Below are 72,089 nucleotides of genomic sequence, written 5' to 3'. Positions count from 1 at the left end.
CACTAGGATCCATAAAGGTAGTCCATCTGTCTTGGTATCATCCTTAGGTAATAAAAAGATGTATTCAATAGTCTGGTAATTGTTATATGATCATATCCCTTTGGCTTGGTACTGATATACATTCCAATTGACCGGACTTACGACTCCAACTAGGTGGTGGACGCAATAATATCTTGAAACCCCATCAAAAGTGAATTAAGAATTGGTGATGGGTAAATGATCCCTCTTGATAACATTCTCTTTTATTATTTTTTCTTTATAATTGATGAGATGTGCTGGTCAATCTTATTTCTAACGAGGTGATTTATTATTAATTAAGACCTTATTTAGAAAGACTTTGCATTTAAGTTCGTACCATTTTCTAAATTATTTATGTAAAAAATTTGGCATGAGACAAATCAAATTCAACACAAAAGAAATGAAGAGACTCTCTTATTATAAAAAGCAAAAGCGACTCGATCTAGGACCCTACTTTCTCAGACATGTTCTTCTACTCCTCTTTTCTGCTTCTTGAATGCTTGCTGATCCTCCAATTCTACAAACGACTGTTGATCCCACGCTGTAGCTATATGTTCCACCAATCGCATGTTTAGTCCTTTAATTGGATGTCGATTTCTTGGGTGCACTAGGATCCATAAAGGTAGTCCATCTGTCTCGGTATCATCCTTAGGCAATAAAAAGATGTATTCAATCATCTGGTGAGTGTTATATGATCATATCCCTTTGAAGCAAGTATGATACCATCACCTGTCTTCGATTCTAATCTATCCCAATTAACGTCCTGAGTAGTCAAATTTGAGAGCCAATCTCTCCAATCTTCCACAGATGCAAAATCCACCAATGTCTCTTTTCTTGTGAATTTATCCCATTTATTTTTTTGATTCGTAGGAATTTTGCAATGCAGAGTCGAATACACAACCATTTATACAATAACTGTGGACTTCCTCTAAACCCTACTTCTTGTGGTGCATTCTCATTAGATAACCCATCAAAAGTTTCAACGAGTATTATAGGAACCAGGTTAGCCTTATTCTTAAGTTGTCTAGCAATATCTACAAAGAGGCCTGGCAACTGATGACCCATCCTAAAGGAAACCAGAAAATATATCGACAATACCCCCAAACATAAGGTAAAATCTCTAGCCCTCCTATAAGGTTCCAGAGCGAAATCCCCAAGGTGTTCACGTTTGAGAGTTTGGTGTACTTCTAATAATTTTCACATGTTCAATGAACCGTGATTGATGAATCTTCTTGCCTTCTTAAGTTTAATTCTTAATCCTTTTACAAGTTATTCCGTACATTGAGATGGTAATAACTGACGGACCATTGGACCTAATGTACTTATCCCCATGATACTACAAAAATCCTTATAAGTTAGACAAAGCGTGACTAAATCAAAGTAGAATACATGGTAATGCGGGTTTTAGAAATTAACCGTAGCACATAAGAGGTTCCAGTTAACATTCACTGACTTGAGGGAGAATATGCTTCGAAGTCCACATGCACCAAAATTGTACTTCTCTACAGTGGTGAGGGGTTCTAAGGCTCGGTCCTTCAAAACTTGTACATAATCACAAGCTATCTATACGAACAACTACCTTCCATTATTGACACATTAAAAGGAGCCAAGTCTATTTTTATTTGATACGATCTTTAATGTGATTCAACCATTTTGATTTAAGGAAAGGTTCAATCCATTGAATAGAATTGGTCTGAAAAAGAAATTCGATTGTCACGTTTGGACCTGTTCTACCCAATGGATTTAAAAAGCATAATATATCACCTCATCAACATTTTACTAAATCAATTAGCTTGATCGGCAAGTATACCGATCTAAAATATTGATGTACCGATCGGGTTAATGGGTTTGGAAATGGTTGGCTGGCACATCTTATCAATTACATCCTTGGGTTGGACCGATGTTGCGGATTCAATTTGAACGATGGATCGATCTACTTGAAATCGCCCTCGATCCGCGGGGTGCGCGGATCCGCTTTTGATTTTTGAGGTTTGAGAATCGCCACCTAGTTATTATGGTCTAGGAACCGAACATCGACTCTAAAAGGATAAAACAACTAATCTACCAAAAAAAAGTAAGTCCGGGGATCAAGTTACGGGATTAGAAGGTATTAGGCACCAACCCCGCTCGACAAACGTCGGTCTCTACTATTTTCCAAGAATACTACATTGCTAAAAAAAATCAAATAAAAAATAAAAAATATTTACCTTGATGATCGCAACAGTGATTCCCTCAGAGCTGGCGGAGAGATCCCATTGATTAATATTCCTTGTTTCGTTCTATCACCGGATTCGCTTCAGCTTTCCAAGACGAAGAACCTCCTTCTTAGATCTAAATCTTTCTGATTTGTTTATGAATTTCTAGGTGTTTATGAAAGGTTTCTAGGTATTTTTTTAGCTAAAGTTGGGGTATGGATGTTAGATAAGGAGTTAGGATTTAAAATTAGGGTTTGGATGAGGCTAGGGAAACCTTTTAACCTACTTTTCTTCAAGTTTATTTTAACGTGCGAAAATAGGTTGTGGAGGTCCCTATTTATAGATATTTTTTAAGTGCATTTTAGATAGAGTTAGTGTTTAATTAAAATTCTTTTAGATAGAGTTAGTATTTGATTATAATTATTTTAGATAGAGTTAGTATTTGATGAGAATTATTTTAGATAGAGTTAGTGCTTGATTAGAATTCTATTAGAGTTAAGGTTTGACTTTAGTCTTATTAGATTGACTAGGTTTCTTTATATTATGATTTTAATTAGGGTTTTGACTTAAGTCTTACTTGATTGACTTTATTAGGGTCTTGACTTAAGTCTTACTTGATTGACTTTATTAGGGTATTGACTTAAGTCTTATTTGATTGACTTGACTTGAAAAAAAATTTAATTTTAATTAGGATTTCACTTTATATTAATTAATTTTTTAATTATTAATTTTTAAAATTTTAATTATTAAAATTGTAAAGTTACTGTTTTACCCTCGGAGAGGATTTCTTACGTTTTAAGTCGTTTTTCAATGTTCTAGGATGTTTTGGAATCGATTTTTCGTAAAGAATTCAATTGGAATATTGGTTTATGTCATTTAAGAAATTTTTTGTGTGAAATGATCTTGAACTTCATGAGGGGCATTTTCGTAATTTTGTCAAATTTTGTGAAAATTGGCGAAATGGTTTATTTGATTTTGATTTGTTGTTTTATGTGTTTGAAAGGATTTTCCTAAGCGTAATGTAAGCTCTAGGGATGTTTTGATGTTAGGAGTATTTTGATAATTTAATCATTTTTAGTAATTTTTATCGTAAAGCTTCTTTTTATCTGAAAAATGATGATTTTTATGTTTTTGAGGCACATTTTCCTAGCGTAACATGGTTTCTACAGTTTTATTTGCTTGAGATACCTCATCTGAATTTTTTAAACATATCTAGCAACAAATAGAGCATTGGAATAACCATCCATCATTGGGAACCGTCGCGATCGGGTTGAGGAGTTGATTAATCAGGCGAATGCAAAAATGGGGTGTCTACACTACCCACTTACCTTTTGGTTAAATTAGGTAAAGCAACCCGGGGGCACTCTTAGTCAATTTGAGTCGTGGCCTAGTAGGACCGCACTTAAGTTCAAGGTTCTAAGCTCACTGTATGATTGAGGCTAGGTTAGGACAAAGCTTAGGTTACTTTAGTCCGAAAACTGATATATTATCCCAATTTTACTTGGTCAAGTAGTACATGGTACTCTAGTTTAATATACCTAAAGGTATTATATTGAAACTGTAACGTTCACTGTCATCCCCTATGTCCCGAAGGACCAGGTAAGTTTGGATCCGGCTACAAAGGTTTATAAGGACATGTCATGATGCAAATATGAGTATGCATGCTCGTAGTGTGTGCGAAGGGACAAAGTGCACCCGGGGCATTTTCAAGAATATCTAACAATACAAGTCATATAAATCTGATCATCAAACCAATCAAAATAAATACAATGATTACATCCAATCACAAATCAATGAAAGAAATGATAAAATATAGCCCAATCTAAGAGTCTCTTTGAGTCAACTCGATTGACTCGAGTGAAAGTTGACCTAAGGATAGTCTTAGATAGGGTCAAATTTGACCCTAAAGTCGCCACTGAAATCACTTCGACCCTTTTTCACTAAATAGCAAAGAAGTGTCCGATTGGTAAATGGGGATTTTGAAAAATGGAAATCACCACCTAGTTTAGGTCTAGGAACCAAAAATAACTCCAAATGGATATGGATCGATCTAGAGATCAAAGAGATGGGCAAGGAGATAGGTTACGGGGTTCGAAAAGTGTTAAGCACAAAACTCGCCTGATCAAAATGATCAGTCTCTACTACGATCCAAAACTAACCTATGGTCAACAGGAAAGACTACAATCAACGCTATGGTCCAATCATCATCATCAATTTATGTGGGTTTGCCAAACGAATCTTATCGCCAAAATCTTCTAATTATTACATGATTTCTCAAATTCCGCACAAAATAGAAAGATTTAAAAAAGTCTTAGTTTCAGTCCTATAATCAAAAGTCAATTAAAAAAAATCCGCATGAAATATTTCCCAAATCGTCCAAAGTAGAAACTCGTGAAAATCCTCTAAATAGGAAAATAGAAAACTACTAAACTATAACTCATGAAGTTTCCAAACTACGAATTTGAAGTTTCCTAAATTAGAATTTGAAAAATATATGATGAGTTCCGAAATTATAAGTTTATAAAAATGAATTCTCCAAAATAGAAAGTTTCAAAAAATATAAATTTCTAAATTAGAAAATCCTGAATTTCCATGAACAAGAAATTTTCAAAAAGGAAAATGTCAAATCTTCTAAATTAGAAAATTACTAAAATGTGAAATTTCTAAATTAGAAATTTATGGATATATGTTTTCCCAAAATAGAAAATCATGCAATTTCCATATTAAAAAATTCAAAACACGAATTTTTCACAATAGAAAATATGACCCAAAAATTTCAATATAGAAAATAGAAAATATGAACATGAAAATTTTCAAAATAGAATATCACAAATTTCAATAGAAAATTCCCAAAACACGTACAATTTATGAATTTTTGAATTATCAAATCATGATCATGAAATTTCTAAATCGATAAATTACTCAAATAAATAAAATTTCAAAATTAGCAAAAGATAGAGACATGATAATTTTTGAATTTTCAAAAGAGTCATTTTGAAGGTTTATCGATTTAACAAACAAATTATTTCAGGGCATCATTCTCAAATCATTGCACAAATATCACTTACCACAATTCTTCAATTTGAATAATTATACATTACTAAACATGAAAACTATTAAAATAATTCGAGTCACTTTAATTGTCGAAAGAATTTAACCAAACATAAAAAAAAATTCAAATTAAGCATGACGATCATTAATTTCATAAAAAAAATATATAATTCCTAATCCTATTAGCATAACAAAAATAATGAAAAAGGATAAAAGATTTACAATTTCCTATACCCTAGAAAAATTAGAGAATAAAACAACATGAATAAAAGGAGAAAAGAAAACGAAATACAAAAATTAAAATCATGTTAGACTTACCTTGATGCCGGAATGGCAATTAGGTGTAGCTCCTTCAGGCACAACTTGAAATGGCTTGTGAGCATGGTGAAAGCACCCTTTATCAGCGGGGTGTATGGATCCACTTTTGATTTTTGAGGTTTGGGAGTCGCCATCTAGTTATTATGATTTAGGAACCGAGCATTGACACTAAATAGATAAAAATAACTAATTTACGAATAAAAAGAAACTATGATCCAGGGATCACGTTACGGGATTGGAAGTGTTAGGCACCAACCCCGCCCGGCAAACGCCGATATCTACTATTTTTCAAAAAAGATTACATTGTTAAAAGACCTAAAACCAATAAATAAAAAAATAAGAAGTATACCTAAATCATCGCAACGATTTGTTCCCTCAGAGCTGACGGAGAAACTCCTTGTATGAGATTCCTTGTTTTGTTTCCGTCACTGGATCTACTTCTGATCTTCAAGTTGAGGTATCTAGATCTGGGTATTTTCTATATTTTTTTTGAAGGATTTCTACATGTTTTTGAAAGGTTTCTAGGTATTTTTTTAGTAAAAATGGGGGTTTAGATGATAAGTAGAAAGTTAGGACTTCAAAATTAGGATTTGAAAAAGGTTAGAGAGATTTTTTGACCTACAAAATTAGGGTTTGAAAAAGGTTAAGGAGATTTTTTGACCTATTTTTTGTAGGATTTATATTTTGACCTACGAAATTAGGTTGTGGAGGCTCCTATTTATAAATTTTTTTAGAAAAGTTGGTATTTAATTAGGTTTCTTTTAGATAAGGTGAATTAGGTTTTAATTAGGGTTTGACTTAGGTCTTATTTGGTTGACTAGGTTTCTTTAGATTAGGGTTTCGACTTAAGTCTTATGAGATTGACTTGGTCGTTTAGATTAGAGTTTTAATTCTTACGTACAATAAAAGAATATATTTTTAATTTTTAAAGAACCCCCCTTAATTATATTTTAACTCTTTAGAACCCTAGATGGAGGGGTACTTTTAATAAATATCAGAGGGCCCCACTTAAATAAGTGGGCAACCATCAACAATTTTGCCAGAGGGCTTAATTGATTAATTTTTCTTGGTTCAGATTTTTAAATTAATTTTATTAAGGTTTCAATTTACATTAATTAATATTTTAATTATTAATTTCAAATTTTAAATTTTTTAAATTAAAAAATTACTGTTTTACCCCCGAAGAGGACTTTTGCATTTCAGGTCATTTTTTTATGTTCTAGGATGTTTTGGAATTGATTTTTCATAAAGAATTCGATGGGATTATCGGTTTGTGTCACTTATGAATTTTTTGTATTAAATGATTGTGAACCTTATAAGCAGCATTTTCGTAATTTTATCGAATTTGATGAAAATTGGTGGAATGATTTATTTGATTTCAATTTGTTATTTTATGTGTTCTAAAGGGTTTTTCTAAGCGTAATGTGGGCTCTAAGGATGTTTTGATGTTAGGGCTATTTTGGTAATTTGGTCATTTTTTATATTTTTATCGTAAAGCTTCTTTTTGTCTGAAAAATGATGATTTCTATGTTTTGGGTCATATTTTTCTAGCGTAACATAGTTTCTACAATTTTTTTAGTTTGAGATACCTCAACTAAATTTTTGAAACGTATCTAGACAAAATAGAGCATTGGAATATTCATCCATCATTGGGAACCGTTGCAATCAGGTTGACGAGTTGATTAATCAGGTGAGTGCAAAAATGGGGTGTCTACACATAGTAGTAAGGAAGATGAATGCGAGGGGAGCATTGAAGAGTGATAGAGAGACGAGTGCGTTGCTGCTATGGAAGGCTATGAGAGACGTCGGGTTGTTGTAAAACGTGAGAGAGAGGAGTCGTGGACTGTGAGTGGTGACTGAACACGAAAAATAGGCTGTGAGTGATAACTATATGTAAGAGAAGTTGTGAGTAATAGCTGAACGTAAGAGAGGGGTTGTGAATGATGGTTGAACGTGGGAGAGGCTGTAAGTGATGGTTGAATGTGAGAGAGATGTTGTTGCAGACGCCAACAGAGAAGAAAAAGGAGCTGGGCAAAATGTTAGAGATGAGGGCTGAAAGATGATAAGACTGTTAGAGCAGTGAGTTGAAGAGGACAGCAGGGACGTAAGTCTGGGAAGAGAGGATGTGAGTCTAGGCAGAGAACTAGACGTTATGCCAGACGTTGTGAGAGAGGAGAAGTTCTCTTCCTTTTCAAACGTGGGTCTAAGAAAGAAGATGTTCTCCTTTCTTTCAAAACCTCTGTGAGAGAGAAGAAAAAAATTTCTTCTTTTGCAAAACATGATGACAGTCATGGTGAGGAGAAGCTCTCTTCTTTCTAAAACACAATAAGATGGAGAAATGGGAGAGGGTTTGCAATAGCTATAATGGAGTGACGGAGATGAAGGCAGAGAGATGATGTAGGGGCCGTTAGATGGATGTGAGGTGAAGCAAGGTTAATAGAGAAGAAGAAGATAATGAGGAAGTTCTGCCTTGGAGCATTTTCTCAGCAAGGAGAGAGCCTTGTTTAGCAGCTCAAAGAGAAATAGATGTTAAGAGAGAAGAAGAAAAGCTCAGCCAAAAGAGTCCCCTTTCTCTTTTCATACAACCTTTTATAGAGACTCAATTTCTATTTAAAAAAGATTTTATTCTCTCTTTCTTGTTTTTTATGCACATTTGTGTCTCTTTCTTTCTTTTGAGAGAATGGGAGTAGCGATCCCACGCTACTCACCTCATTGGTTGTCCCATGTTAATGAGTTGTGATTGTTTGATAATTTTTGTTTTAGGTTTTGATTTTGAATTAAATTTATTAGATGGATGGTCTTTTATTTTTAATTTGATGTTTAAAGTTTTTCTTTTAATTTAAATTTAAAGTTGCATTTGATTTCAAATTTTGATTGTTCAATTAAGATTTAATTTCAATTTGATTTGATCGATTGAGTTCGATTTTAGATTTTGAATTTGTTAATTTAATTGGGTTTCGATTTGATTTTAAATTTATTGGTTGGTTGGTTTTTAATTTTTAATTTGATCTTACATTTTAATTGGTTGAATAATTTTAATTTAAACTTAATTTTGATTTTGCATTTTAATTGGTTTCTTGGTTAAATTTTAATTGAATTTTGGATTTGATTTTGATTTGAATTTTAAATTTGTTTCTTGCTTAAATTTTAATTTGATTTTCGATTTGAATTTGATTTGAATTTTAAATTGGTTTTGATTTGTTGGTTGATTGGATTGGTTTTGATTCGATTTTGATTTTTGATTTGGTCAATTAATTTTTATTTTTAACTTTAATTTGATTTTGAATTGTTTGGTTTTTTATTTGACTTTGATTTTTATTTTAATTGTTTGATTTTTAATTTTATTTGTTGGATTTTTAATTTGATTTTGATTTTTTTATTTTAAATTCGAATTTCAATTATTTCATTTTTTTATCATGTTTTCCTAAGAATTAGAGTCTCTAAGTCGAAGTTTGAAATTGAGGGGCATTTTGATCATTTTTGTGATTTTCCCTAAATTTCTCTGTTTTCATCGATTTGTGTCCTGTTAAACTCGAAATCACATTTAGAGTGCAATGGAGGTACTTTCGAGATATTTCGAACGTACGAAATTCATGAGGGGTATTTTCATCATTTTGGTGATTTTTATAAATTTTGGCGTAAGGTTGCTTTCATTCCCAAATTGATTATTTCTAGGTCTCGAGATCATATTTTCCTAGCGTAACGAGATATCTAAGTTATTGAATTGTATAGCGAACCTAAACATACATGCTAACTAAATCGAGTGTAAGGTATAACAATCATAAGCATGCATAATTTCTATGTCGAGTCGTAGTAAGTAGGAGAGATGAGAAGACTAGAAATGGAAAGAATCAAGGATAGTACTCACAAGCCTTCGAATTCTTTGCGCTCATCATTAGGAATTCACGGCATCCGGACGACGAATTGTTGAATTGGGTAGATGCAAAAATGGGGTGTCTACAATGGGCAAGGATATTGTTGAGCTTTTGCTTACCCTTGAGAATTTGTTAATTCTTAGGAAAATCTTGTATGTCCTTGAAATAAAGAAAAATCTTGTCTCTAGTGTTGTTTTAAGCAAATATGATTTTAAGTTGGTATTTAGTGATACAAGCTTGTATTAGCAAAGAACAATGTGTTTGTAGGTAATGATTATATTGTGTCAGGTATGTTCAAACTTAATATTTATGTTTATGTTTCCAAGTATTTTGATCTTTAACATGATAAACTAGGTCATGTAAATCTTAACACGATTAAATATTCGACTAATCAATGCTTAATCTCGATCAATAGTTTTAAACATTAAGATAAGTATCTAGTCTGCAGTAAATGTAAAATTTATGAGAATCTCATTCAATAATGTTGAAAGGGCATTGAATGTCTTAAATCTCATACCAAGTGATATCTGTGAAATGACAGATATCTAGGCTAGATGTGGTAAGAGATACATTATCACTTTTGTAAATAATGTCTCAAGATATGCATATGTATACTTCATTAGGATATTTAAGGCCTATAGAACGGAAGTTGAGAACTTTCACAAAGCCAAGATCAAAACTCTTCAATTTGATCAATGAAATGAGTTCTTCGATATGAAATTTAATCAATGTTGTGAAAAAAAAATGGAATTCATGTTTGTATGAATGCTTGGATGTACACGTTAGGATGAGTTGTCATTTATAAAAATCTAAGAAGTAGACATGTATAAGACATTCTATTATAGAATTATAGTTTATAGCACTTTCATCCACAGGAGAAGAAGTTGAGTGGCTTGGGAGCATATTGGTAGATGTACCAACATGAAACAAGCTAGTATCAACAATCACAATCTATTATGATAATCAAGTTGCTGTTATGTTAAAAGCTTATTGTAGACATGAAATTGTTCACAATGAACCTCAATACTACATTGTTTGGAGTCGCCACCATTCTTTTTTAGAAATGGGTGTGAATGGGCACCCGAATTGATCATTTTGAAAATCATTTTTTTTATGGCATTGTAGTGACTCTCATATGTTGGAAAGGGCACGGTCTACCTAAGATCTAGGTAAGGAGGTCCGGTTAGAGGATGGGGAAGGTGTTAGGCACCCCGTCCTCTCCACCAAAGGTGGTTACCTTGCTTGGCCATTTTTATTTTGTAAAACTCAAGAAAACAAATATTAAAGTGCATGAGAATGTATGGTAAGAGTGGTGTGTGCATTAAGTGGAATGTTCCCTAAAAAAGGGATTTTGATTTCAATGTGACATTAGGGACATTCTATGGAAGAGAATGACCCATATAATCACATTAAATTTATGAAATGAATGTTGGTTTGAACTCTTAGAAAGACTCCATAATGGAGTTCCCTTGAAGTCACAACCATGATGCATGTATGCATGGCTAGAAACTTAGTGTTTCACCCCATCAAGAGGGTGACACATTTCTTCATCATTGTCATGCATAAGTGAGTGTGTGCATTGTGTACAAGATGATGCATGAGATTGGGATGAAAAGGGCTTCAACCCCCATCCTTTCGATCGAACCTTAGTCCAATCTACCGGGGATGGGAGAGGGTGTGCATTACATCCTAAAGGATTTCTAAAAGAGAAAAAAAATAGAGGATTAGAATAAGAAGATGCAAGCTTTAAAATAAAACTACATCTTAACCCCACCTTGTCCCTTAATGAACTTGAACCTTGAAGAGTAGGCTTGAAAGATGAATGAGATGGTTGAGGGTTGAGTTGAAGTTTAGAAAATGAGAGAATGAGTAGGAATTTTGTAGAGTTTTAGGTTGAGAGATGGGGGCTTGAGAGCATGAGTTGTTCATAGAAAATGAGGGTATTTATAGAGTTTTTGGAGGACTTTTGGGGATAAAGGTGGTCCAACCCTAAAAATGAAGAAAATGGACATGAGATTTAGGTTATTTCTTTTTGGATTTTTCATTTGTATGGGGGTAAAGATGACATTTGTGAAGAAACCCTAAAAGCATGCTTTGATCCTTGGTTTTTTGGTAAATAGAGGTGAGAGAACAAAAGTACTTTTGGGAGGGTGAATGGGGGAGTGACATGTGTAAAGGTGGAGTGGTAGGTAAAAAGTAGATCTTGGTTTATTTGTAAATAACTCATAAAGCAAGGGTGGAAGTGTAATTTTGAAATGGACCAATGGGAAAACAAAAGCACATTTGGGAGGGTGAATAGGAGGATGACATGTGTAAAGGTGAAGTGGTAGGTGAAAAGTAGACTTTGGTTCATTTGTAAATAACAAATAAAGCAAGGGTGGAAGTATAATTTTAAAATGGACCAATGGGAGAACTCCATGTATGTACTTGATGATTCCCACCTTTTGAGGGTATAATGGGAAGTCCTCTCACCTTTATGGATTATTACCAAAGACCAAATAACCTTTTTGATTTGACTAAACTTTTTGAGAAGGGCATTCTTGAGTTTACACAAAAAGGAAGTTGACCCTCCAATTAGATGATGCATTGGATATTGAGGGCTTATGAGGTATCAACATGTGTCATCTTATGAAGGGGTGAGAGGATGGACTTGGAGTGGGTTTGATATTGGGCTTAGAGAATGGATTTTGTCTTGGGCTTAAGTTGGGCTAGAAATGGATTTAGGTTATGGGTTTAGAATGGCATTGGGTTTTAGGCTTAGGTTGGGCTAGGTAATGGATTTAGGTTATGGGTTAGAATGGATCGGGTAATTGAAAAGGAACACGAATTGGGAGTGGGTTAGGGACAAGGTTGAGCATGCAAACTATATGACATGATGCATGCATGCATGAAGATGATGCCAAGTGGCAATGCGGGCCTGTTGAGAGGCTTAAGTCGTAAACTGAAATCAATTTGAAGAAATATGAATTTTCCTAATGGGTTCGTGCAAATTGGGGTGTCTACACTTATGATGAGAATTATAATGAGAAGTCCAGATTGATACGCCTGAAGCACCAATATGTAAGGGGTCTTATTAGTGATGGCATTGTGCCTAACTAACATGTGAAGTCCAAAGAAAAATTTTCAGACCCTTTACCAAAGGCCTTGGAAGAGATTTAGTCCTAATAACATTGAGGGGAATGGAACTGAATAGTATGTAATAACATTAAACATAATAGTAACACTACTTGATAAATTTTCTAAAGTTCAAAGGAAAAAAAAGCTAAGATTTAATATTTGTGTATACACTACATTTCATTAACGATATAAGCTAAGTCTATTCCTATGGTGTATATAGTGATTTATTGTAGATTTTCATCCTATAAATAGTCTCTTGTGTTATCCTAAGGTTGAGAATTCAAGTAATCTCTTAATGAGTGCATGTACCTATTCATATCAGTGTTACAAGAGACGCTCATGATGACCCACCTTTCTATGTGTGGAAAATAGTCATTTACTATGAAAATACAAGTAATTTCTAGAGCGCACAATAAACTAGGATTTGACATAGACTCAAAAGTGCAGAATTTTAGTGTACAAATAACTCGAAAAATAATTTGTTTGTGCGACAAAGTCTGATTTGTCCTTTTGGGTTTGGTAATTTTAGGTATATGTCCACCACATTCTCGAATGAACTTTGATTTATTTTGCACCAAGTGGAAGTTCAAGTCCTCTAGACAATTTCATTTATGCACATAACTTTCCAAGATGCCTATCCTAACTTCTCTAAATTTGTTTATTTCTAAATCAAGTGGGGATTTGTTAGTTTTAATTTAAATAAATCAATATTTTAAAATATTTTATTAAATCATTATATAAGTTTTTTAATTTATGTCCAAAAGGGATATATGGTATGTAAAAATGAACCTAAGAGATTCATTGTATTTAGTCCAAACCCAAGTTCATGATCCAAATTAATATACCTAGGGGCATGGATCAAGATTCATGACATTTATGTTTTTTGTATATCGAGGTTGTAGTCCCCGCCAAACGCTAACACAAATCGCAAGGTCAAATCTTAAGGTACTAGGTGGCACCTCGACATTAGGACATGGCTCCCTCTGTTTATCTTAACATGAACCTAGCACTCGACCCCAAAATCTATATACATCATGGACGAAACTGACAACACTGAAGGGTGTAGCCCTAATGCTCACCATGCAATAGACTCTGGTCATATATCTGACCAACTAGATACTCTTCACTTGTCAACTTTGTGCATGTCTCGGTAACTGCAAGTTCTGAAACTAAAAAAAAAATATAAAGAAAATGATGAGTAATAATTGTTACCCAGTAAGTCCACAACCAATTCCTACTAATAACCTCTCCTAAACATAATCGAGTAAGCATACTGAACATTTTAATACATGCAAATCTTTACAAAATAAAATATGATCAACTGTTACATATAGTTAGGGATGAGTAACTAAATAGTTTAAAAGTTCACATAACATCAATCATCAATACTCACTATACATTTCCATTTTTATATGAATATAATTGACAACATTGCAATGACAGGCATGTTTTTCAGTTTATATTTCAAGATAAAACAACAAATTCATATTACACAATGGTGGAGCAGTAAAATTAGAGAGTTGGGATTCACGACTGGATCGTTCCCAGTCAATACATAATATTTTAAAATACAGTATTAGTTCTTGATTTTGTGGCTAGTCGTTGTTTACCACAATTGTGGGATCATTTATCCGATTTGGGCTAGCCATTTGACGTGACCGTAAGCAATGGGTCTCCTTTCAATGTGTCAAAACGTTTGAGTAGTTCTAGATTGTTAGTGATCACTGATTACTCATCTTCATATATGCCTATCAGACGTGCATGTGATTCACAAAGTAAACAACTCCATTCATATATAACCACCTTTACAATACAAGTTCATTGGTAAAGATAGAGAGGAATGGACCCGGATTCCAATTGTGACTCCATTCTCATACGCATCCCATACCACGTATGAGCTTGGTGGTCCCTACCGTACATCCTAGGATAGTACACCACTTTGGATGATATGATGTACTATCCCTTCAACCATTCACAGACTCTTTAACAGCTCACAAAATAGCTATATATATATATATGGACAGCGTTATTACGACCCCTATTACGACTCACATTACGACACACCATTTTGTCTTATATGGGAAAAAATGTTTGGAATAGGCTGATTTTTTGTGAGGATGATCTCTGTGATGAGGGGATCATCCTGGCAAAAAATCATCCCATTCCAAAACTTCTAACCCTATCAAAATTGATTTACAAAAATTGGACGGTCTATAATTTTTCAACAAAAATTGGACGGTCTAGAAGCTTCATAATGAGCTGATTTTTGGCAAAGATGATCTCCTCACCATAGAGATCATCCTCACAAAAAATCAGTCCATTCCAAACATTTTTTCCCATATAAGACAAAACGGTGTGTCGCAATGTGAGTCGTAATAGGGGTATACGGAACGTGACCCTATATATTTATATATATATATATATAGCATTTTTCTTTGAAAATAAAAGAGAAATTAACAATACAAGGTTGAGAATGGATATCCAGTTTCCTACCATGCAACTGTGGCCACCCGGTCTAAAATAAATAACTCAACGCCTTGCGCTAACAAATTTTAAATAAACATAAAACCAATCATTATCCCTGGATATCCCTTCACCAACCTACATGTAACATACAATCTAAAATGCAAGCATCACCCCACGGGTGTGATCTTGGCATTTTATCGTTTCATCCATTTTTCTCATTTTTCAACATTTTCATTTTTCATCTTTTCAAGCACAACATCCCTTTCTTAATTCTTCAAAATAATTTTATTTATTCAATCAAAAAACTATCAAAGTTTACTCAAAATAGGGTCCCGACGATGCATGGAACCAAAGTTGTTAAAACTATGAAAGCTAGTGAAAATTTGACAAAGTATCCAAAACTCAATTTTTCAAAGTTCTTGAAATTGAAAACGAGTTTTTGTAATTAAAATCCTTTAACACGAGATTTGACATCATACAAATTTTATTGCTTAATTCAAAGTATCACAAAAAATATTTGATTTTAAAAATCTGATGAAAACGTCGAAATTTACATCTTGTTCTTAAAACCAAAATTCGGATTTTGATCCTTTAAGATTTGAATTTTGAAACAATTCCCACTGTTCTAAAATGGGGGGGTAAACCATTAATTTCATTCAAGAACTTAATGTAAATGGAAAGTAAAAAAATTAAAAAGGACATTTACTTTAATATTTTAATGAAATAAAGGATTGAAATGCATGTACAAATGATGGGGAGTTCAAGGTAAAAATTTGGTGCAGTTTCTGAAAAAAAAGGTTCAAGCACGATGGATCACAATGGCACCATGGTTAAGGTACGGTGGAACCGTGACGAAGGACAGTAGAACCGTCAGAAAGTTTCAGACTTCACGAATTTCGATTTTTTTTGCCTTTTTTTTTGTGTTTTTCACTCATTCTTCGATCCTACTAACCTATCCACGAATCACATGTTTAAGTCATGATAAAATCATAAACCATGAAAATTCTAGCATGAATTTGAAATAAATTTAACAACATTCTACGAATTCAAAACACATAAGTTTCAATAAAAATCTAAATGCACATTTTCAAAATTTACGACTATTAATAAGAATTGAGAGTCCCTTACAAATTTGTAATTGTTGGACACGATGGGCTAGCTTAGAAATCAAGGATCGATGGTGTGAAACTCCGAAATCGGGTGAACTTGGGTGCCAACGATCGGGTTGGTCGTGAAACCCTCGATAAAGGTGTTCTTCCTCCTCCTACGACGATGGACTCTTCTCCTAATTGGATGAGACTTCAAGTGAGTAGTATCAAACCCACTTGCTGATTTTTGGTGAGAGAAAATGAGAAAAAAAAAATGAATGTTGAATGGGGTGAGAACGCGGAACTCGTCGATGCCGCCGACTTTTCCTTCTTCGTCGACGATCAACATAGACTTGGTTGCAAGGGATCTCGTCGAGAATGGGTCGAAACCCTTGGGTTGAAAAATGAGCCGGTTCTTTGTAAGTTGGAGAGGAAAAAATGAAATAAAAGAAGGGCTAAGTTCTTTCATAATAAAAGCTAAAGGGTATTTTTTGTATTTTTCCTTCGTTTACATTTTCGATGGTAACTTGATCATTCGGATTCGATAAACAACAAATAAGTATTCCATTTCGAATATTTTTTTCGTTGCGGATCTAATGGTACCATTTAATTTTCTTGATTCTCGTTCTAATGAAATTTTATTATTTTGGATCCCACTCAACATGAAATTCGAGGATTTTATAAATTTTTCATCCGAACTCGAATTCGAACTTACTTATAGGCTAAAGTATATATTTCAACCTTTTTGAATCTAATGACGAAGTCGATTTTCCTTGAAAATGAGTGTAGACACCCCAATTTGAATGGGCCCCCACTCGAAAGGGCTCAAAAATACAGATTTTTCAATAAAATTGTCATTGGGCCTCAAAGGTCCAAATCATTGAGACCTCCTAGTGGTCTAGTGGGCCCACCAAAAGGACTTGACTTACCCTACACCTCTCCAACCTTCACCGCTCCACGTTTAAAGTAAAAATACTCGATTTTTCGATAAATTCACCAATGGGCCTAAAAAGCCTAATTTGTCAACACGTGGAATTTTGATCGATCCAATGATTCACAAAATTCCTAAAAATAAATAAATACAAAACGAGACTTGGGATACCTATTACTTTCCACCGCTCCATTTCCGAATCTGAAAATACTCGAAGCCCACCTAAGGCCCACAAACTCTCGACACTCACAAAATGCACTATTCACCTCAACCCCTAACCTAAAACCAATCCTACATCACCTAAAATCCTACAACCTACCCACCTTCAAAAATCCAATCCAAAATAAATCCTACCCAATCCTAAATAACCCACAACCTTTCTAGAACCCAAGCCCAATACCCTTAAGCCCAAATCCATATCCATTTTATATCCAACCTACAACCCTAACCCATAAACCACTACCCATATCAACCAATCACCCTTTTTTTCATCAAAAATGACACATGTCATCACCCCTTCTCACCTCTCTCATCTAATCACCTACTTCCATCACCTTTCTCTAAAAAAAATCAACTACCACATCACCTCTCTCCAAAAATCATCTAACCCATACCCTACCCTAACCTAACATATCACTCCTCTTTAACACAACCAACCACCCACATCACCACCCATACCCTAATCCATCACCTTTTCCTAAAACACTCCACCAACCCATATCACAACCCACACCTCCCCTCATCATCTCTTACAAAATCATTCTTACAAAACCAATCCCATACTCCTCTTTAATCAAACAATCACCATCATCAATCAACCAATCTCATCACCTCACTCTCCCATCACTTTTACCACATGTCATCATCCACTCAATTCTTCCAAAAACTCAAATACCTAACCCCTTACACAACCCATTCTCCTAAATCTAAACATCTTACCTCATCAACCAATCTAACACTCAACCAAACACCTAACACCTTACACCCTCATTCTCTCCATCTCTCATCACTCATCTCATCTCACCAAACACTCCACCCAAATGATTTAGATAAGATCCAAACCATTTGGATTAAAATACAATCCATTTCCCTCATTACACAACTACCCTCACTTCCACTCTAAATTTATTATCCTTCACCTCTAACACCCATGTCATTCTCTACTCTCCCAACAATTCACCCCATAATACTCCTAAAGTATTCTCCCAACACCTATAAATACCCCCCATCCTCTTTAAAAAATGGTTACCAAGTCTCATTAAAAAAATTTAAATTCTCTAATCATCTCCTCTCTATTCTCACATCAATCTTCTAAAAAGAAAAATATTCTCTCACATTTACCAAGGACCTTAGAAGACATTGAAGAAGAAGAAGAAAAGTAAGAAAAGAAAAGGTGAAGCATCAAGGTGGGTTCAAAGTACACCCCCCCTCCTTCTCTACCCTCTACATCTCCCTCTTCTATTATCCCCCTCCTTCTTTTTAATTTTATTTTAGAAAAACTTAGGATGTAATACTACCCCTCCCTTATCTCCGATAGATCGGACTTCGGTCCGATCGAAAGTATAAAGGTTGTAATCACTTTCAAAATAAAATCGATTTTAATCCTTAATTTGTTTTGAGGTAATAGGTATGTGGTTCTTTCTCAACTCATGAGAATGGACCCTTAACTTTAGCCAATATTTTTTCAAATCACATGTAATCCTCAAAGCAAAGGTTTATAAGGATCATTTTCCTCAATGGAATTATCCTATAATCAAGCCAAAAGCAAATCCCTACTTAGGGTACAACTTATTGACACGTGGCATTTCACTTTTATTTTGCATTTTCAATTAAAAATGATCGAGTTGAGTTGAGGTTACCACCACATGATGGGGAGAAAAGGGTGTCTAACACCTTCCCTTTTCTCCAATCGAGCCGCTTACCCCGATCTCGAGGTTGATCGGTACTTTATCCATTGAGAGTCACTACGTCTCAAAAATATCACTTTTTCCAAAAAATGTACATCGGGTGACCATTCACACCCACTTATAATATGAATGGTGGCGACTCCAAACCTTAGTAGATGTGGCCATCGTAATCGTGAAGCCACGTATCTATAATGAGTATAGCAATATCCGAGTATTTTACTCTAAGTCCCTATTTCAAAAATTTTCTCAAAATATCTCCATTTGATTTCTTCGAGATATGAGTTAAAAAATCAGGGTATTACAGAGGTTCAACACAAGTCTTAGGTGAGTGAATTTAGCGAGAGAAGATGAACTTGAGGTTGAAAACCCTTTTGGAATATGTATACAATAAATACATGTACAATGTACCTAAGTAAGAAGAATTTGTGGCACACATATCGATTAATGGTGATACATTGCCCCAAATACATCTCCACCACCATGTAAATCCCCATAATCCCATTGCTTTTGGCATCTCACAAATCTTGCAAAAAAATCTCACACATTTTGTACATCTCTCAAATTTTCTTTCCATTCTTTTGTGAGACTTGTTTTCTTCATCATTTTACTTGGGCTTCTTATAAAGGTGAAGTACAAATTTTTGCTCAATAGTGCAAACTTTTAAAAGAACGGGATCGAGTCTAGGCTAAGTTAAAATGTAGAGATAGTATTGTCGTGTTCCTTTGCACAAATGAGAGATTCCAACTATCTTCAAGAAGCATTTACACACCTCTTAACCAAATTTATTTGAGAAGAGATTATTATTCTTTATTTGTTTTTAACAATAAAAATCAGGTTCTGAGTTTGATTTCCAACATTCCCACATTACAATGTTTACAAGAAAATTTTTTAGGTAGAAGACTAGGTAATTGATATTTTTTTGTTAAGTACATTGAACACAATTGATGAAGGATGCCTCGATTTTTTACTCCAAGTGGAAGTGGATGACCAAATATAAACAAATGTTTTTGACTGCGGAGTTGTGTGATCAGTAGTGATGAAAGTTTACAATCGACATTTACATGGGCCCTTGAAAATGAGATGATTGGTGTCTTTGTCCTGATTAGTAAAAGCATTTGAATCAAAGGTAAATGAACAACAACTATCTTTTGCTAATCTGTGCACATACAACAGGTTATGGGATATGTAGGTTCATGTGATAAAGAATTATAGGTTTGTGCACCATCACGGCTACCTCGTTGGGTCTGAAAGCCACAGTTGCGACCACCACCTTTGTTAAATCTTTGATTTTTATTACGAGATGTATTAGTACCACCATAATAGTTCTACGTATTGAGTTTGACGACAAACCACCACAATTAGATGTAAATGTTATGCTTACATCAATGGTTGGAGGTGCTGGATTATCATGTGTAACATTTATTTCCTCATATCCAAGCAAGTAATGAAGCTCTAGGAGTTTTATTGGATGGCCGAATTCTAATTGTAATTTTGAAAGATACATACTCTATTGGTAATCTAAGTAATATAAAAAATATCAGATCTTTTTTTTTGAATTGGAGACCCAACTGCAACTAATTTGTTTGTGTATTTTTGCAATTCATCAATTTATTTCCCCATGGTCAAGTCTCCTTTCTTGAGATTATACAAATTACTCTTGAGTTCATGAATGTGAGTTCAAGCAATTGTTTTGCTCTTAGAGCATTTCGAATTTGCAATTTTTACACCTCAAAATCTGATTTAACTATGATTAATGAGTGAATATTAGAGATGAAAAATGCCAAACTTGTGGGCATTGTGTTGAAGAAGATGAGCTTGCATCCATTGTAGTCGATCACCGAAGAAAGTAAATCCACAATCTCTTTGGATCAAAAATTTCTTGTCAGTGCTCTTGAAGCTCTGATATCATGATGACAATAATGAAGATTATTTGATAATGATTCTCGGTATCGAAAAATAACATACTGTAGCACGCTTTTCCACAAAGACAGAATACCATGCACTAGCCCATATCACAGTTGAAATAACTTGGCTCAAAATGTTTCTAAATGATTTACATGTTTTTATACCCACCAACACCTCCTCTTGTTATGTGACAATGTTTCTACAATCCCATTATCTTCAAATCCGGTTTTTCATGCTCCACCAAACATATCAAAGTGGATAACATTTCATGAAAGAGAAAGTTATCAACAAGGAGCCTCAACTATTAATAAAGTAGCCGATATTTTTACTAAATCTCTATCTGTTGCGCGGTTCAAATACTTACAATCCAAGCTTATGGTTATTGAGTTGTTCATTAACTTGCGAGGGCCAAAACGCTAATCAAGATGGCAAGTCATTTAATTATGTTTAGAGAGTTATTACATCTTAACTAAGTTTGTTAGCTATTATAACAGTTGTAACAATGATAATTGAATTTTGTTGATGTTTTGTAACTCTATATAATGGAATCAGTGTCACTATTTTTTTATCAATGAGAATCATTCTCAAATAATCTTCATTATTATTAAAAGCTTATGTGATCAACTTCTCTTATTGGCATAATAGTAATATTATCAATGGTTTGACAGATTAATAGAAAACTATTTTGGCTTTGCCCCTTGATGTGTATGAGTTTGTTGAGGAAGGACAAGAACCTTCCCAACTATATGTAGAGCAAAGAGACAATCAACTAAATAAGAAAAATGCAATTATCATGTCAAACCACAATATAATCACACAAATAAGTCTATGAGACAATTATCAAACACATAGAGAGCAAACTATACAACACCAAGGATTTACGTGGAAATCCCTCCCAATGTGAAAGGGAAAGCTACAGGTCAACTCTGTACATATGCCACTATTCAAAAGAAAGTTATACAATGGTTTTCTTCTCAAATTAAAGCTTTTGGTATTTATAAAATTAAAGAAATACAAAGGTCTTCTCTTTCTAGTTTCAACAACGAACACATTCCATTCTCCCCTCTTCTTTTTCCCTTTTCTTGAGAGCCCTAAAACAGAAAACATATTTAAACTCTAGAGAACCCCACTCACTCTATTCACACAGGTGGGCTTAATTCGATTTGGGCCTCAATCATGGGCTTGAACCAACCCATGAAACACAACAAAGTTCTCTTAGGTGAAGGGGGTAGAGTTAAAAATAGAGAAATGATTTTCACCTATTTTTTTTCGATGACTAGGATATTTAGGATAGTATTAAGAATATAGTGATTTGATCTAGATCTCATATGTGGAGTAAGCACAATGTCAACCCATTGATTTGATCTATTTTTTTTCGTGATCTTTATTTTATTTATTGCATCGTTTTTATTTACTCAACCCTAAAGCAATGGGTTGTGCCTAATAAAATCCAAGTCAAACCTTTATTAAAATGATCGATACATCATTGATATCAAAATGCGTTTAAGCTGCGATTGAATCATCTATTGGACTTCAGTTATGATGTGTATGTCTCCTCCAAGTAGTGATGTTCACACAAGGTGGCAACCCAATCCAACTCGATTGTCCCCCAACGTGAATGGTATTATTGCATGTGAACCCAGACCAATTAACATTCACTGCTGACTATGAGTTTTGAGCTCAAGAAATGTCTAGAAAAAAAATAATGCATAAAAAATAAGAAAAGAAGGGAATAATAAGAATAATAACGAGAGTTTTTTTAAGATCAACAACCCATTCCTACTAATTTGGTTAATGCTACTATTCAGGGCTTTTTAAATAGGACTCCACTAGCCAGGGTAACCACATAAGGAATGTCAAAATTGCTATTAGGGATTGGAACAAGGAAAAGTTTGGTAAAATCGATTCTAGGAAGATGAAAGCTGAAGAACGTGGTAGATGTAAAAACTTGCACTACCTTGAGATCTATGACGATGGCTTTCGATCTCCTCTCCTTGTACCCTTGAGTGTGCCTGCAACAACACCTCTCCAACGCCCAAGTTAGAATCTTGGTACAAAAAATAGTATAAAATTTAGAGGGGGGAGAACTCGTACCATTTTTTGCCTTGCACCTACGTATTTATAGGGGATACCTTCATTGATTCTTCCTAAATTTTCTTCTTGATTTCTGTTTGGGCGATTCCATTCAGTTAGGGGCTTTCCTTGATTCTTGTGAATACAATTAAACTCCTTATTTTAAGGGATTTGAAACTCCCAAACTTCAATTACAGACCCTTGGAGCTCAATCGAAGGCAAAGACCGGCCTTTTTACCTTCTCTGGTTATTCGGACGCTCGGCTAAGTTGTCTCATAATTCAAACGTTCGGCTAAGTTTTTTCGAGATTGCCACATGTCACGTTTTCGAAAAATACCCTCCACAGAACGTCTTCATGAGATTCAAAAGAAAATTCAAGTCGATCCATTGGATTCTCATTTGGTGACACAAGAAAAAGGTTAACATAGAGGGACCCCTTACGTCATAAAAAATAATTGTATTTAATGGTTGACTGAGGGTGATAGGATCTCAAAGTTCTTCTATTTGGTTGTGGATTCAAATTGAATTTCAGAGGTGATGGATGATGATGGGGTGGTTCTACCAAATTAAAAGCCAATTGCAAAAAATTGATGTGAAATATTTTTGTTTTGAGTATTTTCAGTTAATTTCATCTCTCCAATCTCCATGTATTTCCGCTCCTTTTGTATCCATGTTCTCAACTTATTGACGCACTTTGGAAGTGCTACTGACTTGAGGGCATTTTTGAATTAGAGGCTCTCAAGTACCTGTGCCCACTCTGCTCTCTGGTCACTAAGGTCTTGCATCGTGTCTCCATTCCATTATTATTAGCCAAAATTAGTCGACATATTTTGGATAACATCTTGCTTGCTCATGAATTAGTTAGGAAATTTCTTCTAAAAAGATGACTTCAATCCTTTTGTACGAAAATAGATTTGAGGAAAGAGTATGATAGAGTAAGATGTGATTTTATTGAGTCTCTCTTGTTTTAGATCAGAGGTGATAATGTTTTGGTAAAAAGGGTTGGGGAATGTATTTCTACGCCCAAGTTTTATGTTATCATAACTGGGTCCAATCATTTTTTTGTGAAGTAGTTGTGGGCTTAGGCAAAGGGATCCTCTTTCTCCTTATTTATTTACTTTGTCTATGGAAACTTTCTTATGCCTTCTTGAGGAGCAACTTCAGAAAGGAGATATTGTAGCCCCTTGTTGTGTTGGTCTTCCTGTGGTGTCTCATTATCTAATTTTTGCGGATGATGTGTTACTCTTTTCCAAGAATAATAGATTCTCGACATTAAAATTTTGAGAGTTTCTAGATCAGTTGGCGCTATTTTTAGGTATTTTTTTATGGATGCCTAGATCAACCTTATACCACTATCGGGCCTAAGTTGATTTTCAAGTGTTGATGGGAAAATTTTGGAATCTTTCACTAGATCCTAATTGAAAGAATGGGTAGAGATGAGAGTATATATATTTCGTAATTTGATTTAGCTATTTTTCGTTCGTGCTTCAACTATACATAGATATATAAAATGTGGATTGTTAGGCCTTAGTTCGGGTCGGATTTGTTGAGTTCTACGGGCTTAAGATCAACACCCTAACCCAGCCTTTTTCTTTTTGTTGAACTGGACAGGTTAGTGGGCCATAGGCCCAAGATTAACCGAAGGCCTGGCTTACACAATAATAATAAGTTGGATAATTCATGGATTCTCAAAAGAAAAATGATAAACTGATTTCCTACAAGACTGTGCTGACGTGGCAGTGTGTATAGAATCATAGATTCTTTTCCTCGAGATACTAATGCTAGCTTTAGTAAGTAAGATTTCACCCTTATTAAGGGTCCTTGGGCTTATCTCTTGGAATACAAAAACATGATCGGATGCATCAGGATTGTAGAGGACGAAATTCTATAAATTATGAATAAAAATAAATTAAGTTATTTTCCACCATAAAATTTCATTTTTAAGTTTGGGAGTTATGTGAAAGCTTGGTAATCGTCCATTTTAAAAATTTTGGATCTATTAAAAAAATAAAATTAATTGGGATCTAAGCTTTTTATGAAACTTAGAGGGCTGTGGTGTTGGATTTCTGATGTGGTAATCCATTTGGGAAAAATAACCCTTGGTAAGGCTCACAATCTTACTATGTCAAGTAAAAGAAAAGGGTTTTACTTACGTGCATACCTCCATGTCTGCACTGTAGTGGTGTTGGAAGTCAGTGTAGACTGCACTACGGCTCCTTAAAATGATGACATGCTGTTTTGACCGTGGTCCTCTATATGAGACGAGTAAAATGACCAAAATACACTTGACTCAATTTAAAAGGTCCCCCCACCTCCTTCCAAACCCCCATACAAAAAAAAAAAAAAAAAAAAAGCCCATTTGATAATTCCTCAAGATTGCCACTTGTTATCCATATAGAAAATTATCTTCTCATCTAGAGTTGTAAGAAACATTAAATAATTTCTGACCTATTAAGATGATTTTTCCAAATAAGTATGAATTGAAGATGATTGGACTTTTGGGGGTAAAATTCAAATATTTTCAAATAAATCAATCCTCTAAAGATTGAATTGAGTATATTAGTTTATACATAAGGTGAAAATCAAATGTTTTGGGCCAGAGATTGAAAGGGCTGGTCCAAATTTTTTTTTTTTTTTTTTTTTGTGGGTTGAATTCCAAATGTTTTATTACTCAAACGGTAGACCATGGTCAATGGACATGTCTTAAGTTTGAAAGCTCACGGTATATGGAATATGTTCATCAAAAAAAAGGTCGGATAGGTCAAAATTATTATAATATTACTATTACTGATAATTATTATTATTATTACTATTGATGATTTAATTAGGGTTTATCCCTTTGATTGAAAATCAACGTTGCTTTTTTTGTTGATGATTTACTGTTTTTTTTTAATTTAATTTTGATTTAATAATTTAAGTTTTTGAAGGATGTTTCAGAAAAAAGACACCAAAATTTAACCGTTAAATTATCGATAAAAAGCATTGTTGACTTTTTTTTATTCAGGAAGGGTATACCTATCATCACTCAATTTCGCAGATGTATATTACAAAATTACAATAATAATAATAATAATAAGAATAATAAGAATAAAAAGAAGAAGAAGAAGAAGTTTGATTTACCTACACCCCCACAATTTGGTGAATCTTTGACATACCCCCCATGTTTTCAAATTGATGACATGTCCCTTCGAACTCAATCTTCTCTTATAGACTAACTAAAAATGACTTAAATGCCCTCATCTTCATCATACCATTGATTTTGCCCACTCCAAAATTAATCACATTCAATCAAACTCTTCAACATCTATGTTAAATTAATTTTAATATATTGAATCTTATCTTTAATAATTATTTTCTGACATTAATCCTTTGTAGAAAAGCTTAGATTTTCTACCTAAAATCCATTGCTTTTACTTCTCCAAAAATTATTTCTTACCTTAGGATTTTAAGATTGAGGTAGATAGAATTGAAAACAATGGTCAAGTATTTTATCCAAAAGGTTGAAGATAACTATTTTGATAAAAAAGAATATATATAGGGAAGAAATTGGAAGTCCTAAAGAAGGTCGAACATTTTTCAAAATAAGGGTTAGAAGCTTCGGAATGCACTGATTTTTTGTGAGGAGCTTCCAACTTTTCTGTATTGCAAGCTTTTGACTTGAATTTTTTTTCGTTCAAAAAGTAAGCAAGCGTGTTGGAACCGAGTAGACAAGCAAGAATGGGGATTCAAGCTATCTATCATTCTTTAATCAAGCGGGAAAACCTATAGGTAAGCCAACTAGTGGAGAGAACATGATCTCTATGGTGAAGGGATCGTCTTCACCAAAAATCAACTCATTTTGAAATTTCTAATATTAGTTTACAAGTTAAAAAATCGTTAACCTTTCTAATTTTATAAATCACTTTTGATGGAGTTAGAAGTTTTAGAATGAACTAAGGGTATGTTTGATTGCACATGGAAAATAGGATGGAAAATCAATTTTCATGGAAAATGACATTTTTCAAGTGTTTGATTGCACATGGAAACGAAAATTCATTTTCCACCCCATTCAAAAAGTCCACTAAATCATGAATTTTACTTTCCCACCCATATAGGTGGGAAAATGAAATCCACCCATATTTTTCATCCTCAATTTTTTCCTACAACCACCACCATCACCATTACACTAATCTCGTCGTCGTCGTCTTCGCCGCCGCCACCGTTGCCTTCGTCATCGTTGCCGTTGCCGTCACCTTCGCCGTTTTCGCCACCGTCGCCATCTTTATCGTCACATCCTCCCCCCTCTCTCTTCCTCGTCATCTTCTTCTTCCTCTCCCCCTCCTCTCATCTTCTTCCTCATTCTCCTCTTCTTCTTTTTTCTCATATTTTTCCATGATTTTATCCAAGTGAAATCAAACAATGGAATTTGATTTTCCAACCCTACCTATTTTTCACAATTAATTTTTTATGGATTTCAAATTCCATGAAAAGTGACTTTCCATGCAATCAAACATACCCTAATTTCTTATGAGAATGATCTCCATAAAGATCATCCTCATCCTCACAAAAATTAGCCCATTTCAAAATTTTTAATCCATCCATTGAAAAAATGTTTACTGTCCTTAATAGAAAAAAGACTCAGGTTAAAGGGTATGTCATGATTTTGAAAACATGGGCATATCCCCAATATTCATCCAAATATAGAGGGTATGTGTCAATCACCCTAATAATAAAGTTAATTAATAATTATAATAATAAAAGTATTATTATTAATTATTTATTATTATTCAGTAAAATCTATAAATATATTTTTTGTGTTCTGGACGTCTTGTCGTCTCCAGGTCATGTGCCGATTTGCTCTACATCTTTTTCTTATTTTGGTTGGAAAATGCAGAAGATCAGATCAACAACTTTTTCTTTTTTAGTATGGTTGACACACCCTAGTCATTGCTTCTTCTCTCTGACTTATATTTGTTTCCGTAACAAAACCCTACAAATGCCAGTAAAGTAAGAGAATATTATTATTATCGATACACACAAGAACAAAGAGAAATAAATAGAAGAAATTAAGCCATCTCTTCAAGACTTCAATCCTTTCTCTCTCTACATAGATCTATCTCACTCTCTATAGGAAGCTCTCTCTCTCTCTAGGGTCTATATTTCTTTGATTCAAACCTTTTTGTATTTCACGCTAAAGCCTCCCTCAACCCTAAGGATTGGACGTATGCTGAAATTCAGTCGTATCATGCATTGCGTTGGGAAATGGTTCGTTTTCTAACACGTAAGCAAATTGATCCTTCCACCTTTTCCAACCTCAAAATAAATGAACTCAATAAAAATAAAGAGGCTAAATTTTTCTAACACCATCTCAGTTCATACGTAAATCATCACAAAATTAGCACACACCTGAGGTGGTGTTAGAAAAAGTTGGTGTGACAATAAAAATTCTCCAAAAATAAATATTTTAATCTATTAAAATATTTTTATTAGAATTATAATAAAGATTAAATTTGAATAATTTTAATCTATTTAACCTCTTCTTCAACAATCATCTTCTAATATTCATCCTTTCTAGAAAATCTTAGATTTTTATATTAAAATATTTAAAAATATAAAAATACTCCTTAAAAAAATCTTAATCACTCTTTCATTTCCTTTGTATTTGAGGAAAAATATTATTTTAACTTTCCGCACTATTAATTCAATTCCTTGGTATTTTTAGCATATTAGTTAGATTTGTATCATTTGATATTATAGCCACACCGCATGCCTCGAGTTCAAACGTTAGGAGGAGTAATTTGGAAATAAGGCTACCTTGAACCCCCTTCTCCAGACAAAAAAATATTAGAGTGAAACTGCTACAAAGTGGCATTGAGAGCATTTTATGGAAGTGGTGACTTGAGAAAAAAATTGCCTAGCCCAAAAGAAATAACATAATGAAAGTTGCCACAAAGTGTGTGGTTTCGTGCATCGATTGCAAAGTGTAGTGGTTTGTTATAACATCAAAGAGATATGAGCATAACTTTTTTACATCATTAACTCTAGTTATTGTTTGGTGCATTGGTTGGATTTGTTTCATGTCCTAGGGTCTTGATTACACCTTATACTTAAAGAGAAATCAACCCAAGAATAATTAAAAATAATAATAAAGCAAGATTCAAACACACACAACACGGAATTTTACGAGGTTCCCTTAAGATTGATGTATTTTCATAGATTACACCGACTCTATAATGAAGAAAAATTTGTAATTACATATTATATCATTTCATCAAAAATTGAAATACATATCCCAGGAAAAACCTAATTAGGGAATTACGCAATACTAGTAAAATTATGAAAATACCCTTGAAACAAATTCTTGTGCTTTAGGAAAGATTTTTTTAGCAATGGATAAGTCAGAGATAGTAAGGATCAGGTGAATAAAAAAATACTCACCAAAACTGTTATTTGTTTTTTTTTTTTTTTCCCTCTGTGCTCAGTATTAAGTCTCTTGAAGTGGGAGCACACACGTGTGCACACACACAATTGTGAAAACAATTTTTAGTAAACCACTTTTGATGGGGTTAGACGTTTCGGAATGAGCTAATTTTTGGTGAAGATGATCTCTATGGTAAGGAGATCATCCTCACCAAAAATCAGTTCATTCTGAAACTTTTAACCCGACTTTACAAATTGAAGAATCGAAGACCATCAATTATTTTGTAAATCACTTTTGATGGGATTAGAAGTTTCAGAATGGTCTGAGTTTTGGTCAAGATGATGTCTTTAGCATAAAGATCATTCTCACAAAAAATCAAGCCATCTTGAAACTTCTAACTCATATAAGACAAAAGTCATTGTCACCATTATTGTCACAATTGTTTACATTTGAATCATTTTGTTGAGTTCTTTATATATATAATAAAACACAATTAAATTGGTACAGTTGTGAGATACAAACATTTGTGTGAGACTTGCTTTATTATTTTTTCTCTTTACCCTCTCAACTTTATTTCCACTCCTCTAATTTTATTATATTTCATTTTTTACTCCTTTTAAGCTACTTTATTTTATTTTTCATCTTTTACCCCTTTAACCTCAAAATTCTTTAATAATACTTTTTCAACTTTAATTTTTGTTTACTTTTATCTCTTTAACCCTCCCATCAAACTATATTTTTGTGTGACCTACTTTATATTTCTACACTTCAACCCATGTAATTTTATTATGTTTCCTTTTTTATCCCTTTAACCTTAAAATATTTCAATACCCCAACTCCAATTAGGCTTGACACAAACCCACTAATTGTCTTATTTTTAAGTCGCATTCTCGGGTTGTGTTAAGTTTGTCACCCTTACACCAATCATTTTTTTCTTTTACCTCTTTAACTTAAGACAAGATGTTCACGTCGTAGATAGGTGAACTCTAGTATATAATAAAAAATAACTGAGTTGGTACAATTTTATATTTTTTGAGTTTGGTATAAATGTCCCCTCAAGTACAGTTTTGTAGTTTGAGAAATGTCCCATAGGTTTACACCATACTTTTTTGTCTTTCCTTTTTCACTCACTCTAACTTTATCATATCGCATCTTTAACCCACTTAATTATATATATTTTTACCTCTTAATCTCAAAAAAATTCAATAACAATGATAGGGCTCAGTTTTGTGGAAAACAAATCTAATTAGGATAAAACCTTCCATCACTTACAATTTTGTACGACATACCTTTCACCAAGCTATAGTTTTGTGAGACCCATTTTATTTTCTTTATTATTCATCTCCTATAATTTTACTATATTTTCTCTTTTATCCCTTTAATCTCATTTTTTTAATAATACATTTCTAATCTTATTTTTTTTGCTTTTACCCCCTTAACCGGATTTCAAAGCCCACAATGTCACATTTGGGATATGGGGAGGGGGGGATAAACCTACCATCAAACTATAATTTGTAGGACCCACTTTATTTTCTTTATTATTCACTCTTTTTAACTTTATTATATTTTCTCTTTTACCCATTTTAACCTACTTTATTATTTTTAATCTTTTACTCATTTAACCTTAAATTTTGTTAATAATATCCTTCTAACTTTTTTTATATTTAGTTTTACCCCCTTTAACCATCCTATCAAACTATAGTATTGTGGGACCCACTTTAGTTTCTTTCACTTCACTCCCTATAACTTTCCTATATGTCATCTTTTACCCCTTTAACCTACTTTATTATTTTTCATATTTTATCCCTTTAACCTTAAATTTTTTAAATAAGACCCCATCAATTGTATTTTTTTCACTTTTAGGCATGGGTGAACTCTAGTATATGAAGAGATAAATAGCCAAAATCATAGCCAATATTTTAGATAAAGTTTTGTTTTATATGGCTAAAAAGTTTCAAAATGGAATGATTTTTTGTGAGAATGATCTTTATAGTCGGTAGATCATCCTCTCAAAAAATCAACCAATTCTAAAACTTCTAACCCCATAAAAAGTGGTTACAAACTAACGGTAAAAATTGACGGTTCACGATTCTTCATTTTATAAACTAGGTTTAGAAATTTTAAAACTCGCTGATTTTTTGCAATGATGATTTTCTCATCATAGAAATCATCCTCATAAAAATTCAGCCCATTCCAAAAATTTTAGCCCATATAAGACAAAATGCTTTGTCTAGAATGTTGTCTGAGATTTTGTTAAAAGAACACCACCTATATGAATATATATATATATAGGGCAGCCAATGTTGGGAACCAAAATTTGTCTTACATAGGTTAGAAGTTTTAGACTGGGCTGATTTTTTGTGAGAATGATCTCCTCACCATAAATATCATCCTCAAAAATGTGTTGGCTGTCGAACGAGACCCATATATATATATGGGTGATAGGCTTGGTCTCTCATCCATTCATCCAGTATAGTAAAGGTCTGGGCATTCTCATTTTCCACATATATAAAATTATTGCTTGCTTAGCAAATTATATATATATATATATATATATATATATATATATATAGGCGAGCGTTCAGAGGCCCTAAAAAGAGCCAAACATTTTTCAAAACATGGGTTAGAAGCTTCAGAGTGGGCTGATTTTTTGTGATCATGATCTCTATGATGAAGAGATCATCTTGACCGAAAATCAGCTCATTCCAAAATTTCTAACCCTAGTTTACAAGTTGAAGAATTGTGGACTGTCTGATTTTTGTAAACCACTTTTGATGGGGTTAGAAGTTTCAGAACAGGCTGATTTTTTGTGAGGATGATCTCCTCATCATAGAGATCATCCTCATAAAAATTCAGCCCATTATAAAGCTTCTAACCCATGTTTTGAAAAATGTTTGGGACAATGTTTGACTAACTTTAGGGCCTCCGAAGAGCCAAACATTTTTTCAATTTATCGGTTAGAAGTTTTGGAATGGACTTATTTTTGTGAGGATGATTTCCTTGATGTAGAGATCATCATCACCAAAAATCAGCCAATTCCGAAGCTTCTAACCCCATCAAAAGTGATTTATAAAAATCGAAGGATCTACAAATTTTCAACTTGTAAACTAGGGTTAGAAGTTTCGGAATGAACTGATTTTTGGTGAAGATGATCGCTACATCAAGGAGATCATCCTCACCAAAAATCAGTCCATTCCGAAACTTCTAACCACTATTTTGAAAATGTTTGACATAATGTTTGGTTCTTTTTAAGGCCTCCGATCCCTTCCCGCATATATATATATATATGGGAACGGATCAAGGGACATATAAAAAAACATATGTAAAAACAATGTAACATTAATAAAATTTCAAAATATGGGCTAGAAGTTTCGGATTGAGTTGATTTTTTGTGAGAATGATCTCTATGATAGGAAAATCATCCGAAAAAAAATAGTCCAATCTAAAATTTCTAACCTCATTAAAAGTGATTTAGAATGTGGACTGTTGATGTTTTTGCTAATTTTTGCCAATAATTTGTAAATCACTTTTGATGGATTTAGAAATTTCAGATTGAGTTGATTTTTTGTGAGGATGATCTTCTCATCATAGTGACCAGCCTCGCAAAAAATCAACTCAATCCAAAACCTCTAACCCATCTTTTGAAAAACCATTGTTTTTACATATGCCCCATGAACCGCCCCCTTTTATATATATATATAGGGTCCCGTTCAGCAACAAACATTTTGGCAAAACATTTTTCAAAACATCGGTTAAAGGTTTTGGAATGGGCTGATTTTTGGTGAGGATGATCTCTACGGTGAGGAGATCATCCTCACCAAAAATCAGCCCATTCCAAAACCTCTAACCCATGTTTTGAAAAATGTTTTGCCAAAATGTTTGTTGCTGAACATTTCCCATATATATATATAGGGAGCAGTTCGACAGCCCTAAAGTTTGCCAAGTTTTGTGCCAAACATTTTTTGTAAATCACTTTTGATGGGGTTAGAAGTTTTGAAATAGGCTGATTTTTTGTGAGGATGATCTCTACGGTGAAGAGATCATCCTCACAAAAAATCAACACATTTTAAAACTTCCAACCCTAGTTTACAAGTTGAAGAATCTTGGACCGTCCAATTTTTGTAAATCACTTTTGATGGGGTTAGAAGTTTTGGAATAGGCTGATTCTTGGTGAGGATGATCTCCTCATCATAGAGATCATCCTCACAAAAAATCAGCTCATTCCAAAGCTTCTAACCCATATTTTGAAAAATGTTTGGCATCAAACTTGGCGAACTTTAGGGATGCTGAATCGTCCCCATATATATATAGATAGAGTGAGAGAGACAGAGAGTAGATTTTCAATAATCAAGACTAAATCATTAGAGTAGATTTTTTTTTTTTTTTTTGTATTTATTGTCTAGTGTTGGCCCAAAGAAGTTTATTTTTAATTACATCAATGATTCAAATTTTCGAATAAGGTCTGAATCCAAATATGTGCTATCATCACGAGTGATTTTTTTCTCACAACCACATACTTGTTTGACATATGGTGCAGATAACATAAGAAACATAGACAAAATTTCTCTCTCCTGCCTGTACATCCTCTAGCATCAAATTTTCGTTTAAAGATTTCAAATCTTAAAAAGGGTTGTGGGACCCAAATGGATTATCATATTGGCAATTGAACACCACAACCTTCTAGATTTCAGGAAAAAACTTATGCCCCCCCCCCCCCCCCTAAAAAAAAAAAAAAAAAAAAAAACAAGGTGTTGAAAATGAATGGTTATCAAGACCCAAATTTAAAATTAAAATTCAATAGTGAAAAATAAAATAAATTTTTTTTTAAGTCCATAGAATTTCGTCCTCTATAACACTGTGGTATGGGATCATCCTTTTGAATGCCTCAAGGTGGTCTAATTAGGAACTTTTGTTTTTTCAGTGTGCAAGAGATAAATTTTCTTTGTTATTCTTTATATCATCTGTACACCATGAGTAAAAAATCACTCATGTCGCCACTTGCAAATTTATTAACTAAACAAGTTAGACCCTATGTGAAAAAGGGGTAATGTGACCCTTTTAAACATTATGTGAAAAAAGGGTAAAATCAATAGACCTTGGCATCAAATTTACCTTCACGTGGTGAGCACCTCAACTACGTGTGCATTTTTTTGTGTTATAATGTTTTTATTATAATAGCTATATCTCTTTTCTATCAACTATTTTGTTTTTTAAGGACGATGAGAGTGTCCAGGCCAATGGGCTGACTAACAGGGACAAGGCAATTGGCCTCTTAGTGCACAATATCCCATCCAAAATGGGTGGCCAACGTTTCATCAACTAAATATTTGTAAGACAAAAGAGTCTCATCTTTATCAAATCTTATCTCAAGACTCTCGACTCAGCTAAACAAATCATAGTCATCTATTTTACTTTGCCTAAGGCTTTGTCTTTCAATAATCGAGTGTTTATGTCCGCTTTCATTACCTCGGTCCATGTAAGTGAAAAAGAAAAATGTCAATATGCTTCTTATAAATGCAAATGAAACCCAACAAATATTTGTATATACAATAATGTTTTTCGGTGGATTTGAATGCAAAAATCCGCAATATATCTCGGGTTTGTAATGTAACTGTGAACTTGATTTCCCTTAGTTCTGAGTTTTTTCAAACATTAAAGAGATACGTGTTAGAACACTCTTGACACCCAAGTCACTCAATAGTACAAATCAATCTTTTATTTATTAATTATTTTCTACTCTTTTTTATATATTTTTTATATTTAGGATAGATCCAATAACCACCACTCTTGCATTGATAGTGCAACATGCATAACCAATGCACAAATGGAGATAATTCGTAACAGTGAAAAAATGAGGTAGCAAAGAGAATAGAAAATCACACGCAAAACACAAGGATTTTTCATCAAGAGCTTGCAAATATTATGCTTTAAGATATTACATGTAATTTTATTTGCACACATTGAATTTAATAAAAGGGAGGGGTCTCTCTAATCCTAACCTATCAAAAAATAAAAAATCACAAGAATTTATGTGCTTACGTTCACGAATCAAATTTGGAATCCAATCCCTATTTTCTTTTGAGTTTTTCAATCTTAGAGATCTCTAACAAAAATATGAGCAAAGAAAACATGTTTATCTCCCAGAAATAGAAAATTCTTTAAAATATATTATATAATTATCCTAAAAATATTATATAACCCTAACAAAAAAAAAAAAAAAAAAGTTGGTTTAGGGTTGCACCCACTGCCCCTCTACCCCTCGCGTTAGTGTACCCCAATAAAATATTAGACATTTACGCATCAGAAACCACCTATATAAAATCCCAACCCATTCCGGACTTAACCTTGGTTAAGGTCTGGTACACCCCAAGTTCAATTATATGACATGAAGTTAGTGTCTCCAAGTACAACTTTTACATCATACTATAAACTCAGGTGTATAGTTGGTCCATGTTGAACATCAATTACACTATGCGGCAGTCATGTATCTTAGTATGACATATGTCATCATTAAAAAAAATACTGAAAGTATCCTCTACAGTGGCAACTTGAAATTTGTAACCAAATATTATGTTTAGATATTGAGGATCATGTATTGATCAATTAAATTATAAATTACGTTTACGTTGCCGAGTCTAATTATCTTTATAAAGTGTAACAAATGATGATGACTCACTACTCATGTTTAACATTGTTACCAATTATCTTCCATCAAAGAAGAATTGTAAAGTGTGTTCTTCATAGAAAATTGAATGAAAAAAAAAAAAAACAAGAAAAATTGAAACTTCTATAAATTGGGTGAAAAACAACAATTGAAACTTCTAATGAGGCTTAATCTGATGAAGTAAAATTACATGTGAATCTATTCTAATAAAATTCTAAATATGGATATTACCTACCCCTACCATACACCCATACACACACACGAACAATGACTCTTGGAAGTCGTAGTTTGTCCCTTCGTTGAGATGTGCTTGTCTTTGCTTTTTTGAGTTGGAGGTGGAGTTTCAGATTTGAGTTGATCTTCTGTTGTATTAATACCATCAGAACAAGTACACTACTTCTGCTGGCAATTCTACTGCTACCTCTCTTTCTCTATCTGAACTCCTCTTCCGTAAGTCTTCTCTTCTTTTGTCTGTCTTCCTTCCTCGGCCTTGACGAGATAATACTGAAGAGCTGATTAGATAGATGGCTCCATCACAGACTGACTTCCATTCTCTACCACAAAAGAAAGAAAAACCAAAAGAAAAAGAAGAAATCAAGTACCACCTCATCTCTTATAAACACTTGTCTCCTCAACAAACCAACAAACAAGACTCAGAAGAAAAGGAGAAATCCATGTAAATTTTAGTGGCAATGGTAGTAATCAAGCAAACCCTTTTCTTCTCTATTTCAACTCATCAAGATAAGAAGCCCATATGAGTTCAAGTTTTAGCTTTTACTAGAAACTTCTATGAAATCTTCTTTTAACTCCTTCACCACACCCCATACTCATTATCCCCACTACCCTCACATCTCCCACCAATTAAAGAGTTTGAATTATTTTAGCCCTTAAAAGAGTCTTTCAACATCCCTACTAACATACCCATTTCCTCCATTTCTACTACAATCACTAGTATGGGGTAATAAACCTCCATGAATTCAAGTTCTAGCTTTAACTACAAAGGCTACATGGAATATTTCCACCAAGAAAGAAGAGAACTCACGTGAGTTTTAATTCCATTGGGAGTTGAAACCAACCATTTCTTCATCCTTCTCTACTAACGTACTCTTTTCATTCATCTCCACCATAAAAGAAGAGAAACCCACAACCCACAAGAGCTTTAATTCTTTTGTACCTTAAAACCAACAATTTCTTCTCTATGGATCCTTTCAACATACCCATTTCCTCCATTTCCACTATTAGAGCTAGTAGCAGTAGTAGTAGTAGCTCTCTTACTACTAACACCACTACTAGAATGGATGGTAGACTATGGAGCAAGCTTCCTCAAAGACTTATTGATAGAGTAATTGCTTTTCTTCCACCACCATCCTTCTTTAGATCTAGATCTGTTTGTAAGAGATGGTATGGCCTTCTATTTTCCGACAGCTTTCTTGAAATGTACTTAAGCTTATCTCCACATCACAACCATTGGTTCCTTTTCTTCAAACACAAGAATCTTAAGAGCTATATCTATAGGAACAAAAATGGAGGGCATCAAGAAGTTGATACAGATACTTGTGAAGGGTATCTTTATGATCCTTATGAGATCAAATGGTATAGACTTGTTTTTGCATCTGTTCCATCTGGATTCTCTCCATGTTCTTCTTCTGGTGGTTTGATTTGTTGGGTATCTGATGATGCTGGTCCTAAGAGTTTAATTCTTTGCAACCCAATTATCAAAACTTTCACTCAAATCCCTCCAACGTTAAGACCAAGACTCTTTCCTTCTATTGGTTTAACGGTGACGGATACATCATTTAATGTTGTTGTAGCTGGAGATGATTTAATTTCACCATTTGCCGTTAAGAATCTAACGACAGAGAGCTTTCTTCTTGATGCAGGAGGGTTTTATTCGATGTGGGGTAATGTAAAATATTTAATTTTATTGGATAATTTCTTTTTTTAATATCATACTTTTAATGTTTTGTAACTTACCTAGTTGACTCAAAACTAGTCCGAGTCGACTTGTATAGATTTAATTTTGAGGTGACTTGAACCCACAATTCAATGTTATCTGCATGGTCAGTCAGAAACCCAACTGATTCGTTCCACTATATAAAACATTTTTGTTGAGGGTTAAAGTTATATATATATATATATTTATCTATTTCAAATACTAAATGCTATTTTTCAACTATTTATAATTTAATATATTTTTATTTGACTCATCTCAATAGATCATGAGTTGTTGACTTGACTTGACTCCTTAGACATTTAAGTTTTATAAAACTATACTTTGTAGTGAATTTTAGCTCCATGATGTCTTGAAGACATGCGACTACAATTTTATTGGACTGGAATAGTAGAGAGTTTTAAAGTAAATGAGCCATTCCATCCATGGGTTCCTTTCATACATCTTTTGGATCTATTCTCAAGGTGGGAAATCTTGAAGGAATTAGTGGAATTTTCTTTAAAGATTTCTTGGTTAAGTAGGAAATTCGATCAACTTAATAGAAACTCCTTCGAGTTATACAATTGCATTTAATGTGTTTTTATTTTTATTGAAAAATAAATTATTATTTTATTTTTATTTTTATTTTTAAAATCTTAAATAATACCTTTAAATTTTTAATAAATTTAATATATATTTATTTGATTCAACAGGGTCGGCTCCCAAGTTGTTGACTTTTCGAATTTTTAAAACTATAGATAGAGTGCATCTGTTGGTACGTTATTATAATGCTCCCTATTGATATCTCTATTATCAGGTACCACATGTGCTCTTCCTAGGCTCTGTAGTCTTGAATCAGGAAGGATGGTATTCGTTGATGGACGGTTCTACTGTATGAATTATAGTCCCTTTAGTATATTATCGTACGATATTGTGACTAACCAATGGTGCAAGATACAAGCACCCATGAGAAGGTTTCTTCGATCACCAAGTTTAGTGGAATCTCGAGGAAGATTGATTTTAGTTGCAGCAGTAGAGAAAAGCAAGCTTAATGTGCCAAGAAGCTTGAGATTATGGGGGTTGCATGCTCATGGGTCAACATGGGTTGAGGTCGAAAGGATGCCACAACAACTCTATGAACAATTTGCTGAAGCTGAGGGTGGTAATGGGTTTGATTGTGTGGGACATGGAGACTTCATCACCTTTACAATTCTTGGATCAGATCAGATATTGCTGTTTGATTTCTATCAAAAAGGGTGGCAGTGGGTCCCTCGGTGTCCATTTATCGATCATAGTGGCACCGGTGAAGGTGGATTGCATGGGTTCGCCTATGAGCCTAGACTCGCTACGCCAGCTATGGGTCTTCTTGATCAATCAGCATTTTCATTCCAATCCTACACTGGCTAATATGCAGGAACAATAGTAATAGCAACAGTAGTTATAGTAGAAGAATTAGGGTTAGGGTTTGTAGTAGTTTTACTTTGGTGATGTGAACATCTTTGTTACTGATGGTCTTAGATGCATGGTAGATTTTGTTCTGATTGGTTGATGTGGGACTGGTTTCAGTTTTAGATTATTGTTTCATGGACCTTCTTATTAGGGTTGTCAATGGTTTTCTCATGGTTTTCTAGTGTACTTGTGTCAATGGCTTATTCGAGCTTTATATATGATATCTATTTAAGAAGATCTGGAAGTAAATATATGTAATGGCTCTATTTCCTACTTCCTAGCTATCATAGTTTTGAACCTTGGTATTGCTTCTGGTCTCGCTCATCAACGATGTTGCGATGATTTGGACTTGTCATCTCGATATCTCTCAAATGAGAAAGCTTGTTTTTACAGATTTTGCTGACGGTGTCTCATCTCAATCATGAAAGATGCTGAGAAGACTCACCTATGGATTTCATTTCCACTATTTGAATAGGTGGCCCAAAATTAAAATTGACAAACATCCTGAAATATATAAGACTGTACGACGGGCATCCTCTATGGGATTAAGGGGGTGAAAGCAAAATAAAATAAAATTAGAGAATATTATTAAAAAAAATTTTAATTTTAAGGATAAAAAAAATAAAAAAAATAAAATATGATAAAGGAGGAGTAAAAAAGAAAATATAGTAAAATTGAAAGGGTGAAAAGAAAAAATAATAAAGTGGGTTGTATAATAATAATAATAATAATAATAAAAATAACAAAGATTTTTTTTTTAAATTTTACAAAAGGGGGTTTTACAATTGTATTTTATTATATATAGAAATATGTGTTTCATTTAAACTGGTAAAAGAAAAAATATTTGGGTCTTAAGCTTAATTTGGTATTTATGCATGCCATGAATTGTGCATTGTTTTCCTTCCTTCCTTATTTGTCTCTTCAATTTGATAGAATATGCATGTACCAATAAGTTATGACTAGGGGTGCAACTTGGTTCGATTTGACTCGGTTTGAGGTCAAATTGGAATTGAACCAATATAGGTTGGTCCTACTAAATATAGATTGCTAATATTCTATAAATTGTAAGTAATATTTTTTAATGAAAAAATAAATATATAATAAACATAAAATTTCATACAATAATCACTAATCTATTTATAAAAGGTCATTAGTTTATCCACAACAAATCACTAATCTATATCCTAACTCATAAAATAATTCTTAATAATTATTATATACATATATATTTATTTGTTGCATAGGGGTTCGGTTCTCGATTTGGTTCAGTTCTATACAAGGTTGATTCGAGAACTGAACCAAATTGATTGGTTCTCCATTTTTATAACTTGGAACCGACCCACAACTTATTCCTAACCGAATCAAACTACCCCAAAGCTATCAGTTTGGTTCGATTCTTGGTTTGAACCGGATCAAGTTGCACCCCTAGTTATGACTAATGATAAACTGACTTAGAAAAGATATATTTTGAAATTCACAGGCTGACGTGGCATTTGTTCTTTACATATATATGGTTCTTATATCTTATTTATAGAGGTTTATTCGTGATGAAAACAAATATGACACAATTTCATTAAGAGTCCTGATAATAAGACACTGTTTTTGGTGGACGCCCCCTGATGTGTTTGCTCACAGCTCAACAAATGTTTGACATGTGGGGTGAATAACATCATCAATAAAGAGAGCTTCTCTCTCTTGGTCGTTGCCCACATATTTATTTTTCTAGATTTCAAATCTTAAAAAGGGTCGTTGTGCCCACATTGATTATCACATTGATAATCTAACGATACGGCCTTTTAGATTTTATGAAAATATTCATATATATATATATATATATATATATATAATATATATATATATATATATTATTTTTCGAGCTTGATCCAAGGTGTTGAAAATGGATGGTCACCGAGTGCCCAAATTTAATAATAAAATTCATTTTGTTTAAAAGTTCATATAATTATTTTGTTATACAACTCCATTGTACTGGATCATGTTTTTAAATTTCAGAAGGTGATCAGATTATAAAGTTTTCTTTTTTTCACTATGGGCAGGAGAGAGAAAGGGGTGGCGGTGGTGTGCACCAAAAGTGACATCATATTATCAAAATTCTTTTATTAATCTTTCTTAATATTTTTAAGAGTGTTGATAATATAATACCCTTTTGATGCAAGTCCCTCATGCCATTTTTCTCTCTCCTACCCATAGTTAAAAAAGAAGAAGAAGAAAATTTCTGATTTAATCACATTCAAAAACAAGATCCGATGAAATGGGGTTGTAGAGGATAAAATTATATGAAATTCAAAAAAAGATAAAAATTTAAATAGTTATTTTTTTACTTTTTAAATTTATTTTTAAATTTGAGTGTTCGGTAGCCGTTCATTTTCAACACCTTAAACCAAGCCCAAAATTATTATTATTATTTTTTGAATATAAATATCTTCATGAAATCTAGAAGGCTGTGTCGTTGGATTGTCAATGTGATGATCATTGTGGGCCCAACAACTCTTTAAGATTTGAAATCATAAAAAATAAATGTTTGGGAAGAGGACATGCCGGCAAGAGAGGTGCTTTTTCTATATTGCTGATGTCATTCGTACCACATGTCAAAAGTCTGTTGGGTTGTGGGCAAAAAAGCCAAACAGGAGGGGGGACATTAAGGCTGTATGCAATAAGGCTGTATGCGAAAAAGGGCATTATTTGATCAAAATTCTTATTTTTACAAGTTTCATACTTTTCAATTTCATAGAGATAATCTTTCAAGAGAGAATTCACAATTCTTAAGGTCATAGTATTTTTATTGGGCTTGGGCTTCAAGAGGCAAATAAGAAGTAAAGGGGTCCTGTTTTTGAGGGTAGGGGATTGGCTCATCTAGCAGGCATGTGGGGTTGAGAGACAATGCTCCAGGCAAACAATAATCTTAGGATGATGAAACGGAGTCAAAACTTTTGTCTTATGTGGGTTAGAAATTTTGGATTGAGCTGATTTTTTGTGAGGATGATCTCTATCGTGAGGAGGTCATCCTCACCAAAAATCAGCACAATATAAAAGTTCTACCCCATCAAAATTCTTTTAGAATTGTGAATCGTTGATTATTATCGAATATTTGCAAACTACTTTTGATGGACTTGGAAGTTTTAGATTGGGCTGATTTTTTGTGAGGATGATGTTCATAGTGTGGATCTAAAACTTTTAAATCCATCAAAAGTGGTTTTAGAATTGTGAACCATTGATTGTTTACCGAAAATTTGTAAATCACTTTTGACAGGCTTAGAACTTTCAGATTTGGCTAATTTTTGGTGAGGATGATTACCTCACCATAGAGATCATCCTCACAAAAAATCAACCGAATCCAAAAGTTTTAAGCCACATAGGAAAAAATTTTTGTCAACATGTGTGAACCTAAGATTGTCAGCCAAAACCCTCCTATATAACATTGAGATACGAGTGAGAAACATCTATGATTCTGTAGACACCCCATTTTTGCACTCGCCTGATTAATCAACTCGTCAATCCGATTACAACGATTCCCAATGATGGATGTTTATTCCAATGCTTTATTTTGTTACTAGATATGTTTCAGAAATCCGGATAAGGTATCTCAAATTAACAAAACTGTAGAAACCACGCTACGCTAGGAAAATATAACCCCAAAAACTTAGAAATCATCATTTTTCAAACAAAAAGAAGCTTCACGATAAAAATCACTAAAAAATGATCAAATTACCAAAATACCCCTAAACTTAAAATATCCATAGAGCTTACATTACGCTTAGGAAAACCTTTTTAAACACATAAAACAACAAATCGAAATCAAATAAATCATTTCACCAATTTTAACATAATTTAACAAAATTACGAAAATACCCCTCATAAAGTTCACGATTATTTCACACAAAAAACTTCATAAATGACACAAACCAATATTTCCATTGAATTCCTTACGAAAAATCGATTCTAAAACATCCTGAAGCATCAAAAACTGACTTAAAATGCGAAAAGTCCTCTCTGGGGATAAACAGTAATTTCACAATTTTCATAATTAAAAATTTTGAAATTAATAAATAAAATATTAAATAATTAAAGTGAAATATTAATGAAATTAATTTAAAATTTTGAATTAAAAAAATCGATCAATCAGGCTCTCAGGCAAAATTGTTGAGGGTTCACAAGATATTTCTTTAAGGGCCCCTCCATTTGGGGGTCCAAAGAATTAAAGATATAATAGAGGGGGGTTCTCCAAAAATTTAAAGTCAATCAACCAAGACTAAAGTCAAGTCAATCAAGTAAGACTAAAGTCAAAATTAAAGTCAATTAAGCAAGACTAAAGTCAAGATATTAAAAGTCAATCAATTAAGACTAAAGTCAAAATATTAAAAGTCAATCAAACAAGACCAAAAGTCAAAAACCCTAATAGAGTTCTAATTAAATAATAACTCTATTTAATAGAGCTCTAACTAAAATACAACTCTACCTAAAACAATTCTAATTAAAATACTATTCTACCTAAAACAATTCTAACTAAAATATAACTCTAACTAAAAGAACTCTAATTAAACACTAACTCTATTTAAATCAACCTTTAAAAAAATCTATAAATAGGGGTGCTCACACCCTATTTTCGTATCAAATAATAAATCCTAAAAAAGTAGGTCAAAAAACTTTCCAAACCTTCCCAAAATCCTAATTTGAAGTCCTAACTCCTTACCTAACATCCATACCTCAACTTTAGCTTAAAAAATACCCAAAAACCCTTCTAAAACACCTTCAAATCCATAAGAAAAATCAGAAAACTCACAGATCTAAGAAGAAGATACCTCAGCTTGGAGATTAGAAATCAAATCCGGTGACGGGCGAATAGCAAGGAAATACATACGTAGATACTCTTCGCTAGTGCTGAGGGAATCGTTGTAATCAACAAGGTAACTTTCTTTTATATTTTTTTTATTATAATTATTTGTTATTTTTGGTCTATTTTACAATGTAACTGATTTTTGGGAAGAAGTAAAGATCGGCATTTGCCGGGCGGGGTTGGTGCCTAACACCTTCCAACCCCGTAATGTAATCCCCGGACCCGTATTTTCTTTCGTAGATTAGTTTATTTAACTTTTAGAGTCAAAGTTCGGTTCTTAAACCGTAATAACTAGGTGGCGACTCCCAAACCTCAAGGGTCAAAATCTGATCCGCCCACCCCGCGGATCGAGGGCGCTTTTAGTGGCGACTCTACTAGGGAACATTGAGGATCAAACTTGAAAAATTCCAAGTATGAGATCATTGCTAAAACGACCTGGACTGTTTTTATTTCTAGTTATTAGTTTGCCTGTTTATTTTGTTTTGTTTTTATCTTTCTTTTTTCATTCAATTATTGATTGTGTTTTTGGATTATGGATATTCTACTTTTGCATATTATCATTTTTTTTATGGTTCAAATGAAAGTCATTCAGAATGACCCTAAATAATGCGAGATTTCAAAGGAATAGTCTTATTGAGGATGAGATAATGGTTTTTGGACCATGATTTTTTTTTACGCACGTGAATATATTTCGATTAAAAATCTAGGTGTGTGCTTGATTTGGTATTTGACCATTTTCCTAAAAAAAAAAAAGAATATTCATAAAATAATTGCTGTTAGGAATAACAAAGTTTGTTATTTGATGGCCGATGTGCGTTGTACCCTTCAACAACATTTTCTATTTAGTTTTTTTTTTAAAGAAAAAAAAATAAAAAAAAAAAATTTAACATGCTGTCCATTGGCAGCAAGGAAAAAACCCAATAAAAAGCTGGTTTTTAAGGTTTTGTTAAATGTGGGTGTGCCCCTAATAAAAAACCGATTTTAATCACCGAACACTTAATGTATTTAATGGGATGAGTGGTGTGCCATTAGAAAATTTCATGTTTTGTTTTCTTTTATCTTCTTCTCAATTGAGAAAAAAAGAAACAGAAAAGGAGACAACAACGTCTCCTCCACTCTCACTCTCTCGGTCTGTTATTCTCTCTGTGTGGAATCGAAGCAAACTGAGCATCAGCAATGGTTTTCGGCCTACTTCAAGCATTTTCAAATTAAATCCAGAAAAGGAAGAGAAGAAAAATAGAAGAATCGGAAGGAGGAACATGGACTGGGTCTGATAATGAGGAATACACCTCAACTACAGAATTGTTGGGCGATAAGGAAGAAGAATATGGAGGAGAGGGGTTTGACTTTTTGTCTTTAAGAATCTGAACTTGGGACTTTCACCCTCATCTCGTCAAACATCTCTTTCTCTTGACCATGTCTAGAGCCCGAGTCAGAGGGCCTGTTTAAAGCTTTGAATGACTCCTATACCTCTGAGCTTCTAAGACTTAAATGCTCTTGAGCCGATAAAATCGTCGTTGGTCTCATTCCAACAACTAGAACAGATTGAAATGATGTTGGCCTTATTTGCCTATTCACCTTTTGATTGACTCTGTTGTCTCTAACAATACGAAATTCTCGATTGATTCCAGCATCAGAACCCATGTGAGCTGTATTCTCTTTCTCTTTATTTTTATTTTTCCTCTTTACCTCGTATGATGGATCTCGGTTCAATAACGTCTATACTGTTTCAGTAGAATCCATATTTGTTTGAGCATCACATAAATATCAGAGACATAATGATTTCTAACTACTCCTTTTATGGATTAGATCATTTTTCTTATACGAGCAAAGAGAATCTTAGTTTCAACTTCTTATTGCGAACCTACGACCATCTCGGTAAAGAAAAGTGAAACTAAAACAGCAAAGAGCATATGCTGTTAAGCAAAAAGAAGAATGGCAAAGAAGTTGATTGCCTTCGTGTTTCATCTGGGACTGTTGGATATGATCAGATCTGGATGGTTGAAGATGATATCATAACTTATGAATCTTGAACCGGCGAGTTAAAAAAATAATAATATCAGTAATAACGCGGATTTTGTAGCATTGGGAAATTGCTTGGTTACTTGGATGGGTCCTGTGGACAATCTGATACTACATAATTTTTTCTTCTTTTTCTTTTTCTCTCTCTCTCTCTCTCGGCAACACAAATTGCTTCTAACCTTATAAAATAAAATCGTAACGTGCAAGTTGGTGTGGTGATAGTATATTTTTTTTTGGGGCCATGTTCTTCATTGGTAATAGTTTTTGTTTTAAAAAAATAGATGAATAAATAAATAAAGTTTGTGTTAAAAAAAAAAATCAATTTCTTTGAAATAAAAGAGAATTTTTTTTAATAAAGAAATCCCTACCTCCAAATATCATTCTATTTGATATTGATTGAAATCTCGATTTATTTTGGGGTCACCTATAAATAACCCTTGATTGGATCATAAAAAAATATAAAAAAAAGGTGTGCCTATTGCAGTGGTTGCATCTGATCAATTATCATATGCTATGTTCAATTATTGATTTGCCATGATTTATATATGCAGGAGATGTGCATGTTTTAATTTTGAATTGAACCATATTGATATGTTTTAATCTTTCTTGATTAATGTATACCTTTGCTTGTATGGTTTAATTGGACCCATGGGCCCATTTGTTTGGAAAAAGGCCCCAGACACACCCCACCCTGTTTTGCACACACCACTAGCATGTTTATATTATTGCATTGCACGTTGCATGTCCCTTATAGCCAATGTGGCACTAGTGCGTGACCCGGTCTCTTTAGAGATGCGACGTCATTCATGAAAACTACAACTCCAGTCATGTACCTTAGGGTATATCAAACTGGGACATAAATACCGTTTGATCAGGTGATTCTGAGAGGTATATTGATGCACCCAAGCTGGAGCGACCTGAGCCTTTGACCTATTGTGAGCCACCTAGTCACATGTTCCGATTGCCAACGTAGTACTAGTACGTGGTCGGTTCCCTCGTGGGATGCCAAACCATTTATGAAAGTTACAACTCTTGACTCGTACCTATAGGTATATAAAAGATAATCTAAGTATATCAATTGCACTTCTTGGTCAAAATCGATGCCTAAGCGAGATCTTGCCCCGTTGTACCCTACTGTACGAGGGGGATAGACTACGTTTATTCTAGACGAGATGTATTTAAGTGGGCCCTTGCTCAGCATCGTGCGCCACCTCTCAATTGGAGATCAAACTGGCTATTTTTGGCTTCAGAGAAATAAATTGAGGTTTTAGATAATCACCTATACGGTATATCAAACTAAGTCACCACGTATCGAGAGGTATATAGGTGTATCTGGGCAATGGTGGCCAGAGAAATTGCATTGCACATAGTAAACCTAGAGTCTAGAAGCCTTCCTATAGGTCACGACTCAAACTGACTATGGGTGTTCCCAGGTTGCTTTATTCAATCCAACCAACAGGTAAGTGGGCGGACCGATCCAGAATAATCAAACTAGACCCGCAATATCGGTCCAACCCAATGTGTGAAATGTAAATCAATTGGCCCAATAAATAAATGGATCAAACTCATCAACATCAAACCGATTGGACTGATTGATTTTGCTTTCAAAGATTTAGATCATTTTATACCAAATAGATGCGATCCTAAGTTCAAAATATTTTGTCTGATCAAAGGTTTTATCCTAATCAGGGGTACCCGTGACTAACATTTCTCACTTTCTTGGTCACCATAGACTTATAGTGCATTTGGATTCGATATTTCCCACCGGACTTGGGCTATTCTATATCGAAACTTTAAGCATGTGGTTAAGAGTCAAACCTTCAGAATCAATGGTTAATCTTAGGTGCCCCTAAACGTTCTAAACCCTCATTTGTGTCATTTTGGGTTCGTCAAAAGAGTCGTCTAGTCAAAGTACCAATGTCAAATCCAACTAGTCCATCCACCCAGAAGGACCTTCTCGCTTTGTAGATAATTTTCCCTGAGTTTTTTTTGAGTTTCAATCCAGTTCTCGTCAGTCTTTCTTCAACTCTCGAATCTTCGATGAGTTTGTCAGTTTATGTTTTTTAATTTCAATAAAATATAGAAGCTTCTGATTATCATGCGTGTAATAATGATTTGAGCATAATATCTAACATGAGAATTAATTTAAAGCTCACTAATCAAGTTTGATAAATATTGGAATTAAAGAGTACACTCAAGAAGTGTAAATTGGTGATACATTATTCTCAGGGGAATATGAGAAAATAATAAACTTATTTGAGAAATTCAACAATGTTCCTATATGATCTCATGAGGATAAATTGTATCAAAATAGATCAAACCATAAAGTCGAGGGTGAACTTCAAAATCAAAAATTATCGATCAAGATTGATGTAGTTCAAACCATCACAAATGTGCCAAGACCCACAATAAGGTATCCGTCATGTTTTTCACTCAGAGAAAAGAATTATCATTCGCAAAAGAACATGAGATTTTCTTCGAAGTTTGGAAATGGTTGAACGAGTCAATGTCAAATACAAAGAACTCAATTACACTCAATTTCGTAGAAGAAGACTGAAGATTACTCATTCTCAGAAGAAAATTGAAGTTACTTCTTCTCAAAAGAAGATCTTACTCGACAAAGCAATCTAGATATCGAATTCTTGAAACTTTGACCAAGTCAAGCAGCATTCACCAAAGGAGGCCTTCTTTGGTCGAACTATTTTCCTGTCTGTAGACACCCCATTTTTGCACTCGCCTGATTAATCAACTCGTTAATCCGATTGCAATGATTCTCAATGATGGATGTGTATTCCGTTGCTTTATTTTGTTACCAGATGTGTTTCAGAAATCCGGATGAGGTATCTCGAATTGACAAAACCTTAGAAACCACGTTACGCTAGGAAAATACGACCCCAGAAACATAGAAATCATCATCTTACAGACTAAAAAGAAACTTCACGATAAAAATCATTAAAAAATTACCAAATTACCAAAATACCCCTAACCTCAAAATAACCCTAGAGCCTACGTTACGCTTAGGAAAACTCTCTCGAACACATAAAATAACAAATCGGAACCAAATAAATCATTTCACCAATTTTAACAGAATTTGACAAAATTACGAAAATGCCCCTCATAAAGTTCACAATCATTTCACACAAAAAATTTCATAAATAACACAAAATAATATTTCCATTGAATTTCTTACGAAAAATCGGTTCTAAAACATCCTAGAACATTAAAAACCGACTTAAAACGTGAAAAGTCATCTCCGGGGGTAAAATGGTAATTTCACAATTTTCATAATTAAAAAATTTCGAAAATAATAAATAAAATATTAAATAATTAAAGTGAAACATTAATGAAATTAATTTAAAATTTTGAATTAAAAAATCGATCAATCAGACTTTCGGATAAAATTGTTGAGGGTTCGTGGGATATTTCTTTAAGGACCCCTCCATTTGGGGTCCAAAGAATTAAAGAAATAATGGAAGGGGGTTCTCCAAAAATTTAAAGTCAATCAAGCAAGACTGTAGTCAAAGTATTAAAGTCAATCAAGTGAGACTAAAGTCAAAATTAAAGTCAATTAAGCAAGACTGAAGTCAAAATATTAAAAGTCAATCAATTAAGACTAAAGTCAAAACATTAAAAGTCAATCAAATAAGACCAAAAGTCATAATAGAATTCTAATTAAATAATAACTCTATCTAATAGAGTTCTAACTTAAAAATAATTCTACCTAAAATAATTCTAATTAAAACACAATTCTACCTAAAACAATTTTAACTAAAACACAACTCTAATTAAAAGATCTCTAATTAAACACTAACTCTATCCAAATCAACCTTAAAAAAATTCTATAAATAGAGGTGCTCACACCCTATTTTCGTATCAAATCATAAACCCTAAGAGAAGTAGGTCTAGAAGCTCCCCTAGCCCCCCATAAACCCTAGTTTTGGAGCCCCAACTCCTTATCTAACATCCCTCCTTCAATTTTAGTTTAGAAAATACTTAAAATCCCTCCAAAAACACCCCCAAATCCGTAACAAACTTGAAGAGTTCAGATCTAAAAACAAGGAGATACCTTGATCTAGGAGATCCGTAGTCAAATCCGGAGACAGAACGAAGCAAGGGAGTACAGTACAAGGAGCTCTTTTTGTCAGATCTGAGGGAACAAAATCCTTGCTATCGGAAAGGTATGTAATTTTTTTATTTTTATCTAGGTTTTTAGCAATGTGATATATTTGGAAAGTTAGTAGAGACCAGCTTTGGCCGGGCGGGGTTGGTGCCTAACACCTTCCAACCCCGTAACATGATCCCCGAATTTAGATTTTTTGTGGTAGATTAGTTCTTTTTATCCATATTAGAGTCAGTTTGGTTCCTAGACCACAATAACTAGGTGGCGACTCCCAAACCTCAAGAGTCAAAAGCGGATCCGCACACCCCGCGGATCGAGGGCGGTTTCAGTGGCGACTCCACTGGGGACTATTGAGGATCAAACTTGAAAAACCCCAAGTATTGGAGCATTGCCAAGATGACCTAGTTTTCTTTTTATTATTTAGTTGGATTTATTTTATTTATTTTTTCTGTTTATTTATTTTTTGTCTTGATTGTAGATGATTTTGGGTATTGCATTTTTTTTCCAATTAAGGATCACTTTTTGATGACCCCTAAATAATGAAAGATTCAAATTGACCTATGAAAATGATGGAATGATGAAGGTTGGACAGAAATATTAAAACCTTTTAGAGAATATTCTAGGGAGAATTAAGTCTGGGAGTCTGTTAATAAAACATAGATCTCGTCGAGTAGATTAATTTAGAATCTGAGTTCACTCAATTTCGTTATCGGAAGCCTTAGATATCATCGATGCAAGTTCAATCTGTAAATCTGGAATTATTTCTGAATGAAAGTTGGGACAGCAATGTTAAAATTTTTTTAGAGAAATATTCTAGTGAGAATTAAGTCTGGGAGCCTCTTAATAAAATATAGATCTCGTCGAGTAGATTAATTTAGAATCTGAGTTCCCTCAATTTCGTTATCGGAAGCCTTAGATATCATCGATGCAAGTTCAATATGTAAATCTGGAATTATTTCTGAATGAAAGTTGGGACAGCAATGTTAAAACTTTTTTAGAGAATATTCTAGTGAGAATTAAGTCTGGGAGCCTCTAAATAAAACATAGATCTCGTCGAGTAGATTAATTTAGAATCTGAGTTCACTCATTTCGTTATCGGAAGCCTTAGATATCATCGATGCAAGTTCAATCTGTAAATCTGGATTTATTTCTGAATGAAAGTTGGGACAGCAATGTTAAAACTTTTTTACAGAATATGCTAGTGAGAATTAAGTCTGAGAACCTCTTAATAAAACATAGATCTCGTCAAGTAGATTAATTTAGAATCTGAGTTCACTCAATTTCGTTATCGGAAGCCTTAGATATCATCGATGCAAGTTCAATCTATAAATCTGGAATTATTTCTAAATGAAAGTTGGGACAGCAATGTTAAAACTTTTTTACAGAACATTCTAATGAGAATTAAGTCTGGGAACCTCTAAATAAAACGTAGATCTCATCGAATAGATTAATTTAAAACTTGATTTCACTCAATTTCATTATCGGAAGCCTTAGATATCATCGATGCAAGTTCAATCTATAAATCTGAAATTATTTCTGAATGAAAGTTGTGACAACAATGTTAAAACTTTTTTACAGAAAATTTTAGTGAGAATTAAGTCTGGGAACCTTTAATAAAACGTAGATCTCATTGAATAGATTAATTTAGAACTTGAGTTCACTCAATTTCGTTATCGGAAGCCTTAGATATCATCGATGCAAGTTCAATCTGTAAATCTGGAATTATTTCTGAATGAAAGTTGGGACAGCAATGCTAAAACGTTTTTACAGAACATTCTGGTGAGAACTAAGTCTGTACACCTATTAATAAAATGTAGATCTCATCGATTAGATTAATTTAGAACTTGAGTTCACTCGATTTCGTTATCGGGAGCCTTAGATATCATCGATGCAAGTTCAGATTATATTTTCCTAATTCACAGAAAATCTGAATTTATCTAATGTTGGCACAATTAATGTTCTTTAGAGTGAGCTCATCTCAACCATTGTCATTCTATCATCAATGTAACACCTATTGGAATCTCGATTTATTTTGGATCACCTAAAAGTGATCATTGATTGGACCTTAAAAATTATAAAAATTATGCCTATTGCAATGTTTGTTTGATCATTATCGTATGCCATATTTATTGATTAATTTACCATGATCTTGCTTGAAATACATGATTGATGTTGATCGTAATGTTAATGTACTTATGTGATGGGAATAATGTGATCTTAATTGAATATTCATATGATTTGAATGATTTTGGTTTTGATTAAATGTATGATTGGTTTAATTGGATCCATGGGCCTATTTGTTTGAAAAAGGTCCCGGGCACACCCCACCCTGTTTTGCACACACCACATGCACGTTTACTGTTTTACTCACTTACACGTCCCATTTAGCCAATGTGGCACTAGTGCGTGGCCCGGTCTCTTCGGAGATGCGACGTCATTCATGAAACCCACAACTCCAGTCACGTACCTTAGGGTATATCAAACTGGGGGCATCAATACCATCTGATCAGGTGATTCTGAGAAGTATGTTGATGTACCCAGGCTGGAGCGACCTGAGCCTTTGACCTATTGTAAGTCACACAGTCACATGTCCCAATTGCCAATGTAGTACTAGTACGTGGTCGGTCCCCTCGTGGGATGCCAAACCATTTATGAAAGCTACAACTCTTGACTCGTACCCGTAGGTATAAAAGATAGTCTAAATATATCAATTGCACTTCTTGGTCAAAACCGGTGCCTAAGCAAGATCTTGCCCCGCTGTACCCTACTGTACGAGGGGGATAGACTACGTCTATTCTAGACGAGAGGTATTTAAGTGGGCCCTTGCTCAGCATTGTGCGCCACCTCTCAATTGGAGATCAAACTGGCTGTTTTTGACTTCAAGAAGTGAATTGAGGTTTTAGATTATCACCTATACGGTATATCAAACCAAGTCACCACGTATCGAAAGGTGTATAGGTGTGCTTGGGCAAGGGTGGCTAGATAAAAATGCATTGCACGTAGTAAGCTTAGAGTCTAGAAACCTTCCCAATAGGTCACGACTCGAACTTATCGTGGGTGTTCCCGGGTTGTTTATTGAATGAATGCATGTGATTGATGAATGTATGTGAGTGATGTGAATGGTGAGATCAAGAATGTATGGTTGTCCTCAAGGATAAAAAATTTTCTTTTTGAAAATTAAAATGGGTGCACCGACCCAATAAAGAATCCATTTTTTACAATAATTTATAATGACCCAGTCCATCTCGATCCAATAATCATGATGGGTCGGGCCATTTAGATCAAAATGGAAATCAAATTCTTTTCTAAATTCGGGTTTCAACCCATTTTTAAAGAAGAGAAATGGTTTACAAAAGGAAAGTATTTTCTAGAAGAAATGTTCTCTAAAAAATATATATATTTTCTAGAAAAAGTGTTTTCCATAAGAACAAGATTTTTCAAAAAAAAAAAATGTTTTCTAGAAGAAAAGAGAATGAAGGAAAAATGATTTACAAATGATATATTCAATAAAATCTCAGGATTCTAAAAATGTTATCAAGGGGTTAATACCGAAATTGACTAAATCTACCTTTGATGGGGTCATATAGGATTATCATTGCGCCCAAACTCAAGCGTCCACCTCCTAGTTAGAGTCGTAAGTCCAGTCGGTTAGAAAGAACCACAGTACCAAGTCAACAAGCAGAGATGGCTTCAGAATCTGAGCTCACAGAGATCCGTAAGATCTTGGCAGCCTTTGCTAATGATATTAGCAATATAAAAGGCAAAGTGGAAATGTTAGAACAGACCTCGGAATCAACAGGAATTCCCCTAGATGACTTAAAGGGGAAAAAGGTTGAAGAGAAACGTCCACGTGAAGTCTTCGAGCTCGACGGAGATGAATAGTATGTTGATGAGAATCCGGCATTATCTAATAGAATGTCTCAATTGGAGTTAGCGATGAAAAGTATAAAGGGTATTGATGAAATTGCAGCAGGCATTGAAGCTTTAAATCGCATCCCTAGAATCTATTTGCCAGAGAAGTTTGTGATGCCTGAAATGGACAAGTTCAGTGGGACAGGGTGTGCAAAAACACATCTTAAGGTGTATGTTACCAACATGCGCACTATGGGGCTCAGCGACGAACAAATGACATTGTTGTTCCAAAGAACTCTATCGGGATCAGCACTACGTTGGTTAATGTCTCAAGATCCAGTTACTGTGGGTACATGGGAAAACATGTCAAAGGCCTTCTGGCATCAGTATAAATACAGTACTGAGATTGAGACCTCAAGAAGGGATTTGGAAGCAACTAAACAGAAAAATGGGGAGACATTCACTGATTTCATTGGTCGCTGGAGGGCCAAGGCTGCACAAATGTGGGATAGACCTTCAGAGAAAGAACAAGTGGCTATTATCTTAAAAAACCTTCTCGCAAGGGTATGCCCGACATCTAGTTTCCCAATACCTTCCTACATTCGAGTCTCTATTGCAAGCTGTAGCCAATTGGAAGATGCTTTCGCTTCCGGAATCCTTTCCAATCCTTCTGACAACAAGTTCAAAAAGTCTTTTACCAATTCTAAGTCTAGTACTGATCACGCCTATGTAGCCAATACGTTTACTACACCCGTCCAATCTACTATCTTGCTTAGTAACCAAGTTAACCCTAATCAACCTCGACCGCGTAGGAAATTCACCAATCTTGGGATGCCTTTGAGCATTGTCCTTCAAAAACTATTAAGTAAAGGGCTCATTGCACCTCTCCAACCTCGACCTTTACCAAATCCACTTCCCACTTCTCACAATCCCAACCTATTTTGTGAGTTTCACCAAAATCCCAGTCATCTTACTGATCGTTGTGTCGCTCTTCGTCATACAGTTCAAGACCTCATCGACGCCAAAAAAATTACTGTCCCTGCCCCTGAGCAACCGAATGTTACTACCAACCCTCTACCCAGTTACTAACCTCCTCAGACTTTGAACATGGTATCCAATACTCAACTCTTGTTTGACCCAATCCTTCTCATCCGATCAGTCAATCATAAACCTCCTAGCCCTCCTTTTACCAAAGTGACAGTCCCTAATGAGGTTTTCACCACCAAATGCAGTCTTGGCCAAGAGAGAAGAAGTAAGTCTGAAGAATGCAAAGAATCTGAAGAAGAAAACTCAGTTTAACCGCTTGAAAATAGTTTGTCGAATTCTCAGTCTGTAATCAAGCCCGTTGTGGGTAATTGTCTTTAGTTGTTTATGAGTCTTGAGTCCGATTCTTTCTATCAAGTTAGTAATCAAATCTGTCTTTTTATTTCTTGTTTTGTTCTAGTCAAGTTAGTTTGTTGAGTCTGCAATGGTGTCAGTCGCCCAATCTAAATTTAATTGAATAAAGAAAATTTTTGAATACCTTGAGCGCATTAACGAGTTAACTAATAACTGGCTTCAAAGAGAAATTCCTCTAATAAGGAACCCCCTCTTGAATGAGAAGATAAATGTCTTGCTCGAGGAACTAAAGGTCATTGACCTCGGAACAAAAATAATTCCCAAGAAATTCATATTGGAACTAACTTATCCCCAGAGGATCACAAAGAGATGATGAATTTATTCAAAAAATTCAAAAGACTTGCTTACATGGTCCTATGAGGATATGTTAGTTAAATTTGGAGTGTTGTTCAACATGAAATATATACCCATCCTATGAGAACACCACATATACAAACCCGAATTGACTAACATAGTCAGAGGAGGGATTATAAAATGTATCAGTGCTGGAATTTTAAAATCGATGGAATAGTTGAAGCAGCCAGTAAAAATCTCAAGACAATCATCGTGAAAATGTGTCAATCACATATCACACCGGGATTGGCAAGAAAAGTTACCATTCGCATTATGGACATATTACACTTCAATACAGTCTTCTACTAGAGTCACTCTAGTATGATATGGAAGCAATCTTACCGGTTAAAAGGGAAAATCCTGTATCTCAAGGTCTTGATAGAAGTTAATTGTTAGAAACAGATTGGGTCTGTCAATGGAGAGGAGTCACTTGCATGTTTGACAAGAAAGTCAAAGTTCATCACTTATAAGTCAAAGATCTAAGCATCAGACTACCCAAAATTTTTTTTTGAGTATTCTTCTCGATCATAGAAAGTTTGAACTCAATTGGAGAGATTCAATCATCAAGGAAATATTATCTGGAAAAACTGTTAGACTTCAAGATCATGATGGAATCGAATTACCAGAATCAACCAACCTTGACCAAATCAAACGGTACTACATTTAAGGAGGCCATCTTTGGCGGAATCAATTCTCTTATTACCCAGTTCAATATATCCTTTCTCAACCCTTTCGCAGTCTTTTCAAAAAGAAAAAAAATTATGCCTTCTTCTTTCTTAGCCCGATCACCTAACCTAAGGGAGGGAAAAATATTCGAACTATGTTTTGGTCTGATCCGAAAATTCTAGGGTACGTAGGCAACCTGAGAAGTTACTTTAGGCCCGACCACATCAAAAAAAAATAAAAATAGATTCCCCGACAAAGAAAAAATCAAAAAAAAAAAAATTCAAAAGAAAAAAATTGTCAAAGTGGGGAAGAAAATTCAAGGAAAAAAAAAATAATTTAAAAGGAAATGTCACACAAGGGGCATTTGGGTTTTTGAGCCTCAAAATCCCTTTCTTTTTATACCTAGTCCTAAGTTTACCCATGAAAGTCCTCCTAAGTACCGTGCGAGAAGTCAAGGAAGATAGCAAAGCATGATCAGACAGCAACTCCAGAAGTTCAGAAGGGAAGAAGAAGAAAAAAATCTGTTAAGTTAAAAACTCAAAAATGGCGACTTAGGCAAAAATTAAGGTAAGCTCGCAAAGTTGAAGATCTGAAAGGATAACCTTGGCAACAATCAAAGCAAGGAAAAAAGAAAAAATTGTAAGCTCGCTAGATCGAAAACCTAAAAAGGCGATCTAGGCAAAAGCTAGAGCATGCTCGCTAGATTGAAAACCTGGATAGGCAATCTAGGCAAAACTTAGAGCTATCAAAAAATAAAAGAAAATCTCCGTTGAGTTGAGAAGCTGAAAAGGTAGCCCGAGCCGAAATATCAGAAGTCCGAATGATCAAGTTTCAATACCCAGTTTGAACCAAATATAGACTCAGTGGATACAAGTATCTCGTCTATGACTGATCTGAAGAGTTTCATGTCCCTAAGCGAACCGACAGGGAGAAAGAACAAATTCTATGATGAATTTCAGAAAGAAATATTTTGTTCCAATGTCTTTGAGCCTGACTTAAAATCTTCAATATAAAAAGTCAAAATTAAAAGTTAAACCTTTATTGCGCTTGCGGTAATCAAGCATTTCAAACTTTCATAACAAGGGCACTTCCTTTTTTCTAAAGAGTACAGTTTCCCCCCTTACACTAGGGGCATTTATTTTCAAATTATATTCAATTATCGCTAGTGCAATGTTCCTTGTCAAACTAGGGGCATTTTTGTTCTGATGCCTGGTCAATTTCAACCCCAAAGGATAAGGTTAACTTTGCATTACCCTCTTGATAGCAATTTTGAAAACTCCCCAGATTCAAAGAGAGTTAAAATATTTACCAGACCTTCATAAAATCCAACTTTTTATTAAAAAAAAGAGTCAAATGCGAGGTTAATCCCCCGTTTGTTCCCTCAAAGCTTAGTTCATTATTCTTGCACCCTGGGCAGGTAGAATAGAACTTCCTAAAAAAGAAAAAAAATTAGTTCATTACTCTTTCACTTCGAGTAGGTAGAGTAGAACTTCCCAGAAAAAATTAGTTCATACTCTTTCACTTTGAGTAGGTAGAGTAGAACTTCCAAAAAAAAAAAAATTAGTTCATTACTCTTTCACTCCGAGTAAGTAGAGTAGAACTTTCCAAAAAAAAATTAGTTCATTACTCTTTCACCCTGGGCAGGTAGAGTAGGACTCCTAAAAAATTAGTTCATTACTCTTTCACTACGAGTAGGTAGAGTAGAACTTCCCAAAAAAATTAGTTCATTACTCTTTCCCCCTGGGCAGGTTAAAAAGCTTAGTTCATTACTCTTTCACTCCGGGTAGGTAGAGTAGAACTTCTCAAAAAAAATTAGTTCATTACTCTTTCACTCCGAGTAGGTAGAGTAGAGTAGAACTTTCCAAAAAAAAAATTAGTTCATTACTCTTTCACCCTGGGCAGGTAGAGTAGGACTTCTAAAAAGTTTAGTTCATTACTCTTTCACTCCGAGTAGGTAGAGTAGAGTAGAACTTCCAAAAAAAAAAAAAAATTGTTCATTACTCTTTCACTCCAGGTAGGTAGAGTAGAACTTCCCAAAAAAAATTTAGTGCATTACTCTTTCACTCTGAGTAGGTATAATAAGACTTTCAAAAAAATATAAATTTATTACTCTTTCACCTAGAGTAGGTAGAGTAGGACATTTAACTTTCTTCCAACTTTTGCTCAGATTTGTCTCAAATATCATTCAAATTTTCTCGAGTTTTGTTTTACTCAGATTTTACTCAATTTCATACAGTGCACACACTTGCACTTTTTAGTCAGGGAGAATTCTCTAAAATTCAAGGATCTGACACTGTCAGTGAGAGCTCTCGCTCAAGGACCTGACAATCTTTTAATTCGGGGAGAACTTTACCCTCAAGGATCCGAACACCCCGATGAATTGCTAAATCAGGTTGCAAAATGAACTGTCACTAGCTTTGGCATTCAGATATCGCACTATATACCAAAATAGATTTGCTATCTAGTTTGCTTTAACCCTCTGCCAAAGAGGGGCATCTGTAGATACCCCATGTTTGCACTCGCCTGATTAATCAACTCGTTAATCCGATTGCAATGATTCCCAATGATGGATGTGTATTCCGTTGCTTTATTTTGTTACCAGATGTGTTTCAGAAATCCGGATGAGGTATCTCGAATTGACAAAACTGTAGAAACCACGCTACGCTAGGAAAATATAACCCCAAAAGCTTAGAAATCATCATTTTTCAAACAAAAAGAAGCTTCACGATAAAAATCACTAAAAAATGATCAAATTATCAAAATACCACTAAACTTAAAATATCCCTAGAGCTTACATTACACTTAGGAAAACCCTTTTAAACACATAAAACAACAAATCGAAATCAAATAAATCATTTCGCCAATTTTAACATAATTTAACAAAATTATGAAAATGCCCCTCATAAAGTTCACGATTATTTCACACAAAAACTTCATAAATGACACAAACCAATATTTCCATTGAATTCCTTATGAAAAATCGATTCTAAAACATCCTGGAGCATCAAAAACCGACTTAAAACGCGAAAAGTCCTCTCCGGGAATAAAATAGTAATTTCACAATTTTCATAATTAAAAATTTCAAAATTAATAAATAAAACATTAAATAATTAAAGTGAAACATTAATGAAATTAATTTAAAATTTTGACCTAAAAAAATCGATCAATGAGGCTCTCAAGCAAAATTGTTGAGGGTTCGCAAGATATTTCTTTAAGGGCCCCTCCATTTGGGGGTCCAAAGAATTAAAGATATAATAGAGGGGGGTTCTCTAAAAATTTAAAGTCAATCAACCAAGACTAAATTCAAGTCAATCAAGTAACACTAAAGTCAAAATTAAAGTCAATTAAGCAAAACTAAAGCCAAGATATTAAAAGTCAATCAATTAAGACTAAAGTCAAAATATTGAAAGTCAATCAAATAAGACCAAAAGTCAAAAACCCTAATAGAGTTCTAATTAAATAATAACTCTATTTAATAGAGTTCTAACTAAAATACAACTCTACCTAAAACAATTCTAATTAAAATACAATTCTACCTAAAACAATTCTAACTAAAATACAACTCTAACTAAAAGAACTCTAATTAAACACTAACTCTATTTAAATCAACCCTTAAAAAAATCTATAAATAGGGGTGCTTACACCCTATTTTCGTATCAAATAATAAACCCTAGAAAAAGTAAGTCAAAAAACTTTCCCAACCTTCCCAAAACCCTAATTTTGAAGTCCTAACTCCTTACCTAACATCCATACCTCAACTTTAGCTTAAAAAATACCCAAAAACCCTTCTAAAACACCTTCAAATCCATAAGAAAAATCATAAAACTCACAGATCTAAGAAGAAGATACCTCAACTTTGAGATTAGAAATCAAATCCGGTGACGGGCGAATAGCAAGGAAATACATACGTAGATACTCTTCGCTAGTGCTGAGGGAATCGTTGTAATCAGCAAGGTAACTTTCTTTTATATTTTTTTTATTATAATTATTTGTTATTTTTTGTCTATTTTGCAATGTTACCGATTTTTGGGAAGAAGTAAAGACCGGCATTTGCCGGGTGGGGTTGGTACCTAACACCTTCCAACCCCGTAAAGTAATCCCTGGACCCGTATTTTCTTTCGTAGATTAGTTTATTTGCCTTTTAGAGTCAAAATTCGGTTCCTAGACCGTAATAACTAGGTGGCGACTCCCAAACCTCAAGGGTCAAAAGCGGATCCGCACACCCCGCGGATCGAGGGCACTTTCAGATTCTGACAAACATCTAGTTAAGAAATGTCCCCCATGATGTCAATTTCAATGTTACTTCAGCAATTTCATATATATATATAGGAGTCGTGCTGGAATAACATTGTGGGGGACATTTTTGATGTGAAAGTGTGTAGGAACTATAGATGATTTACATCGAGATATGAATGAGATCTCGATGAAAATCATTTATGGCTCCTACACACTTCCACGTCAAAAATGTCTCCCATGATGTGTCCCCCTCAATGTTACTTCAGCATCATCCTATTTAGATATATTAGGGGGGGGGGGGGGTTTGTTTGGCTCACAATCTTAAGTTTACAAAACGCACATAAAAGTTTTATCCTATAAGGTTTAAAAGTTTCGGATTGAGCTGATTTATTGTGAGGCTGATCTCTATGGTGAGGAGATCATCTATCCTCACCAAAATCAGCTGAATTTGAAACTTCTAAGTCCATCAAAAGTGGTTTAGAAATTTTTGATAAACAATGAATGGTTCACAATTCTAAAACTACTTTTGATGGACTTAGAAGTTGTAGATTTGTCTGGAAAAAAAAAATCAATCCAATCCAAAATTTCTAAGCCACATATGACAAACGTTTTGGCAACGTTTTATGAACCTAAGATTGTGAGTCTAACGCCACCCTCTATATATAGGGGACGGTTCATGGGACAATAATTATGATAAAATCTATGACAATGGCTTTTCACTTATATGGGTTAGAAGCTTTGAGATGGACTTATTTTTGGTGAGAATGATCTTCTCACCAAAAATGAGCCTATTCAAAAACTTCTAACCCCATGAAAAGGGGTTTACAAGAAACTATTGTCATAAATAAACCACAAGACTATTTTTTAGAATTAGGATTCAAGACGATGTCTCGTTCTTATAAAGTAGGAATGATGCCTACATGGCACATTTTAATAGTAGTTAAAAATACATCGGGCTCCTAACTAAGCCATTTTCTACATTGCACGAATGTGTTTAATCTCCAACGACAACATGCCACATAGACATCACATATATTGTTCTAGGAATGGGACACTAATGACTTTATTTTATTTTATTTTAATGTTTTATATTATATAATCTCATCATAAGTGAATAGATTGTGAGATTTTGTAACAAAATACTTGTGGGGCTTATTCATACTCTTTATGATAATTTAATTTACCCTTACTTTTACCAATTATGGGGCAAATAAACATCCTCTTTTTTATTATAAAAAAAGGGTCTTGCTACGGTGACTCGGAGTAACACTTGAAGTAGCCTTGTATGTGCAGAGAGCCATTGATTTTCCTTAAGTGCACGCTCGTACATGAGAAAAGCATCTATGCTTTTCTACACACTCATTATACTCTCAAGTCTCAATGCTACTTCAAGTGTTGTTTCAATTTAGTTTAGCGATTTTATTAAAAAAGATATGGCATCAACAACCCCAAACATTTCAGGGGTAAATTTAATTTACATCTACTTTACAAATTTTGAAATCTTCAACTTCTTCATCATTTTTTTTTTAATTTCCACATTGTTGTTAGAGAAGGAGAAATCCCTGTGGATTGCTTTTTGTGTTTTGAGGGAGTTATAGTAGTTGTTTTGATCTGTTATCTACTCATTCAATTATTTTTTAACCATTGAGGAAGGAGATGAGATCTCACAGAAGGATTTTTACAAAGCTATTGCTGATTTGTCGTTCAAACAAGTTTTTGTAAGTCCTCATGTTTGTGTGATTTGATGGCTGAATTCGATGGTAATAGCAATCCGAGCATAGAGCTCTCATCGGTTCTTCTGAAAGGAGTAAACTATGTCCCTTGGTCTCGAGCTATCTCTCTATCTCACAGTGAGAAATCGAAGCTAGGGCACATCAATGGCAAAAGGAGTGCCCCTAAGTTTGAAGAATGACAATCTCAGGATCATCTAGTTATGTCCTGGCTTCTTAACTCTATGGAACCAAAATATTCACCTTCTTTGAAACTACTAAAGAACTTTGGGAGTCTGTTAAGAATTTGTATGGTCACCAAGATAATGCTACTCGAATCTTCCAATTGAAGCAAGAGATTAATGACTATAACAGGGAGACAGTTCCTTCACTGAGCATTTGGAAAAAAATGAATAACATGTGGGACGAACTCTGCGTATATCACCCCTTTACAATAGACCTTTTGACATTACAAAAAAGAGGGTTGGGCAAGAAATTTTTTTTCAACTATTAGCTAGCCTAAAGCCTAACTTTGAAAGCATTTGGAGTCAAATTTTAATCGGATCGGAAGTTCCCTCTCTTTCAAGTGTTTATGCTAGCCTCCAACAGGAGGAAACAAGGAGAATAGCTATGACCGTTGGATCTAAATCTACCATCACTAACTCTGAAGCAAGTGCCCTAATGATGGATAAAAATAAATGTAAGAATACTAGCAAGGAGCAAAATTCTTGTTGTAATAAAAGGCATAGGTGTGAACATTGCAACAAGATTGGACACAGTAAGGATTGTTAGATCCTTCATCCAAATTTGAAGTCAAAATTTTAGAAGGGAGACAAGAACGATATGATAGTCAATAATGTCACATTGGATACCTCTCTTTTAGTTGGACAACTGGATAAACTCTTGCAACAATTGAGAAAGGCTTACCTCTTATTTTCAGAACCATCATCTTTTACCCATGTCTCAGGTAATCTCCAAGTCTTACCTCTAATATTGGTACTTGGATTGTGGATTCTGGTGCTACAGATCACAAGACTAACGAGCCCGATTCTTTATTTAATTTTATTTCTCAAACTAATCAAATTGTGTCTGTTTCCAATGGATCTTATATTTTCATTCATGGTTATAGTGAAATTCATTTTTTTTTTCCAAATTATCCTAGTGTTGTATTATACTTTGGTCCCACTCAATTTGATGTCTAAAATAGACACAAATTTGGCCAAACACTAGCGCAAAAGTAATGAAAGAAGGAAAGATAAAATTTGATCGTCAAAAAGAAGCAACAAAAATTAGTATTTTATTGATAGCGAATGACCATTCGCTTTTTTCAACATCAACCATTTTAAGGGTATTTTTTGACGCTCTATCTTCTAAATTACTCTATGTTGGAAAAGTCACTGATACTCTAAATTGTGATATTATTTTCTCTCCTACTTCTATGGTTTTTCAAGATTGAGAAATGGGGAAGAAGATTGGTAAGAGCATTTACTCTCATGGTTGTACTTGCTGAAAAAAAAAACTATCATGTGTTGACAACTCAAACTTCGAATGTGTGGTACAAGCATTTGGGAGATCCATCAGATCACATTATGTCTTTTCTTTTTCCTATTGCTCCTTTTCATTCTGGTACTTGTGAAGTGTGTCAATTTTCTAAACAAACATGATTACCTTTCAATCCATCTTTGTTTGTCTCTGTTAAACCATTTGAGTTAATTTACTCTGATGCATAAGATGCTGTACTAATTGACTCTTATGATGAATTTAAATATTTTGTTTCCTTTTATTCATGATTGATCTTGTGCCACATGGATTTACTTGTTAAAACATAAAAGTATGGTTGCTTATGTTTTTAAAGTATTTCATTATATGGTTGTTTCTCAATTCAGTGCACATATTAAAATTCTTCACTCTGATAATGGCACTGAGTATACAAAAAATCTTCCTGCCGATTTTGTAAGTAGTTAAGGCATCATACACCAAACCAGTTGTATTGGGACTCCACAACAAAGTGATGTTGCTTAACACAAAAATCGACACCTCTTGGAAATCACAAAATCTCTTATGTTTCATATGCATATCCCTAAACAATACTGGTCTCATGGTGTCCTTGCTACTACGTACATAATCAATAGACTTCCTAGTCGTGTCCTTGGGTTTAAATCCCCTCTTGAAGTCCTTAAAGGTCACAAAATTGACATATCTCATCAAGTGTTTGGGTGTCTATGTTATGTTCATGTTTCTACACCTCATCGAGAAAAGCTTGAACCACGTGCTGTCAAGTGTGTTGTTCTTGGCTACCCTTCAATTCAAAAGGGTATAAGTGCCTTGATCCCAAGATTGGGAAACTTGTTGTCTCTCAAGATGTTTGTTTATATGAAGATATTCTTTTTTTTCACAATCTGATTGTGATTGGTCCTAGGGGGAGTTTCTTGATAATTTGGTGCCTCTTCCCATTGTTAATACATACGCAATTGATGTTTCATCACCACATGAAGATGCCTCATTTGAATCTTCCATCGTGACTTCACATGAAGCCCTTACTATGGTCCTACCTCAATGTCGGTCAACTAGGGTAAGTCATCCTCCAACTAAAATGTAAGATTTTCATACCTACCATGCTTCAATTTTTCCTATCCAAAACCATGCAACTTATGATAAGGTGTCTCCTCCACGTTTGGCTTTTTTGAGTTCTCTTTCTATTAAACCCCCTAGTTTTCATGAAGATAACACCTAATCTATTTGGATAGAGGCTATGGAAGAAGAGCTTCAGTGATGTAAAACATCTACAACTCTAAGTAGTTTTTTAATTCTATTAGACTTTATTTCTATTTCTAGTTCTAGTAGGATTTCTATTTCATACTTATGTTAGGAGTACAATTCTTTGTTAGTTTTTAATTTGTTTTAAATTTATTTTTATTATTTAGACTATTATTAGAAGTGTGTAGAAATTTCTAATTTGAGTTATAATAAGATCAAAAAGTTAGTATTATGTAATAGATAGGTTATGAATGTTAATTTTTAATATTTTAATAGCATTCTAAGTTGTTATGATGGTGTTATTTATATAAGGAGATCCAAATCTAAAAATTCAATAATCAATTAATCAATTGAATTATTTATTTTTTTAATTACTTTTTAGATTTATGTTTTATTTTCTTTCAAGCTATTGCTTGTTTATCAATTTGATCTATTGATTTAAATTGATTTTAAGTGTTCCATTGAACACAACCTATTAAATCTATTGATTCACACACTTTTGTTATGTCAAGTGGTATCAGAGCTTTTGCTATGATCTACATTCATGGTTGATGAAAGATAATTCATCACTAAAATTGAATTGAAAGCCCAATTATAAAAGTTTGAAGAAGGTGAACATCTCAGTTTTATTATCCACAACTTATTGCCAGTACAACATGTTAACCCTTCAACTTGACACAATCCCTTTTAGACAACATATAAGGTGTAAGATAAGTTGTGCCAATTAATTATAGATAGTGGAAGTTTAAAAAATATAATTTTAAGCCATATGGTCAATGTACTTAAGCTACTGAAAGCGCCCTCGATCCGCGGGGTGCGCGGATCCGCTTTTGACCCTTGAGGTTTGGGAGTCGCCACCTAGTTATTACGGTCTAGGAACCAAATTGACCCTACAATGGATAAAAAGAACTACTCTACTATAGAAATCTGAATCCGGGGATCATGTTACGGGGTTGGAAGGTGTTAGGCACCAACCCCGCCCGGCAAATGCCGGTCTCTACTTATCCCAAATACATCTACATTGCTAATGATAAACCTAGATTAAAAATAAATAAAAAAATTCACCTTTGATCTGCAAAAGTGTTATTCCCTCAGATCTGGTGAGAATGACTCCTTGTACCGTATTCCTTACTTCGTTCTATCTCCGGATCTGATTCTTGATCTCCGAGGTAAGGTATCCCCTTCTTGGATCTGGGTACTTCGAATTTGTTGTGGATTTTTGGGATGTTTTTGAGAGGTTTTTGGGTGTTTTTTGGGCTAAAATCGGAGTAGGGCTGTTAGGGAAGGAGTTGGGACTCCAAAATTAGGATTTTGGGGAGGCTATGGAGGCTTCTTTACCTACTTTTTCTAGGGTTTTTTCTTTGATACGAAAATAGGGTGTGGAGGCTCCTATTTATAAAGTTTTTAGAAGCATTAGGGTTTGATTAGGGTTTCTTTTAGGGTTTCAATTAGGGTTTTGACTTAGTCTTTAGGGTTTTAGGGTTTTGACTTAGTCTTATGAGATTGACTTGATTAGTTTAGATTAGGGTTTGGATTTAGGGTTTTGACCTTAGTCTTATGAGATTGACTTGATTAGTTTAGATTAGGGTTTTGATTTAGGGTTTTGACCTTAGTCTTATGAGATTGACTCTATTAGTACCTTGACTTCAGTCTTGCTTGATTGACTTTAATTTTGACTTCAGTCTCACTTGATTGACTTTAATGCCTTGACTTTAGTCTTGCTTGATTTACTTTTAATTTTTGGAGAACCCCCTTCTATTATATCTTTAATTCTTTGAACCCCCAAATGGAGGGGTCCTTAAAGAAATATCCCACGAACCCTCAACAATTTTGCCTGAGAGTCCAATTAATCGATTTTTTAGGTTCAACTTTTTAAATTAATTTCATTAATGTTTCACTTTAATTATTTAATGTTTTATTTATTAATTTCAAATTTTTTAATTATGAAAATTATGAAATCACCGTTTTGCCCTCGGAGAGGATTTTTTACGTTTTAAGTCATTTTTCAATGTTCCAGGATGTTTTGGAATCAGTTTTTCGTAAGGAATTCAATGGGAATGTTGGTTTTTATCATTTATGAAATTTTTTGCGTGAAATGATCGTGAATTTTATGAGGGGTATTTTCGTAATTTTATCAAATTTTGTGAAAATTGGCGAAATGATTTATTTGGTTTCGATTTGTCGTTTTATGTATTTGAATGGGTTTTCTTAAGCGTAATGTAGGCTCTAAGGTTGTTTTGATGTTAGGGGTATTTTGGTAATTTGGTCAATTTTAGTGATTTTTATCGTGAAGCTTCTTTTTTGGCTTGCAGGATGATGATTTCTATGTTTCTGGGGTAGTATTTTCCTAGCGTAGCGTGGTTTCTAAGTTTTGTCAGTTCGAGATACCTCATCCGGATTTCTGAAACATATCTGGTAACAAAATAAAGCATTGGAATAGACATCCATCATTGGGAACCTTTGCGATCGGGTCGACGACTTGATTAATCAGGCGGATGCAAAAATGGGGTGTCTACAGCTACCCACTATGCAACACCCTACACTTTATTTTATAGGTTGGGTGGACGATGAATGCAAGAAGAATGTGACAAGACAATGCTTTATTTTCATTTAGCGTTGAACAATATAAAAATGGGGTTATTTGTGACATCGTCCCAATAAGAGCATGTCACATCCTCTTAGGAAGGCCTTGACTTCATGATAATGATGTCACATACTAGGATAAAGCCAACACCTATTATTTCATACATAATGATGTCAAAGTGATTTTACACTCTTCCCATTCAAAGTCTAAGGCTACCCAACCAGCCAAGGAGAATGGAGCATGCTTTACTTTTACCAACATCAACGAGGACTTCAAGGAAATAAGTTAAGTGGTTGTTGTGGTAGTGCAACCTTCCAATCGGGACCCTTCTACTCAAGTTCCTACTCAAGTACAAACCCTCTTTGAAGAATTTTCTTATGTTCTTCCTTAAGAATTATCAGATTCATTGTCTCACATGAACAATATATAACACCACACTGATTTGGTAGCTGATATAAGTCTCCCAAATCTACTCCATTATGTGATGAGTTTGAAAAAACATGATATATTGAAAGAACAACTAAAAAATAACCTTGAAGTTTCTACTAACAAGTACAAAATCGATATCGATAGAGAATTCAAGAGGTATAAAAAATGAGACTTAGTCATGGTTTATCTTAATAAATATTGTTTTCTCGGAAAAATTTATAGTAAAACCAAGTTGAAGAAAATTAAACCCCTTCATATCTTGAAAAAGACAAAACAATAATGTTTATGTGAAGAATTTTCCTATTCATATGCTATGGTAAGTTAAATTCTCTAAAAAAAGTCTATATAATAGATATCATTGAAAATGAATTAGAGTGAGAGATGAATGGAAAATAAGGAAAAAAAGGCTTTCAAGACAAACTTGACGATGAATTTTTTCAAAGAAAAGGGGCCTGATGTAGGACATATACAGCTCTAAGTAGTCTTTCAATTTTATTAGGTTATATTTCTATTTCTAATTCTTATAGGATTTCTATTTTATAGTTATGTTAGGAGTAAAATTTCTTGTTAGTTTCTAATTTGTTTTAAAGTTGTTTTTATTATTTAAGTTATAATTAGAAGTGCTTAGAAGTTTCCAATTTGAGTTTTAATAGGATCAGAAAGTTAATATTATGTTATAGATAGATTAAAAATATTAATTTTAGGTATTTTAGTAGCATTCTAAGTTGTTATGATGGAGTTATCTATATAAGGAGCTCCAAATCCGAAAATTCAATAATCAATCAATCAATCAATTGAATTATATTTTCTTTCTTAATTACTTTGTAGATTTATGTTTTATTTTCATTCAAGGTATTACTTCTTTATAAATCGAATCTATTGGTTCAAATTGATTTTGAGTGCTCCATTGAACACAACCTATCAAATCTATTGATTCACACGCTTTCACTACGTTATTTAAGCTCTTGACAAAAATAATGGGACATTATCAAGATTCTTAAAGATAAGAAATTTATAGGGTACAAATGGGTGTATAAAATCAAGTACAATAGTGATGGATCCATTGAAAGCTACAAGGCTCGCTTAGTAGTCAAAGGGTTCACACAAATGTATGAAGTTGACTATAAGGAAACTTTCGCACTTGTGGCCAAGATGAATATTGTTAGGGTACTTCCATCTATTGCTGTTAATTGTGATTGGATATTATTTCAGATGGATGTGAAAAACGCGTTCCATCACAGAGATTCAAAAGAGGAAATCTACAATACTCTTCCATGTAGACACCCTCAAGTCCTAAACAAATCTAGTTTGTAGACTTCACAAGGTATTGTTTAGCCTTAAATAGTCCACTATAGCTTGTTACACAAAACTTGGCTCTACTCATGGACAATAGCTTTTAAAAAAGTTTGACTGATTATTCTCTTTGTTAAGAAGGAGGTGATGGGTATGACTATTATTCTCGTACATGTAGATGACCTTATTATCACAAGGGATGGTAGTCAAAAAATCATACTTAAAGTCTCTTCTCCATAAGAAATTTGTTGTCAAAGATTTGGGAACCTTGGAGTATTTTTTGGTTATAGAGATAACTCACTCTAAGAAAGGTTAATTTCCCAATTAAAGAAAAATATGTTCTGGATTTATTGAAGGAAATAGGTAAGTTTGGTGTGAAGCCCACTGCAACCCAGTCGACATTGTTGCTAAACTCAATTCAAATGGTTTTCCCTTAGAGAATGTGGGGCAATTTCAATGATTGGTTGGAAAGTTAATATATTTGACGATTATCCTCTAGGATATCTCTTATGTTGTTAGTCTAGTGAGCCAATTTATGCATGAACCTCAGAATACCCACATGGTCGTGGTACATGGATGCAAGAAAATGGTCATACTAATGACGCTGATTGAGTTGAAAGTCCCATTGATAGACGTTCAACATCTGGGTATTACATCTTTATTGGAGACAGTTAAGTTGCATGGAAGAGCAAGAAACAATCTGTGTTGCTCGTTCTAGTGTCGATAACCAGTCAGCTATACACATTGCTTTCAATCCAATGTTCCATGAACAAACCAAACATATCGAACTTGACTGCCACTTTATACAAGAAAAAGTACAAGCCTACTTCATTTGTACATCATATGTTCATAGTAGTGATCAACTAGCAGATATCTTTACCAAAGGGCTACTTTTAGAGAAGTTCACTAAGATCTTTTTCAAGTTGGACTTGATCGACATCTATGCTCTAACTTGAGAGGGAGTGGGGTAAGAGAAGGAGAAATCCCCGTGGATTGCTTTCTATATTGGGGTGAATTACTTTCTATTTTTTGGGTGACTCTTTTTTAGTAGTTACTTGTTGTACAAGTTTCTGTAATTCTTTTTATTGAGGAGTCCTAGAGATGGGTTACCTATGAAGAAGAAAAATGTCTCCTTATTCTCCAATGGAGTAGACCTCTAAGCCGAACCATGCATATCTCTTGTTCTTTGTGGTATTTTATGTGTTTTCACACGTCAACAACATCTATCAATTACACTGTGATGATCAAGTGAGTTGAAGTATGCCTTTCATTCAAATTCTAATTCCCTTGTTTGTACTCTTTATCCTTGGGATATATTATCTTTATTTTGTGTATCAGAACAATACCACTAACAATTATTATGCAAAACAAATGCCTTCGTATATCACACAATATGTATTAGAAAATAAAATGTCAACCAACACATTTGTAGAACCCTACAGGCCTTGAAAATTTGTAGTGGGGGTATAAAGACAAAAATAAAAATAAAAAAATCTTGATGATTTTAACTGTTTGAAGATAGATACATTATCAAAACTCAAACAATGAATCGAACACCATTAAGGACTTCCCACTTCTTATGAATTATGACATAGATAATGACTTTTTTATGGACTAATTATTGATTTATTATGAAATTTCATGTTCATTATTTATTTAATTTTTTCATTTAAAATTATGTTGCTTCCTAGGAGGTTTATAAGATATTGGCAACTTATAAAATCAAACCAACCTTTTTCTGGTTTCGTTTGGTTTGGTTCTTACTAAGTGGAACCGACCTATGTTAGTTCGGTTCGGATTTGGCCTTAAACCAAACCAAGTTGCACCCCTAGTTCCATTTCAAAGATCACACATTGGAGGATAGCTAGAGAAATGATGCTAGCAGACAATCAATTTTGAACATGAAAGTTGACAATAATAGTTTCAATGGAAAATGTGAATCAATATGTACCATTACATATTCCATCCCCACTTTCTTTTAAGTGAATTCAACAGTAGATGGCAGTAAACAATCAAGATCTTCGAACATGTATGCAAGAATGAAGAAAAGGGAGGGCGAACTTTTCCATGGAATAGTATGGAAAATATTAGAAAATAACTTCATTTTCTAATAAAATAATCAAGAACATCAGAAATGCAAATGAGTAGACTAATTTTTAGAGGAAATCAACAAAGTTGGATGCATTCAATAACAAAAATACACTTCAATGCTACTTTCTCTCAATATGACATGGAAAGATTTAAAGGACAATCTAACCCTTGACTAACTCATGAAATTCTGTAATGTAATGTAGGCCAGAAAACTTGAAGAAATATTATTTTCTAGAAAATAATAAAGCACATACATATGTATACATACATATATATAGGACAATGTTCGGTTGATAAAATTGTAGACAATGTTCTAGACAAATTTTCTCATATGGCTAAAAAGTTTTGAAATGGGCGAAT

The 72,089-nt window shown here is 33.9% G+C and overlaps 1 protein-coding gene across 1 annotated transcript; it reads left to right on the top strand.

Moving 5' to 3' along the window:
- Positions 1 to 37,206: 37,206 nt before the first annotated feature.
- Positions 37,207 to 39,345, top strand: UFO (F-box family protein). The gene is made up of 2 exons (XM_086420308.1): positions 37,207 to 37,909; positions 38,756 to 39,345. The coding sequence occupies exons 1-2, from the start codon at positions 37,207 to 37,209 to the stop codon at positions 39,343 to 39,345; spliced, it is 1,293 nt and encodes a 430-aa protein (XP_086276434.1).
- The last annotated feature ends 32,744 nt before the right edge of the window (positions 39,346 to 72,089 follow it).

The sequence above is a fragment of the Akebia trifoliata genome, chromosome 13, assembly GCF_017979445.1.
Source record: "Akebia trifoliata isolate Shusen 1 chromosome 13, ASM1797944v1, whole genome shotgun sequence".
In the NCBI taxonomy this organism is placed as follows: domain Eukaryota; kingdom Viridiplantae; phylum Streptophyta; class Magnoliopsida; order Ranunculales; family Lardizabalaceae; genus Akebia; species Akebia trifoliata.
This window is presented reverse-complemented; position numbering and strand designations above follow the sequence as displayed.

Coding starts and splice junctions, on each gene's coding strand:
- UFO (XM_086420308.1), top strand. CDS start 37,207: ATGGATCCTTTCAACATACCCATTTCCTCCATTTCCACTATTAGAGCT. Junction 37,910..38,755: donor AGGGTTTTATTCGATGTGGG/GTAATGTAAAAT, acceptor CTCTATTATCAG/GTACCACATGTGCTCTTCCT.